The sequence below is a fragment of the Xenopus laevis genome, chromosome 6S (assembly GCF_017654675.1).
Source record: "Xenopus laevis strain J_2021 chromosome 6S, Xenopus_laevis_v10.1, whole genome shotgun sequence".
Lineage (NCBI taxonomy): Eukaryota > Metazoa > Chordata > Amphibia > Anura > Pipidae > Xenopus > Xenopus laevis.
The window spans coordinates 137167473-137239561 of record NC_054382.1 but is presented as its reverse complement, the minus strand read 5'-3'; the positions used below and the strand labels follow the sequence as shown (position 1 = coordinate 137239561).

Genomic DNA, 72089 nt, shown 5'->3' with positions numbered 1-72089 from the left:
CCATTGGCTGCATCTCAGTACATAAATATATTCAACCACTGGTGGAGAAGCTTCAGATATATCATACCAACTGAGCAAAGATCTGATCCTTCTTCTGTCCAGACCTTCACACCTACTGTACCAACTGAGCAGAGGACATTTGATCCAACTACTGTCCCTCACACACCTACCGATTGAGCAGAGGACATCTGATCCAACTAATGTCCCTCACACCTACCAACTGAGCAGAGGACATCTGATCCAAATACGGTCTCTTACATCTACCAACTGAGCAAAGAACATCTGATGCAACTATTGTCCCTTACACCTACCAACTGAGAAGAGGACATCTGATACAACTACTGTACCTCATACCTATCAACTGAGCGGAGAACATCTGATCCGACTACTGTCCCTCACACCTATCAACTGAGCAAAGAACATCTGATCCAACTAAACACATACCAACTGAGCAGAGAACATTGGAACCAACTAAACACTTAAAAACTAAGCAGAGAACATTGGATCCAACTACTGTCCCTCACACCTACCAACTGAGCAGAGGACATCTGATCCAACTACTGTCTCTCACACCTTCCAACTGAGCAGAGGACATCTGATCCAACTACTGTCCCTTACACCTACCAAGTGAGCAGAGAACATTGGATCCAACTACTGTCCCTCACACCTACCAACTGAGCAGAGGACATCTGATCTGACTACTGTCCCTCAAACCAACCAACTGAGCAGAGGACATCAACTATTGTCCCTTACACCTACCAACTAAGCAGAGAACAGTGGATCCAACTACTGTCCCTTACATATACCAATTGAGCAGAGGACATCTGATACAACTATTATCCCTCACACCTACCAACTGAGCAGAAGACATCTTATCCTGTTCCATTATATATAAGGCAAATGTTTTCATCTATGGTTCCTCAGATCTGCCAACAAGTTATTTGCAAGAAGACCCCAAGCCTCGCAGCATTAAACACACCATAGATTTGTGCCACCCTGGTGACCATTCCTGCAAAGTTTAAAGCTCAAACTGTGATTGCCAGATCATAAATATTGGTTAAATATAAACAGAACATATTTACCACTGTGCCAGATCTGTTGTACATCTGACTTCGGAATGGCTTTGGTGGTGCATCTCCTTTGCTGCCTGTTGGGACTTGGCTCTTGGGTAACTATTAATGGAGTCTGGGTGGAACTGCCCCTGATTGTACCACATGCTCCAGAGGGCTGGGAACTGCCCTCCTACGTTACCCTCCTAACCCAGTTTGCCAACATCGGCCCACTAGCAGTTACTCTTACCCACAAATTATGGCATGGACGACTGAATGAGGCACCAGTGATATATCTGCTGCTTGTGGTTGGGGCAGTGGCCTGCTTGTTGTTGACCTTCCTCTGGCATGAGACAACCTGGGTGGGTGGGTCCAGGAGAAGCACGGCCCTGTTGGCTCTGATTTTCTGCTTGGCACTGGTAGACTGCACCTCATCTGTCACCTTCTTGCCATACATGAGTCGGTTCAGACCTGACTATCTCACTACGTACTTTATTGGAGAAGGTCTAAGTGGGCTAATGCCAGCTTTGGTTGCTCTGGGCCAGGGAGTTGGTGTGGTACATTGTGTATCTGAAAATGGAACAGAGGCAAATCGTACTCAGGTGAATGTGACACTCACTGCACAATACCAGGAGGCCCACTTTCCTGTGTGGGGTTTCTTCTTGTTCCTGACTGGTATGATGGCCACCTCTTTGCTCGCCTTCATCACCCTAAACCGAATGCCCATGGAAAGGGGCCAGATAGAAGAGTCAAGGGGTGTGGAGCAGAGCTCAGTGATGGGGGAGCAGTTGGCTAGAGGCAATAAGAGAACTGAAAGTCTGAAAGGGAGATACACCTGGGTTGAGGGTCTATTTATTTTCCTAGTCCTGGGCTGGGTGAATGCCCTCACCAATGCAGCTCTGCCAGCAGTACAGACCTACTCCTGCATGTCCTATGGAGGGCAGATCTATCACCTGGCTGTATCCCTCGCTGCAATGGCAAATCTACTGGCATGTGGTATTGCAATGTACCTGCCCGACAGGTGAGTCACTTTATGTGCATAGCATTTTCTAAAATTAATACGTGGAAGGGTTTTTTTACAGTGAGAGCTGGGAATTTGTGGGACTCTCCCTGAATCAGTGGTACAGGCTGATACATTAGATAGGTACAAGGAAGGGTCGGATGCTTTATTCACCAGTAGCTCCTTCCAGCAGACAGGAGGGAGCCAATGAGATTAGAGGAGGGAAAGGGGTGTTACAGGGAGAGCTGGGAAGTGAATCAGGGGTACAGGCTGATACATTAGATAGGTACAAGGAAGGGTTGGATGCTTTATTCACCAGTAGCTCCTCCCAGCAGACAGGAGGGAGCCAATGAGATTAGAGGAGGGAAAGGGGTGTTACAGGGAGAGCTGGGAAGTGAATCAGGGGTATAGGCTGATACATTAGATAGGTACAAGGAAGGGTTGGATGCTTTATTCACCAGTAGCTCCTCCCAGCAGACAGGAGGGAGCCAATGAGATTAGAGGAAAGGGGTGTTACAGGGAGAGCTGGGAAGTGAATCAGGGGTACAGGCTGATACATTAGATAGGTACAAGGAAGGTTGGATGCTTTATTCACCAGTAGCTCCTCCCAGCAGACAGGAGGGAGCCAATGAGATTAGAGGAGGGAAAGGGGGTGTTACAGGGAGAGCTGGGAAGTGAATCAGTGGTACAGGCTGATACATTAGATAGTACAAGGAAGGGTCGGATGCTTTATTCACCAGTAGCTCCTCCCAGCAGACAGGAGGGAGCCAATGAGATTAGAGGAGGGAAAGGGGTGTTACAGGGAGAGCTGGGAAGTGAATCAGTGGTACAGACTGATACATTAGATAGGTACAAGGAAGGGTCGGATGCTTTATTCACCAGTAGCTCCTCCCAGCAGACAGGAGGGAGCCAATGAGATTAGAGGAGGGAAGGGTGTTACAGGGAGAGCTGGGAAGTGAATCAGGGGTACAGGCTGATACATTAGATAGGTACAAGGAAGGGTCGGATGCTTTATTCACCAGTAGCTCCTCCCAGCAGACAGGAGGGAGCCAATGAGATTAGAGGAGGGAAAGGGGTGTTACAGGGAGAGCTGGGAAGTGAATCAGGGGTACAGGCTGATACATTAGATAGGTATAAGAAGGGGTTGGATGGTGTTTAGCAAGTGAGGGAATACAGGGATATGGGAGAGAGCTCATAGTACAAGTTGATCCAGGGACTGGTCCCATTGCATTTTGGAGTCAGGAAGGAATTTTTTCCCCCTCTGAGAAAAACTGGAGAGGCTTCAGTTGGGGTTTTGCTGTGGATCAGTTGCAGTTGGGCAGGTTTTATATGGACATAGAAGGGTAAAGTTGATGGACGTGTGTGGGATATAAGCAGCGGATTGGAGAAAGGTAAGGGGTAAGAGTAACAAGTATGGGGCAGATGTGGAGAAACAAGTAATGTTAAGCATGTTATGTAACCCCTTCAGGTCTCTTGTAACAATGGGCGTCCTGACTGTGACAGGCACTGGTATTGGTGGTTACATCATGGGCGTGGCAGTACTGAGCCCGTGCCCTCCTCTGCGTTACTCCAGTGCTGGGGGTGCCATCATTGTAAGTATAGGAAGTATTGATGTGCAATAGGAAGTAAGTATAGGAAGTATTGATGTGCAATAGGAAGTAAGTATAGGAAGTATTGATGTGCAATAGGAAGTATTGATGTGTAATAGGAAGTAAGTATAGGTATTATTGATGTGCAATAGGAAGTATAAGAAGTATTGATGTGCAATAGGAAGAAAATATAGGAAGTATTGATGTGCAATAGGAAGTAAGTATAGGAAGTATTGATGTGCAATAGGAAGTAAGTATAGGAAGTATTGATGTGCAATAGGAAGTAAATAAAGGAAGTATTGATGTGCAATAAGAAGGATAAGAAGTATTGATGTGTAATAGGAAGTAAGTATAGGTATTATTGATATGCAATAGGAAGTAAGTAAAGGAAGTATTGATGTGCAATAGGAAGTATTGATGTGTAATAGGAAGTAAGTATAGGTATTATTGATGTGCAATAGGAAGTATAAGAAGTATTGATATGCAATAGGAAGAAAATATAGGAAGTATTGATGTGCAATAGGAAGTAAGTATAGGAAGTATTGATGTGCAATAGGAAGTAAGTATAGGAAGTATTGATGTGCAATAGGAAGTAAATAAAGGAAGTATTGATGTGCAATAAGAAGGATAAGAAGTATTGATGTGTAATAGGAAGTAAGTATAGGTATTATTGATATGCAATAGGAAGTAAGTAAAGGAAGTATTGATGTGCAATAGGAAGTAAATAAAGGAAGTATTGATGTGCAACATGAAGTATAAGAAGTATTGATGTGCAATAGGAAGTAAATATAGGAAGTATTGATGTGCAATAGGAAGTAAATATAGGAAATATTGATGTGCAATAGGAAGTAAGTATAGGATGTATTGATGTGCAATAGGAAGTATAAGAAGTATTGATGTGCAATAGGATGTAAGTATAGGCATTATTGATATGCAATAGGAAGTAAATACAGGAAGTATTGATGTGCAATAGGAAGTATAAGAAGTTTTGATGTGCAATAGGAAGTAAATATAGGAAGTATTGATGTGCAATAGGAAGTAAGTATAGGAAGTATTGATGTGCAATAGGAAGTAAGTAAAGGAAGTATTGATATGTAATAAGATTTAAATATAGAAAATATTGATGTGAGAAGCCAGGGTCAGGATCCCCTCAGAGGAGAGAGATAGGAGTCTAGTTAACAAGGGCAGCCATTGACCCTAACAAGGAGCTAGTGATTGGGGTTGGGACCTGGGTGATTGGGCACCAATTAGAGAATGGGGTGTACAGGTTTAGGTCAGTGAGAAACCTATGGGCCATAGTGAGACCACCAGTGAAGCTTGTGCTTGGTATGTGGACACCCCAGGGAAGGGGGTTAATGGGAAAAGGAGCCCCCCCCCAAATGGTGAAGACACAGTTAGTTCCTTCTACAGGACTGAGCTACTGGAGGCTGAGAGAGAAAGAGAGACAGAGAGAACTCTATGTGAGAGGGTTCTTGCGAGAGTGTTCAGCTTTATTGGGGGTGCCAGTAAAGTAATTATTAGTGAGAGGGGAATTGAGTGATCCCCACTGAAAGTCACTTGTTTCTCCTTTATTTTAACCCTGTAGGTGCTGTGCTGGGTGCTGTTCGTGGGGATTCTCTTACGTAAAGGTGATTATTGGGGTGATCCTGAGAGATGAAGGACACCGGGCCCTCGTATGGTGCGGAGCAGTTGTACAACTTGGCTCAATGGTGGGAGCGCTCACTATGTTCCCCCTAGTAAATGTCTATAAGCTTTTCCATTCTGGGGACCCCTGTTCTAACAATTGCCCCACGTAGTAGTGCCAAATCAACGAGTGCTCCCCAAATCTCATACCTGCCTGCACCAGGGTTAGGGGACACCAGAAAGTGACTTGGGGGTAGAGTAAGAAGTAGGGATTTCTGAGAGACACCACTGGTACATTGGATAAGGAAAGGACTGGGGGCACAAGGGGCTGCTCTAAAATACCCCAATATACTGGAAGTCCAACTCAAGGTTCTATCATAGATGAGTCCACATGGGAAGGTTTTATTACTCTGTGTCTATAGAAAGACATTTTTGTTTTATTAAAAATTCTTGCAACACATTTACAAAGACAATTAAAAAAAAACCGAATCAAATGATTCTTAAAACAGAAACGACAAGTCCATATTTTTCCAGTAATCTGTTTCCGATTCTTTCATATAAACATCTTTTAGATCATTAAATATCAGACTTTTTATAGGCGGGTTTTCAATAAGGTTTGGGGAGTCTAAATCTCCCAAACCTGCCTGACAAAAAATAAGAAGGAAAATTGCTTCCCCTTTATAAAGTTGCTGATGCATAGATTCCAGCTGGGCTCATACATGTAGCGTGTTGTTTCAGACACGCCTAGTGGGACTGTTATATCGCTGTCTGGCTCCTTTTCTATGACGACAGGTGAAGCATTTTCTAAAGTTTAAGTGCTGGTACCTTTAAAGATTAAGTCCTGGTACAGGTTCAGGACATCTGATTGGCTGGAGGTGAATACAGACACTCCCTGTAGCCAATCCAGTTAACTGTGTTACAGTGTAACTTCAGTGTAATATCAGTGTAACATCAGTGTAACTTCAGTGTAACATCAGTGTAACATCAGTGTAACATCAGTGTAACATCAGTGTAACATCAGTGTAACATCAGTGTAACTTCAGTGTAACATCAGTGTAACTTCAGTGTAACATCAGTGTAACATCAGTGTAACATCAGTGTAACATCGGTGTAACTTCAGTGTAACATCAGTGTAACTTCAGTGTAACATCAGTGTAACATCAGTGTAACATCAGTGTAACATCGGTGTAACATCGGTGTAACTTCAGTGTAACATCGGTGTAACATCGGTGTAACTTCAGTGTAACATCAGTGTAACATCAGTGTAACATCAGTGTAACTTCAGTGTAACTTCAGTGTAACATCAGTGTAACTTCAGTGTAACATCAGTGTAACTTCAGTGTAACTTCAGTGTAACATCAGTGTAACTTCAGTGTAACTTCAGTGTAACATCAGTGTAATATCAGTGTAATATCAGTGTAACTTCAGTGTAACATCAGTGTAACTTCAGTGTAACATCAGTGTAACTTCAGTGTAACATCAGTGTAACTTCAGTGTAACATCAGTGTAACATCAGTGTAACTTCAGTGTAACATCAGTGTAACTTCAGTGTAACATCAGTGTAACTTCAGTGTAACATCAGTGTAACATCAGTAACTTCAGTGTAACTTCAGTGTAACATCAGTGTAACATCAGTGTAATATCAGTGTAACTTCAGTGTAACATCAGTGTAACATCAGTGTAACTTCAGTGTAACATCAGTGTAACATCAGTGTAAACTTCAGTGTAACATCAGTGTAACATCAGTGTAACATCAGTGTAACTTCAGTGTAACTTCAGTGTAACATCGGTGTAACATCAGTGTAACTATAGCGTCATCTTACTGACAGGAGGGCACTGTGATTGGGTCGTTGGCTACCAGTGTCTCCTGCCAATCACTGTAAGTCACTACCCACTATCTTTCCCTGTAGAACATGGTGGGGCTGCCGCTATCCATTACTTCTCCCATATAAACGGGATATATAATTAACATTGTCTCAAGTACAACTGGATATTCCAGGACATGTCAGAGGGGCTGGTGGAAACCACATCTTTTATTTTAGGCTTTGGGGCCACTGCCGGATTCTGCCGAAAATTGGTCTTTTGTAAATGTCAGAGCACATATGACTTGTGCAAACTGCTTGTTTCATAATATAAAATCCAGCATTTACAATTCCACTGATTCTCAATAAAATGTGCTGGGCTTGCAGTAGCCATTACTGTCTATGTATAATATGATGCTGATGTCATTCTCTAATGTATATTGTGCTGCATATAACATTGCCACCAAACTACTACAATTAAAGTTTCATTAACTTTCACTATGTTATAGAGTGGCCAATACTAAGCCACTTTTCAATTGGTCTTCATTATTTTTATTTTATAAAGTTTTTTAGTTATTAGCCTTTTTCTTTGGATTCTTCTCAGCTTTCAAATGGGGGTCACTGACCCCATCTAAAAACCGATGCTCTGTAAAGCTATGCATTGAGGGGCACATTTACTAATGGTCGAATATCGAGGGTTAATTAACCCTTGATATTCGACCCTCGAAGTGAAATCCTTCAACTTCGAATATCGAAGGATTTAGCGATAATCGTTCGATCGAACTATTAAATCCTTCAAATTGAACGATTCGAAGGATTTTAATACATCGATCAAACGATTTTCCTTCAATCCCAAATTGCTAGAAAGCTTACGAGGACCTTCCCCATAGACTAACATTGGGGCTCGGTAGGTTTTAGATGGCGAAGTAGGTGGCCGAATTTTTTTTTAAAGAGACAGTACTTCGACTATTGAATGGTCAAATAGTCGAAACAATTTTTAGTTCGAAACGTTTGATTCGAAGTCGTACTCGAAGGACGAAATAGCCAAAAAAAACCCCTTCGAAATTCGAAGTTTTTTCCATTCGAATCCTTCACTCGAGCTAAGTAAATGTGCCCCTTATTGTTACTGCTACTTTTTATTACTCATCTTTCTATTCAGGTCCTCTTCTATTCATATTCCAGTCTGTTATCCAAATCACTGCATGGTTGCTAGGGGAATTTGGACCCTAGCAACCTGGCTGCTGAAATTGCAAACTGGAGAGCTGCTGAATAAAAAGATAATTAACAAATAATAAAAAATGAAAACCAACTGCAACTTGTCTCAGAATATCCCTCTGTATGTCAAACTAAAGGGGTAGTTCACCTTCAAATTAACTTTTAAACAACTGTGTGTGACTTCATTTAGCCCCCCCAAAATAAAATCCTCCCTCCGCCCAGACTTTTAACTGTTTCAATAGACAAACGTATTTGTTTTGCAGATTTGAAACTCTTTGCATTGTACAGATGATAAATACGTATAACATTTAGTACAAACAAGGAACTATTATTGAGGTCTCTGGACTGTGTGAAGTCCCCAAATACTAACTGGGCATAAGGATGACTTTTCAGGTGGGGTGACTTTAAATCTCTTGCAACTTCCCCCAGACTTTTCTGCTAAAAGAAACTCATAGAGAAAGTGTCTCATTGTCTCTAAGGCACCCGGACCCTCGTCTCTGGGGCAGTTCCTTTCATTTCTGCCTTTACATTTTAGATTTGCCCCGACATAAATGTTCCCAAGGAAACACAACCAAATAACATCCCTCATCTGAGCCGGGACTCTGTCTATATTTCCTGATTGTAGAAATATGACAGTTTGAGCTGCCATTCCACTATGACTTTCCTTCAGACTGTGAGAATTCCTGATATGTGCCACTTTATCAGTATATAGACACATCGCTGCTTATATTTACCCACCATACTCTTCATTCTATCTCCAATTACCCAAACTCTGAAGAATTCATTGATCTGTTTTTTGAACAGAACCCCCATAAGCATTCCTTATCCATCTTTACAAAACGGAGATTCTTAGACGAGAACAAAATATTGAAAAACAATTCAGGACACAACGTTCCCAGCCCCCCAGCTTTCCTAGGGAGATGGGGCACATTTCTCTTGATATTTAGGTGATTACCCCACAAAAACTGAAAAACCAACTTGTTATTGTTGAAACCAAAGTATTGGGCAAAGCAAACCCAAAGCTGATATATAAATATAAACAACGGCAACAAGAAACACTTAATGACCTGGATCTTTTTGCTGTACGGCCACTTCCAGTTCTTCCATGTTCTCACTTTTTCAGAACAAATATCTAATTTCCCCTCCCAGTTCTTTTGGCTCATATTATCAGCAGAACCAAAGGTTCTACCAAGAATCTTAGTTCTCTCTTTTTTGGCCAGAATCTTATAATCCATATTCAGTAAGGATATTAGGCCTTTTCTTGCTCACTTTTAGCTTTATTCACCAGTGAGTTGGACACATGGGCGCACTTCAGCTTTCAGACGAAACGTTCCAGCTAAACTTCCATTAATTAAAGGAACACTCACAACTTCTTTATATGAATACATCAGATATGACATACCTCCTCAATGTCTGATACAGAAAGACATGATGAACTCTATCAAATGGTTGGTTATTCCTGGCATCTTCTATCACCTCCCTGACAAGGAGTAAAGTATCATGAATACTACAATGTATAACAGCATATGATTGGAAAGGACTTCTTAGCATATCAGTCACTTTACTCAATCTGGAAAACAGAATTTTGACCAGAATTTTATAATCCATATTTAGTAAGGATATTGGGCGCCAATTCTTTAACTCATTCAGATTCCCTTTCTTAGCTAAAAGAACCAACACTGAGACATACAGGGAGAAAGTTTACCAGCCCTTATTATATAGGGCCATAAGATCAGGCACCAAAACTACAGGGAAATCCTTCACTGGTCAGTCCATCAGTACCAAGACTTTTATTATCAGTTACAGATTTCATACTTAGGGGCATATTTATCATGGGTCAAATTTTGAATTTGAAAAACTTAAATTCAAAAAGACCGAAATTAAGTCGAAGGTTATTTTTGCCCGAATAGGTCAGTTTTTGATGGAATAGGTCCGTATTCAGCCAAATTTGAATCGTACAAATAGAAGAAGAAGCACTTTTGATGTAATTCGAATCAAAGTTTTTTTCCCATATAAACATTGATTTTTCAAAGTCCACCAGTTGAGTCCAAATACATTCTAGGAGGTCCCCCATAGGCTAAAACAGCAACTTGGCAGGTTTTAGATGGCGAATGGTCAAAGTCTAATTTTTAAAGGGACAGCACGATACATTTTCGATATTCACATTTTTTTCAAATTCAAATCTAATTTGGACTATTCCCTAGTGGAAGTACAGATCGACTTTTGATCTGCCCCTTATTTTTTTTTTTGTTTGTAGAGGCTAAAAGTGAGACCTTTATACTCCCCAATAGGGCCAAACCCCCAAAAAAATAATTGATGTAAACCTATTCAGAGCGGTCCCTTGACCTCTTTCGGGATTTGTTTTAAATTTTCAGTTTTTATTGGTTTCTGTGATTTTTAGCAGGTTCAGGTTTATACAGTTTAACTAATAATAGCAAGCTGCAGCACTTTCTACAAAACTCTCTTTGGCTCTCTTCGTGTGAGAAACACTATGGGGCAGATTCATTATGTGATGTAAAAACCGCCAGAATAATTCGCCACACATCATGTTTAAATGGCGTCATTTCTTTACACACTTTTTCTTTGAGCAACTTCCAAAAAACGTACTTACAAAGGTCAGAAGCAATGTGAAATAACAGCGGCAAATCTGGATTTTGCATGGTGTAAAATGAAACAAACGTTGATAAATTCGCCATTTATTTTATACAGCTTTCACCACGGTTTTTTTGGCAAATTTATTTTTACACAGCAAAATAAATATGTAGAATCAGATCTTTGCTTTTGTTCTCTAACTTGTAGGTGTCGAAATGTAATTGTCGATTGATTGCTATGGGCAACATCACCAGTGATGTTTTATACAATGTTTTACAGAGTTATCATGCTATGTACTTCCTAGATTCATTTAAACCTAGGGTTGCTGACTCTTGTGTTGAGCCAACTGACAGGTATTAATAGTCTAAAAAAGCAAATCTCTCAGAAACCACTAAAAATATATATAAAAAAAAAAAAGTAAAATGCTAAATTTTTCAGATGCACCAGGACTGATTTTATGTTTCCCCTTTAACAAATATTAACTGTGTAACTGTTCACATCATATGGATGGTTTGAAGGGGGAGTTCTAAAAATGTATTTGAAGCTTTCTTTCATTTTAATTTTCTGCAGGGAAAGGATCAGATCAGCATATGTTGGGCAACAGGTGGAAATGGACTGACTTGTTATCTACATCTTACTGCTTTACAACACTAAAGGTGACCATAGACGTAGAGATCCGCTCCTGGGCCTAACAATCGGATTAGAACGGAGGCCAAACGGCCAGTCGGATCGCGGTGACCGCATTAACGAAAAGATCAGACGGGATTTTCTAACCTGACCGATCGGCATCTGCCCGATTTTCGGCCAGATAATCGATCGGGAAAGCCCGTCGGGGGGCTCTACACATGGGTCGATAAGCTGTTGACGTGGTCTGTTGGCAGCTTTTATCGGCCCGTGTATGGGGGCCTTTACCGGCGTATCTGTCTGTAAACGAGAGATGAAATCTGTGAGGTCCCCTTGTGGCCTCTTCATCCGTTCTGCTCCGTGCCTGAAGTTAAACATAGTTGTTATTTATGAGAGAGCAAAAATAACAGTTGTTAAGACATTATATATCAGCTCCCTCCTCGTAGTGGCTCTTACACTGTTCACATTAAATGAGCTGATCCTGAGAGTCATTAGGACCTGTCAGCTTAGATTTTTTTTTCTTGCCCATATTGTCACCTTGTGAGCCCCATCTTTTAACTGAAGGCTCATCATGTCTCTGAGACTGATCTCCCAAGTGACTGTTCATGTTCTGTTTGATCTTCAGTCTCAGTACAAGACTTCAAATCTACCTGAAGTAACTTTATAGGGTAACAGCCTGGAATCATCACTGGTGCTTTTCCTTTTCTCTTGGGCATGTCTTACATTTTTTTTCTTTCTTCTCTGTACCTATCATCTGCTAAAGGCTGCTGGTGTATGAGGTGACTCTTGATTAGATGGCATTTCAAAAACTTCCATCATAGAATCATCTGCTGTATCAGCTTACTGGGTGACTTGGGAAATTGTTTCCATTGGTGCCAAATCTCTGCTTTCAGTCAATTCTGTCTCAGGACATTCATTAAGTGCCTCCTCATTCATAGATTGTCAATGTCCAGCTCATTTACTACTTTAGTTAAACTGAAGGTTAGCGGCAGGTCGGGAGATGGGGACGTCCGTTTGTTCGCCCGATACTGCAGGTAAATCAGCACGTCTATGGCCAACTTTAGGGCAGTTGCTAAAATAGTGACCCACAGCAGAACACAGGTTACATACGTCTATCAGTCCTTCCCGGTGTGTCCAATGCTGTTACACTGTGAGCATCTGATCTTATCACAGCTGTATTAAGGTGTCTATTGCACCCAAACATGTAACAGGTTCTGGGCGGCCAGGATAAAAAGAAACACCTTTTTCCTGACATGGCAGTGGTCACTCAAGGGTTAACACCCGTTGACACGTGAGGACAGGAAGTAGCAAGCAAATAAAACTCCCCCCCCCCGCCAAGACTCCCAACTCGTCTTTTTTTATCCAGTTGAAGTGAGGAATTATCTACATGTAACCCAGCAGCCTCCTCCTTCTGTTCAAGTCCTGGTGAAACGCTAATTTCCAACCGTTCCCAGGAGCCCTTGGTGACCTGGGCATTTGGTGCTTGACACCCACAGGCTGTAAGTCCTCCTGAGGCATGCTTTACTGGGACTGGGAACTTGTAAAGAGAAATGCTGCGCCTGAGCTGAAAGGTGAGTTAAAATGGCGATGCGGGTCACGCATGACACGTAACCGGAAGTTCGGGGTTTTTAGATGCGGAAATCATTTAAACCCACAGCCCAAACTTGTTGAAGCTGCTTCAGCGATTCTGTAATGCTCTGCCCTGCAATCTTTCTCCGACTAGCCTCACAGTAAGTGCTGAAACTTCTGTCTCCTCATGTAGACAGACTGGACTCGGTGTTCTACCTTTCCTGAGTATTTTTCTTTACAGCTATGAGTTCCCATAGAAGGTCACACTCTGCTCACAGGGGGTGAGTTGTGCTGTACTATGCACTTTCAGTATCTTTATATGTATGTATTATCCATATTTACATTTTGCTTATATACGTTGGAGGCTTAATATGTCCTTATCTTTATTAGGGACTCTAGAGACGACTGTGACCAGGAGGAGCACAGAAGGAAAATCCCTAAGAGACAATGTGAAGCTTGCAGTAACTATGCCTTGGAACACAAAAGACTCTGCCGTGACTGCTTATCCAATGCAGCTGGTCCCAGTACTTCAGACCAAATCTCCCATCTCATGGATTGGATGCAGACATCTTTTGTAGACTCTATGGCATCTGCCATTTCCAAAGGCACGGAGAAGGCTGTCAAAACTATGTCACTCAGCACTCCAGTTAAAACATCTAAAATTCCGGTCTTCCCATCTGATTCGGAAGAATGCGGAGAATACCTATCAGGGGATAGCCTAACTGACGTGTACTCGGATAAAGGCTCAGAATCCAACTTTGATCTAGAGAAAGTTGAACCACTTATATTGGCCCTTAGGAAAATCTTAGAATTGGATTCCGAAGATGGTTCCTCCACCAACCATGACAAAATATTCAAATGTCGAAAGAAAACAAATCATTTGTTACCCATTCACAAGGTAATTAAGGAAGGAATCAAGACAGAATGGGAACAACCAGATGAGAAGTTCTTTGTGACCAAAAAGATGAATAAGATGTACCCTTTTGATACTGAAGAAACTAAAGACTGGGAAGAACCTCCTAAGGTGGACAGAGCTATCAGCTCGCAAAACCACTCTCCCAGTCGATGAAGGCATTTCTCTCAGAGATGTAATGGAGAGAAGACAAGATAATACTTTAAAAAAGGCTTACACGGTTGCAGGATCTATATGCAAACCAGCGGTAGCTATTACCTCGGTTGCTAGAGCCATGAAGCTTTGGTTACACAACCTGGAAGATGCTTTGACCAATTGGGTTAGTAGAGATCAAATCCTGGAAGACTTACAAATAGTAAAATTGGCTACAGACTACATAGCCGAAGCATCTTTGGATGCCATCAGACGGTCAGCTAAGAGTATGGGGTTAGCAGTGGCGGCTAGAAGATCCCTTTGGCTCAAACATTGGCAAGCTGACAATCCATCCAAACACAACATGTGTAAACTTCCCTTTCAAGGTCAGTTGCTATTTGGGTCTAAACTTGATGACATCATTTCCAAAGCTTCAGCTGGGAAAAGCTAATTTCTCCCCCAAAACAGAAGAGGGAAAAGAAGTTTCAGGAATCCCAGGAATAAACAGTCGTTCCAGGAAGCCAAATCTTATCGACCAGGTAAAAAAAATTACAATCAGCCACCATGGAAGAAACCCAATTCCTTTCGTCCTTTCAAAAGAGAAGACAAAGATGATAAACAAGCATGAAGGTACGCAGGCCCAGCCATCGTTGGTAGGTTATCAAAGTGCCAAGAGGTTTGGGCCATTACCCCATCAGACAATGGGTAAAGAATATCATCTCAAAAGTATACTCGCTGGAATTCAAATTTCAACCAAAGATTTTTTCATAAAATCAAATTTACCAAAAGATCCCAAAATCAAGACACAATTAAGGAAAATTTTGAAGAAATTGTTAAACAATCAAATTATTCAAAGAGTAGAAAATCAACAATTCAAAGGAATCTATTCTATACTCTTCTTGAAGGAAAAGCCTTCAGGGGAATGCAGGCCTATCCTAGACCTTCGTATGATAAACGATATTGTCCAGACCTTCCTGATGGAATCCATCAGAACCATTGCACTGGAGATTCTACAAGGAGACTGGATGGTGAAGATAGGTATATGTAGATAGGCATCTGTTAAATCTGTCATCGAGAAACACCAGAAATTTCTCAGATTCTTCATCCTCAACCAACATTTCCAATTCAGAGCCCTTCCTTTCCGCTTCCAGAACTTTCACGAAAGTTTTAGCACCAGTGATCGCTTACCTAAGACTTCAAGGCATCCAAATTTACTCTTATCTAGACGACATCCTAGTGAAAAGTCAAAGTCCTACAGCACTAATAGTTCACATTCAGTTTGTACTGAAGACATTACAAGCACACGGTTGGCTAATAAATCTACAGAAATCCAATCTAGTCCCTACACAGACTCTGAACTATCTAGGAGTAATTTTCGATTCAAAGAAGGAAATCATATCTCTTCCCAGACAGAAAATTATATCCATCACAAAAACAATCAAGAAGTTCCGGAAAGACAACTGCAAATCCATAAAACAGTGTCAACAGATGATAGGGAAGCTTGTTTCCACGATGGATGCATTCAAGTGGGCCATGGGACGTATAAGGGTACTACAACAAGACTTCCTATCCCAATGGAACAAAATCAACAACTCTCCACAGACTATAACATTGAGTGTGAACACTATGGAAGACCTATCTTGGTGGGAGAACCCCTCCAATCTCAGACAAGCTGTAAACTTGAAGGAACCAAATTGGATAGAGATTACAACAGATGCATGTGCCACAGGCTGGGGAGTGCATCTAAATGGAGTTCTTGCCCAGGGAAGTTAGACTCAACAGGCAAAGAATTGGTCTTCCAACAAGAGGGAATTGATGGCTGTATGGAAAGCTATTCTAGCTTTTCAAAAACAAATTCCGGGGAAACCGGTCAAAATTGTATCGGACAACTCGTCAGTAGTCAGATACACCAGCAAACAGGGAGGAACAAGGAGCGCTTCACTACTCTACATAACTCTAAAAATCCTTTACTGGGCAGAAAAACATCTGACCAACCTTACAGCTATACACATTCCAGGGAAACTGAATGCAGAAGCAGACTTTCTCAGCAGAAGTCAGATTCATCCAGGAGAATGGGCTCTGAATCAGAAAGTATTCCAGAGGATAACAGAGATATGGGGGATTCCCCAAATAGACCTCATGGCAACCATCAAGAATACAAAAGTGAAAAAGTTCTGCTCCAAATCACCAGAGAGAAGCCCTGTCTGTAGACGCATTTTCAAAGAAATGGGACTTTCCCCTGGCATTCATCTTCCCTCCGTTTCTTATAATTCACAAGGTCCTCAGGAAGATTCGCCAGGACAATGCAGATGTGATCATTGTCTTACCATGGTGGCCGAGGAGACCGTGGTTTCCTCAACTGCTCCTTATGACTCTGGATCACCCAATCAAATTACCATTGATTCCCAACCTACTATCTCAAGGACCTCTCATGCACCCCAACCTGAAAAAATTATCTTTAACGGCATGGAGATTGAAAGGCAGATCATGAAAGGAAAAGGCCTCTCTTAAAAAGCAATTAACACTCTGTTGGCTTCTAGAAAAGCTTCAACCTACACTACATACTACAGAATTTGGAGCGTGTTCTTTGACTGGTGCAATACTCACGGAGGGAATTTTCTCCAACCTACCTCGGAATGCATAATAGAATTTCTACAACAGGGACTTGATAAGGAACTCAGTCTTAATACTCTGAAAGGACATATTTCGGCACTATCTGCTCTAACTTTTCAGTACAATGGGCTTCTCATCCCTTAGTAATCAGATTCATTCAAGCCATTAAGCACCTAACTGCAGAGACAAATTACCTCCATGGGATCTTACTCTTGTCTTAAGGGTGTTGATGTCTGACCCTTTTGAACCTATTGAAGAAATTCCTCTAAGCACTTTAACCTTAAAAATTGTATTTCTACTAGCAATCGTATCAGCCAAAAGAGTAAGAGAATTACATGCTCTCTTTATATCTGAAAAGCTGGATGACTAATTTCTCCCCAAAGTGGTTTCAGATTTCCACCTTAATCAACTGGTGGTACTAGCTACTTTTTTCCCAAATCCTCAAAACGAAGAACAGCTTTCATGGCATAACCTGGATGTGGTCAGATGTCTCAAATGTTATCTGAAAAGAACAGAAAGTATCAGAAGTACTACAGCTCTTTTCGTATTTCAGGAAAGAATTTAGGAAAGGGAAAAAAAGCTTAAAAAAAAACATCCTAGTCAAATGGCTCAAAGACTGCATCAGCAGAGCATATTCTCTTAGTGCTAAGGCTAGTCCGGAGACTTTAAGGGCTCATTCCACCAGAGCATTATCGACGTCCTGGGCATTCAGGGCTCAGGTCCCTTCAGAGGAGATCTGCAAAGCAGCTGCTTGGTCTTCAGTAAACACCTTCATATCTCACTATAAAGTTGATGTATTCTCAGCGGCCCAAGCTAATTTCGGGCATAAAGTTCTGGAGGCTGTTTCAGCTACACAATAAAATCTTTTTTGCATTATTCCCTCCCTTGTTTATTAAGCTTTGGTATTTCCCTTGAGTGACCACTGCCATGTGAGGATCAGGAAAACAGAAAATTTTAAACATACTTACCGAAATTTTCCTTTCCTGATCTGTAACATGGCAGTGGTCACGATCCATGGGGGGGGGTTGTTTTATTTGCTTGCTACTTTCTGTCCTCGCGTGTCAATGGGTTTTAACCCTTGAGTGACCACTGCCATGTTACAGATCAGGAAAGGAACATTTTGGTAAGTATGTTTAACATTTTCTGTTATCTGAGCCAATGAAGAAGCTATGGGGCAAATGTCTGTTCAGCCACCAATCCCATAACCTTCATCATCAAATATTTTCTGAGGCTCTTCCTTAAGCCAGAGCAAGATATCAGCTAATTCCACACACTCAGTGCAGTAGAATTGTCATGACCACAGTGCTCTGTTTAGTTAGCTGAACCAGCTTTAGGTTTTTCCATATAGGAAAAACCTAAATCTGAAAAATCGACCAAAAATTATCCAGATTCTAGGGCAAGAAGTCAAATTGCCTTTTGCCAGGGAAATGAATAAAAGCATAAACATCACCAGCGGAGAAGCCCATAAAGTCTTTGAGTATAGTTTTGCCAATGAAGTTTCTGTCTGGTATTTCAGACTCAGATCCAGTATAAGTCAACTGCACAACATTTTTCCCTTTTGTTGGCATCTCGCCCAGTTCTTATATTATATTAAACATTCATGGCACTGAGTTGCACCTCTTGCACCAAATGAATCTACACCAAGAACCTACAAACTCTCTGTACACAGTTTTATTTCTCACTGCAGCTTGTGGGGTATCACATCCAAGATTTACTTGTGTCGGAATATCAGCATTACCCCTAGTGCTTTGCTAACTGCCAGCTCCATGTTTTGCTGCTTTCTTTGTGTTTCCCATTCCAGTCCTGTCAGTTCTGTGCTTTACAAGTGCTTCTCATTCAAGTTTTCAAGCTGCCAGTTCTGGGTTTTGCGCTCTCAGCACCTTCCATTCCAGACTGCTGACTGCCAGCTCCAGGTTTCGCAGGGACTGTACTCTGACTACTCCCCCCAGCAGTGTTTGGTGCAGGCACAGCTGAGACAAATGTCTCCTGATTGGTTACAATGTTACAAAGTTCTTTCTCATGCATTTTGGCAGTTTTCTTGCTTTTTATTAATTAAACTTTCCATAACACAAGTAATACTTCTGGATCTCAAATTCAGCAGTTTAGATTCAGCAGCAGACATGCTTGATTTACTGGCTCCAGCTGAGGATTCTGGGATACAGAATCTTTTTCGACATGTAAAGCTTTGAAATTCTCATCACTCATACCAGATATGGGCACAACAGGTTTGCTAACAGATGCCAGGGTGGAGGGAATGTGACAGTTTATCAGATATTTTACTAATCACCTTTCTTCTCCTTGGGAGACTGGATTGGACACTTCACCTTTAATGGCTTGTGTTTATTTAACTGGTGCAGCTTGATCTCCTCGCATTGCACTTCCCATGTCAGTCTTTCAATTGCTGCACTTTCTTCTGCCATTTCTTCCTTTAGAGAGAGGAGTTCAGCATCCAAATGGTTAATCTGACACTGGATCTTTTCTTTCTCGGCTTCATTTGTGCTTTATTTTCTGTTGTTCCAATCCCAGCAGCAATTTCTGCCTCAGGAAATGTTCATAGATTTTAAATGTGGCATCTTTACTTTCCTGCACTGCTGCACTCCGTTTTTCTTCCAAAGAAACCAGCTGTTTCCTTATTAAGCCTTCTTTAAAGGTATTACTAACAGCAGGCTTTGGGTCAGGGCCTTCCAACTGCTTCAGGCCTGGGACTGGGCTACTAACATCACCCAGTGCAGCTCCACCCTCCCCTGGGCTTGAGGCCATCCTGGCCCCCCTAGCAGAAACACACATAGGAGTTATAGGGATGGTTATATGGAGCAATAGGAGGAGTTATAGGGAGGGTTATATGGAGTAGTAGGAGGCGTTATAGGGAGGGTTATATGGAGCAATAGGAGGAGTTATAGGGAGGGTTATATGGAGTAGTAGGAGGCGTTATAGGGAGGGTTATATGGAGCAATAGGAGGAGTTATACGGGGGTATATGGGACATTAGGAGGAGTTCGATTCACCCATTTTCAGAATTTGAGCAGCTTCAAGTCATACACAAAAGTATTTGGGGCCCTTTAGAGAATGGTGGGCTATAGAAATAACTGTGCCGGCCACTAGGCCCCCAGTACAAGCTCGGGGGGGATCTGTGCAGGAGGAAGAACCAGAAATGAGAAAGGGAAGTTCAATCTATTACTGTTTTACAATATGAGCCGGGTACCCCCATACCCAGTTCCATGTGTATCTGCTCCACTGAATGGCGTTGTGAGCAGGGTGAAGCCCCTCTGAACTGGGCGTGTTAGACAATAAGAGAATTAGACTTGTTTCTAAAGATTCATATTCATCATAAAAAAAAACAAACTGTACAGAAAGACATGACGGCAGGAGTCAAAGATGTTCAGAGGAGGGGCTCAGGGGAGACACGGGGGAGGTTCAAAAGAGCGACGTCACCCGATCGATCTCCAATAAATCATCCAGGATCTAAAAATGAAAATTGAGCAACGAGTCAGTAATGATCCCCCTTTATTGGCCATCCTATCACAGACAACCACCCATGCCTGGACACATACCCCCGCCCCATGCTAGACAGACACCCCCCTTTCCATACAATATCTGTGGTGGTCCCAATCTTCTTGGCCAGGTCACTGCGCTCCATGTTGCTCAGATACAAGTAGCGATTGAGCAGCTCTCCATCCAGAACATTCCTCACTGGGTTCTGCAACATGCGCCGGCCCGAGTGCAACATCCTGCAACACCAGGGGAACATATTCATGGGGGGGGGGACAACTTCCTGTGATGGGGGGGACACAACTTCCTGTGATGGGGGGGCACTGATCACACATGCGGTGCCAATGGAGAGTTTAATGAGAAGTGACAAAGAATACACTGAAACCAACCAGAATGTAGAGATAAATCACCTGAATGCTCGTGGGTTGAGTCCGGCATGGTGGGGTAAGACAGTTAGAGCATTCTGTAACATTAGGAGGCGCCGGTAAGTCTTTTCTTGCATTGGCAGCAGAAGCCCCACCCCTCCATCCAGCGTGGCAAACCATGTGATCTGCTTATTGTCCCACATGACTGTTTTGCGGCTCGGCCCCTCACTGGCTCCGTGGCACGGGGTCCTCCAGAAGGTGTTGATGTTGGAGCCGGCGTGAAAGTCTGCTCGACGCAGGAGCCGCTGCCCCCCAAAACTCTCCTTAGCTGGGGGTCAAAGGGAAAAATGTCACCCCCACACAAACAGCATTCGGAACAGACAAGAGCAAAAGAATCTAAGTATGGCAGCCCAGCAGGGACAAATATGGACAAAAGAAATAAGTATGGCAGCCCAGTAGGAACAAACATGGGAACAAGTATGGCAGACTGGCAGGACACTTACCTGCAGGGAGGTACATGTACAAGATAATGTTTCTGTCCCGATCTGAAACTGAAAGGCAGAATATAAAAATGAGGGAGGACAACTTTTTGGGGGGGGGGGGAGAATGGGTCGGGAGACAGGGTTTAGGTTCTACTTACCCAGAAAGCCAAGCTGATTATTATCCACAAGAAACTCCACACTGTAAACTTCCAGTGGCTTCACGTCCTGCAGGGGCAATAATAATGGGGCGATGAAAGGGTAATGAGGTGTGACCTGCACAAATGCTCCGATACCCAGGTAGTGCCTGCTTAATGAGCTCCCACACTTACCCTGCTAACGAGGGACAGAGTCTTGCTCTCCTCCTGGTACTGCAATAACGAGATGCTCTTCATTAGATCCGCTGCCAGGATGAAGTTCTTCACACTGATCATCTGGTGGATGTACAACTGGGTGTCTATGAAGGCCATGCCCGTCAGATCATTGTCCTTCAGACTCCATAGGAAGATCTGCCAACACAAACCCACTGCCAGTTATGCGACTCTACTCTGGCCAACCAGCCTCCCCCCTGCCAGTCATGTGACACTTTACCAAGTCAACCAACATGAGCCCCCCACATGTGCCCTTGTCAACTTACCTTCTGGCCTATTGCAGTGACCAAGTAGCCATTGCAGTGACACAGGGCTGTGACCGGTCCCTTCTGCTCCTTTTCATACAGAACCTTGAACTTGTTCTTGGTCAGCGGCTGCCCCGGCTCCGGAACCACTTCAATGATGTCCATAATGAGAATCTAGGAGAGGAGGAGGTTCCATTATGACAGAGATGAGGGGGGACTAAACAAAAGGGGAGGGAGCTAAAAGGAGAAACACAAGAAGGGGCAGGGAGGCTAAAGTGGCAGAGGGGAGGGCAAGTAATCAGGGGCATTTCTGCTGCCTGACCGGAGCTTATGGCTAATTATTCGGATAGGAGTTTGACTTCCCATGATCACAGTGTGGTCTCCTGCCCCAAGGAGGCAGTAAGGAGTTTATCTGTATAGACTACCCCTTCAGGATGTACTTACCCTTCCCCTACAGGTCACCTCCTCCCCCTGCATCAGGCACGTCCCCACGGAAATGTACCCCTTCAGGCCAGACACGGTCTCCTCACTTTTCAGGTTGACAGTTTTCATGCAGGTCACGTGTTCCCACTCCTCCAGGTCTATCCTGAAACAGAGGGGAAGAGTGTGAGCTCTTCTGTCGAGCCAAAATCTCAAGAAATGGAAGCAAATCAGAAATGGAACTGCATCACTGAAAGGCCAAACCCAAGAGAGGGAAGGGGCCGAGGAGTAAGGAGGAATATTAAAGGCAGGAGGGATTACACTGCACCCCATTATGGAGATTGGGGAGAGAGAGGAGCACATAGCAGTACTGATTCTGTACCAAGTGACAATACCTGACGTTTGGGATCGTTTCCCATCTCAGTGGGGAAATCAGCTGAATTGAGAATGCTTCCTGCACAGGTGACATGTAGCGCTCGTCTGCAAAAGCACAGAGAACAGGTAAGGGGGGCGAGAGAACAGGCGAGGGGGAAGGAGAACAGGCGAGGGGGGTATGAGAACAGGCGAGGGGGGTATGAGAACAGGCGAGGGGGGTATGAGAAAAGGCGAGGGGGTATGAGAACAGGCGAGGGGGGTATGAGAACAGGCGAGGGGGGTATGAGAACAGGCGAGGGGGGTATGAGAACAGGCGAGGGGGCGGGAGAACAGGCGAGGGGGCGGGAGAACAGGCGAGGGGGCGGGAGAACAGGCGAGGGGGCGGGAGAACAGGCGAGGGGGCGGGAGAACACGCAAGGGGGTGTGAGAACAGGCGAGGGGGCGGGAGAACAGGCGAGGGGGCAGGAGAACAGGTGAATAAAAGGGGAGTCCAACAGCATCAGAGTTAAATGCAGCGGTGCCCCCACTGGGCCAAACCTCTCTCTAATGTTTCAAACTCTTTCTCCTCTCCAGTCATCCGTGGGACCCGCGTACAAACATCATGCACACTCGTGGCCACTGCGTACACCTGAGAAACATTGGGGGGGTCAGATTATGAGAGCAATCCTATTGTGTATTCACATCCCAGGGGTGACGCTTCCCCCACCCACAGGGTCTAACCTTGGACTCCACGTGGTACGAGACATAATGAGCGGTGCATCGAAGTGGGATCTTCCTCACTGGCCACGGGGCGTCATAGGAAAGATTAGCCGGAAGCACACAGATCCTCAGCTCCCCCTACAGACACAGACGAGCATTACACCCCAATGTTACACATGCACAGTCCTACCCTCCCCCTGCACTCACCTGAGCTCCTCCCTCCCCCTGCACTCACCTGAGCTCCTCCCCCCGCACTCACCTGAGCTCCTCCCCCCGCACTCACCTGAGCTCCTCCCCCTGCACTCACCTGAGCTCCTCCGCCCGCACTCACCTGAGCTCCTCCCCCTGCACTCACCTGAGCTCCTCCCCCCGCAGTACAGAGACATTATACCACAATGTTCCACATGCACAGTCCTACCTCCCTGCACTCACCTGAGCCCTCCCTCCCCCCATGCTCACCTGAGCTCCTCCCCCCGCAGTACAGAGACATTACACAAGTACAGTCCTACCCGATGCTTACCTAACCCCTCCCCGACATCTTAACCCTCCCCCGCTCACAGTACAGAACACACACACACACACACACACACACACACACATCTAACCCCCCCCCCAGCACATCACCTGTCGATTGAAGTACAAGAAGCCTTTGGGGCAGTTGACATTGTGGAAGGGGGCGAAGGACTCAATGAAACCATCAATAGTCATGGGGTGCAAGCGCAGTGCCCCCCGGGAGGTAACCAGGAGCCAGTGAGGGGAAGGGCCACAAATAAACACCTGGAGCAGAAAAGGAAATAAATATCAGGCTCCACCTTCTTGTGTCGGAATCAGGAGCCATTAAATGAGGGGCCAGGTTGCCCTTACCCCTGAGTAGCCGAAAATATCCTGGAAATAACGGAACCTGGCCACCCGGCCCCTGGATGGAACCTCCTCGCTGGAACCCTCACATTTCTTCTTAGACTGTCGGGGTTTCTTCTCTCGGAAATTGATATTGTGAGGGACCTGCAGTGAGACCAGAGGCAAGTGTCACATGGGGGCTGGGGGGGGCCAAGGTTTGGGTTACGTTACAAAGAGCAGAGCACCGGGCAAATACATCACTGAATAAAGCAGTGTGGCAGCACCCGCCTGTACCAACAACTGACTGTGCTCTCCAGCGCCTCCTACTGCTCTGTAATGTCACCCTAACACTTGCCCCTGCACATCACTGTGCCCACCCACCTGTGCTCCAATACTGGACCGTCCCCACCCAAATGTGCCCCCAATATTGGACCGTACCCACCCACCTGTATCAGTATCTGCCGGCCCCAGATTGTACCCACTCACCCACCTGTGCACCCCAATGACTGATTGTGCCTGCCAGTGATTGGTCGGATTCCTTGCTGTGTGCGGGTCAGTAACCCCGGGTGCCAGGAATGATGGGGTAAATGTGGGCGCACAGATCTCACCTTTTTAAAGCGAACCTTGAGATTCCCTTGTGATTCATGAGCAAACGCCTCGTATATGAGCAGCTCACAGTCCACCAGCACCTGCAATACAACAAGTTATTCACCAGCGACCTGCTGACGGGGGCCCGGGGGAGGGACAATGGTTGGGTGGGGGCAAACATTGGGTTAACTTACCAGCAAGTAGGGGCGGCTGTGCCTGTTCCCCAGTCCAACAAGAAGAACTTCTTTCACCAAAGGCAACTCCCCCTGCCGCGTGACCTCCTCCTTGCGCCCCTCCCCCGTGGCACTCGGCTGCCCAAACGAACTGTCCACCAGCACCCGCTGTCCCACCGGGAAATTCTTCACCAGGAAAACCAGCCGCCAGTCTGGGAGTTGGTAAATCTGTGGGTACAAGAAATCCATTCATTCCTCTTCTCTGCACTGCTGCTTCTGACTCCTGATACAACTTCCCAATATCCATTCATTCCTCATTCTCACTGGGTTTATAGTTCTGTGTAACTGTCATTGTGTCTGTCCCTTTCTCTTCTCTGCACTGCTGCTTCTGACTCCTGATACAACTTCCCAATATCCATTCATTCCTCATTCTCACTGGGTTTATAGTTCTGTGTAACTGTCATTGTGTCTGTCCCTTTCTCTTCTCTGCACTGCTGCTTCTGACTCCTGATACAACTTCCCAATATCCATTCATTCCTCATTCTCACTGGGTTTATAGTTCTGTGTAACTGTCATTGTGTCTGTCCCTTTCTCTTCTCTGCACTGCTGCTTCTGACTCCTGATACAACTTCCCAATATCCATTCATTCCTCATTCTCACTGGGTTTATAGTTCTGTGTAACTGTCATTGTGTCTGTCCCTTTCTCTTCTCTGCACTGCTGCTTCTGACTCCTGATACAACTTCCCAATATCCATTCATTCCTCATTCTCACTGGGTTTATAGTTCTGTGTAACTGTCATTGTGTCTGTCCCTTTCTCTTCTCTGCACTGCTGCTTCTGACTCCTGATACAACTTCCCAATATCCATTCATTCCTCATTCTCACTGGGTTTATAGTTCTGTGTAACTGTCATTGTGTCTGTCCCTTTCTCTTCTCTGCACTGCTGCTTCTGACTCCTGATACAACTTCCCAATATCCATTCATTCCTCATTCTCACTGGGTTTATAGTTCTGTGTAACTGTCATTGTGTCTGTCCCTTTCTCAGCACTGCTGCTTCTGACTCCTGATACAACTTCCCAATATCCATTCATTCCTCATTCTCACTGGGTTTATAGTTCTGTGTAACTGTCATTGTGTCTGTCCCTTTCTCTTCTCTGCACTGCTGCTTCTGACTCCTGATACAACCTCCCAATATCCATTCATTCCTCATTCTCACTGGGTTTATAGTTCTGTGTAACTGTCATTGTGTCTGTCCCTTTCTCTGCACTGCTGCTTCTGACTCCTGATACAACTTCCCAATATCCATTCATTCCTCATTCTCACTGGGTTTATAGTTCTGTGTAACTGTCATTGTGTCTGTCCCTTTCTCTTCTCTGCACTGCTGCTTCTGACTCCTGCTACAACTTCCCAATATCCATTCATTCCTCATTCTCACTGGGTTTATAGTTCTGTGTAACTGTCATTGTGTCTGTCCCTTTCTCTTCTCTGCACTGCTGCTTCTGACTCCTGATACAACCTCCCAATATCCATTCATTCCTCATTCTCACTGGGTTTATAGTTCTGTGTAACTGTCATTGTGTCTGTCCCTTTCTCTTCTCTGCACTGCTGCTTCTGACTCCTGATACAACTTCCCAATATCCATTCATTCCTCATTCTCACTGGGTTTATAGTTCTGTGTAACTGTCATTGTGTCTGTCCCTTTCTCTGCACTGCTGCTTCTGACTCCTGATACAACTTCCCAATATCCATTCATTCCTCATTCTCACTGGGTTTATAGTTCTGTGTAACTGTCATTGTGTCTGTCCCTTTCTCTTCTCTGCACTGCTGCTTCTGACTCCTGATACAACTTCCCAATATCCATTCATTCCTCATTCTCACTGGGTTTATAGTTCTGTGTAACTGTCATTGTGTCTGTCCCTTTCTCTTCTCTGCACTGCTGCTTCTGACTCCTGATACAACTTCCCAATATCCATTCATTCCTCATTCTCACTGGGTTTATAGTTCTGTGTAACTGTCATTGTGTCTGTCCCTTTCTCTTCTCTGCACTGCTGCTTCTGACTCCTGATACAACTTCCCAATATCCATTCATTCCTCATTCTCACTGGGTTTATAGTTCTGTGTAACTGTCATTGTGTCTGTCCCTTTCTCTGCACTGCTGCCTCTGACTCCTGATACAACTTCCCAATATCCATTCATTCCTCATTCTCACTGGGTTTATAGTTCTGTGTAACTGTCATTGTGTCTGTCCCTTTCTCTTCTCTGCACTGCTGCTTCTGACTCCTGCTACAACTTCCCAATATCCATTCATTCCTCATTCTCACTGGGTTTATAGTTCTGTGTAACTGTCATTGTGTCTGTCCCTTTCTCTTCTCTGCACTGCTGCCTCTGACTCCTGATACAACTTCCCAATATCCATTCATTCCTCATTCTCACTGGGTTTATAGTTCTGTGTAACTGTCATTGTGTCTGTCCCTTTCTCTGCACTGCTGCTTCTGACTCCTGATACAACTTCCCAATATCCATTCATTCCTCATTCTCACTGGGTTTATAGTTCTGTGTAACTGTCATTGTGTCTGTCCCTTTCTCTGCACTGCTGCTTCTGACTCCTGATACAACTTCCCAATATCCATTCATTCCTCATTCTCACTGGGTTTATAGTTCTGTGTAACTGTCATTGTGTCTGTCCCTTTCTCTTCTCTGCACTGCTGCCTCTGACTCCTGATACAACTTCCCAATATCCATTCATTCCTCATTCTCACTGGGTTTATAGTTCTGTGTAACTGTCATTGTGTCTGTCCCTTTCTCTTCTCTGCACTGCTGCTTCTGACTCCTGATACAACTTCCCAATATCCATTCATTCCTCAGACTCACTGGGTTTATAGTTCTGTGTAACTGTCATTGTGTCTGTCCCTTTCTCTTCTCTGCACTGCTGCTTCTGACTCCTGATACAACTTCCCAATATCCATTCATTCCTCATTCTCACTGGGTTTATAGTTCTGTGTAACTGTCATTGTGTCTGTCCCTTTCTCTTCTCTGCACTGCTGCTTCTGACTCCTGCTACAACCTCCCAATATCCATTCATTCCTCATTCTCACTGGGTTTATAGTTCTGTGTAACTGTCATTGTGTCTGTCCCTTTCTCTTCTCTGCACTGCTGCTTCTGACTCCTGATACAACTTCCCAATATCCATTCATTCCTCATTCTCACTGGGTTTATAGTTCTGTGTAACTGTCATTGTGTCTGTCCCTTTCTCTGCACTGCTGCTTCTGACTCCTGATACAACTTCCCAATATCCATTCATTCCTCATTCTCACTGGGTTTATAGTTCTGTGTAACCGTCATTGTGTCTGTCCCTTTCTCTGCACTGCTGCTTCTGACTCCTGATACAACTTCCCAATATCCATTCATTCCTCATTCTCACTGGGTTTATAGTTCTGTGTAACTGTCATTGTGTCTGTCCCTTTCTCTGCACTGCTGCCTCTGACTCCTGATACAACTTCCCAATATCCATTCATTCCTCATTCTCACTGGGTTTATAGTTTTGTGTAATGGTCATTGCTATTGAATCAGTGATTATCTGTATTCTCTGCATTGCTGGTTATCACTCCTGAACAAATACAGCAGGTCATTAGACCTGTGAAGAAGCATGCAAGGGCATTGTGGGAAATGAAGTCTTGATGAGGAAGAGCTGGATTTTGTTGCACAGTCAGAACCAGCAGTGGGTACATAGTGACACTGCTTTCACCAGTAATTACAATTAGACACTCCTTTATAGATTGCATTTTATTTCAATACACAGACCCCATGAGCACAGTGCCATATATGGTAGAAGATTTCAGGGGAGTGGTCAGGCTTTAGGCTAAGGTAGGTGGGCGAAGGGTGGATATAACAGCCCACAATCCCCTTTATGTCTCTGCATGGGGAGCCTACATGTGTGATGAGCGGCCACTCACCTCCATAGTCCCATTCTCTCTCACCAGCACAGTCCAGTGAGAAGGTTCCAATCTGTACTGGGAGGAGTCTCTCTCTGTTGTAGACGGGTTACTCTTCTGTGATTCCTCCTTCTTGGGGCTGGATAGGAGGCCGGAATCCCCATATAACATTTCATCCTCATCATCCACCGAGTGACTGCAAATGAGAGACAGCCTTGAGTGAGAGGTGACCGATGGGTGCCAGTGGTGAAACTGCTATCATGAGCCAATATAGTGCAGCTTATAATAACCTAATGCATTAGACCAAGAGGGTTAATAGAGGCAGGGAGGCTTTGCACTAGACCAAGAGGGTTAATAGAGGCAGGGAGGCTTTGCACTAGAGTGAGAGGGTTAATATATGTAGGGAGGCTTTGTGAGACTACATTAGAGTCATACAACACAAGAAATAAGGGATTTACCTCATTTCCTGGATAAGTCCCTCCCCCTCCGCCATATTGTGGCCCGTGGGGTCGTCCTTATAGTGGGCGGATCTGGTCTCCGTAGTGAACATCCCACTCACGTCCCGATACACACACAGAGCGATGACTTTGGATTGCTGGGGTAGAACACACACAGTTACACCCCAATCAGAAACACTCATTCAGCTAAGGCTCTAGCTCCTCCCACTGCAGGGCGAGAGTCAGAAGGGAGGGATAAACGTACATAATGGAGGGTGGGCTTCTGTGGGACGAGACGGTGAGTTTTCCCGTAAGGATCCGCACTCTTCAGCACAAACATGGAGACTTGTCCTTCAGCGCTGAGAATCACCACGTAGGGATCAGCCACGGCGCAGTGCACTATGGGGGAGCCCAGATCCACCGGGATAAAGTGCAGGTTGGTCACTGGGGGGAGAATAGGAACAGTTAGTCTATAGCACCCCCCCACTAAACCACAGCCCTGTGCACTAACCATTACACCACATACACTCCCCTGTCCTAACAGACCCCCCAAACCTAACAGACCCCCCAAACCTAACAGACCCGCTACTACTACTCTCCACAAAGCTCAGCAATCCCATTCCATCACATATAACCCCCCAATACTGTCTGCAGATACTCTGAATAGGAGCAGGAGCTGCTGTGCCCCCCAGACTGTGGAATAGTGAATGTGTATGGAACAGCTAAATCTGCCCCCCAATCTCATACACCTCCTACCTCCTTCCAGCAGGCGGATTCCCCGGGGGGACACCTGTACGATGTATTTATTGTCTCCAATGTTCCCAGCGTACACCGTGGGGTCCTGAGTGGCAAATCCACTGGTGTCCAGTTCCATAATTTCCTGCCCCGTCTGCAGAATCTAAACACGACAGAGAGGGAGGAGATTGGACAGAGAGGATGCTGGGAGTGAGACTGATGGGTAATACAGAGGGAGAGGCTCAGGAGACAGAGAGGATGCTGGGAGTGAGACTGATGGGTAATACAGAGGGAGAGGCCCAGGAGACAGAGAGGATGCTGGGAGTGAGACCGATGGGTAATACAGAGGGAGAGGCCCAGGAGACAGAGAGGATGCTGGGAGAGAGACTGATGGGTAATACAGAGGGAGAGGCCCAGGAGACAGAGAGGATGCTGGGAGTGAGACTGATGGGTAATACAGAGGGAGAGGCCCAGGAGACAGAGAGGATGCTGGGAGTGAGACTGATGGGTAATACAGAGGGAGAGGCCCAGGAGACAGAGAGGATGCTGGGAGTGAGACTGATGGGTAATACAGAGGGAGAGGCCCAGGAGACAGAGAGGATGCTGGGAGTGAGACTGATGGGTAATACAGAGGGAGAGGCTCAGGAGACAGAGAGGATGATGGGAGAGAGACTGATGGGTAATACAGAGGGAGAGGCCCAGGAGACAGAGAGGATGCTGGGAGTGAGACTGATGGGTAATACAGAGGGAGAGGCTCAGGAGACAGAGAGGATGATGGGAGAGAGACTGATGGGTAATACAGAGGGAGAGGCCCAGGAGACAGAGAGGATGCTGGGAGTGAGACTGATGGGTAATACAGAGGGAGAGGCCCAGGAGACAGAGAGGATGCTGGGAGTGAGACTGATGGGTAATACAGAGGGAGAGGCCCAGGAGACAGAGAGGATGCTGGGAGAGAGACTGATGGGTAATACAGAGGGAGAGGCCCAGGAGACAGAGAGGACGATGGGAGTGAGACCGATGGGTAATACAGAGGGAGAGGCCCAGGAGACAGAGAGGATGCTGGGAGTGAGACTGATGGGTAATACAGAGGGAGAGGCCCAGGAGACAGAGAGGATGCTGGGAGAGAGACTGATGGGTAATACAGAGGGAGAGGCCCAGGAGACAGAGAGGATGCTGGGAGTGAGACTGATGGGTAATACAGAGGGAGAGGCTCAGGAGACAGAGAGGATGATGGGAGAGAGACCGATGGGTAATACAGAGGGAGAGGCTCAGGAGACAGAGAGGATGCTGGGAGTGAGACCGATGGGTAATACAGAGGGAGAGGCTCAGGAGACAGAGAGGATGCTGGGAGAGAGACTGATGGGTAATACAGAGGGAGAGGCCCAGGAGACAGAGAGGATGCTGGGAGTGAGACTGATGGGTAATACAGAGGGAGAGGCCCAGGAGACAGAGAGGATGATGGGAGAGAGACCGATGGGTAATACAGAGGGAGAGGCCCAGGAGACAGAGAGGATGCTGGGAGTGAGACCGATGGGTAATACAGAGGGAGAGGCCCAGGAGACAGAGAGGATGCTGGGAGTGAGACTGATGGGTAATACAGAGGGAGAGGCTCAGGAGACAGAGAGGATGATGGGAGAGAGACTGATGGGTAATACAGAGGGAGAGGCCCAGGAGACAGAGAGGATGCTGGGAGTGAGACTGATGGGTAATACAGAGGGAGAGGCCCAGGAGACAGAGAGGATGCTGGGAGAGAGACTGATGGGTAATACAGAGGGAGAGGCCCAGGAGACAGAGAGGACGATGGGAGTGAGACCGATGGGTAATACAGAGGGAGAGGCCCAGGAGACAGAGAGGATGCTGGGAGTGAGACTGATGGGTAATACAGAGGGAGAGGCCCAGGAGACAGAGAGGATGCTGGGAGAGAGACTGATGGGTAATACAGAGGGAGAGGCCCAGGAGACAGAGAGGATAATGGTGGAGAGAGACTAATGGGTAATACAGAGGGAGAGGCCCAGGAGACAGAGAGGATGCTGGGAGAGAGACTGATGGGTAATACAGAGGGAGAGGCCCAGGAGACAGAGAGGATGCTGGGAGAGAGACTGATGGGTAATACAGAGGGAGAGGCCCAGGAGACAGAGAGGATAATGGTGGAGAGAGACTAATGGGTAATACAGAGGGAGAGGCCCAGGAGACAGAGAGGACGATGGGTAATACAGAGGGAGAGGCCCAGGAGACTGAGAGGATAATGGTGGAGAGAGACTAATGGGTAATACAGAGGGAGAGGCCCAGGAGACAGAGAGGACGATGGGAGTGAGACCGATGGGTAATACACAGGGAGAGGCCCAGGAGACTGAGAGGATAATGGTGGAGAGAGACTGATGGGTAATACAGAGGGAGAGGCCCAGGAGACAGAGAGGATGCTGGGAGTGAGACTGATGGGTAATACAGAGGGAGAGGCCCAGGAGACAGAGAGGATGATGGTGGAGTGAAACAGACAGATGGGGCAGATCAAGAGACAAGTGCCCATGAGACAGACTGGGGCAGGTTCAGGAGGGTCAGATAAGTGAGAGAATATTGGGGGCAGCACTGAAGAAAGCCAGAGACAGTGCATATTAGATGTGAATATTTGGGGGTACTGGTGGGCAGTTTATGGGGCCTCACCATGGTAGAATCATCTCGGCTCAGGATAAGGAAGCCATGACGGTTGGTGTCCTCTTCTGCCTCCACAGATGGTGTTTCTCCTTCTTTCTCCCCTTCCTGCTACAAGAAGGAGGCAACAGTGAGAGGCAGTGGGGCAAATAGACTCCTATTATCATGGGGCAAATAGACATGACCGGGTGCTGCTGGAGGGTAACGTAGCCCTCCTGCCCTTTAGTGCCCCCACCATCTCCCCCAAGTGTTACCTCTTCTTTCTTATGACTGGAGATCACTGTCCACATGTCGTGGCATCCAGGGAGTTCAAAGGTCGTCACCACCTGAGGGCGGATACTTTTCTGTAAGAAAGAAGGGAGACCAATCAGAGAGAGAGGCACGGACAGGCCCAGCTGTGGGCCCCTGACTTTATATTCATTATATAGGAGTGGGGTCCCCGGGCTTTGTGGAACCAAATCACAATTGATGGCCTGGCTGCTCTCTCACTGCTTCTGGGAAGAACCTGGCCTATCAGTACTGGCCAACAATTCCAGCATGGCCCAGTCCCACAGCTAGTAGCCACTGATTTCCAAACAAGTCACAAGCTACAAGACCAGCATTCGAGGGGTACATAAAGACTCTTGGGGCTCTTACCTGCAGAACAGACAGGGCACCGTTCTTCCCGTATCCAGAACACAATACGATTTCCAAGTCTGGCTCTGGGCTCTCCTGGAACTGAAACACAAAATGCTCTGTAACTCAAGGGCCCCGCTACAGTTATAGCTCTGCATCCCAAGGGCCCCGCTACAGTTATAGCTCTGCATCCCAAGGGCCCTGCTACAGTTATAACTCTGTAACCCAAGGGCCCCGCTACAGTTATAGCTCTGCATCCCAAGGGCCCTGCTACAGTTATAACTCTGTAACCCATGGGCCCCGCTACAGTTATAGCTCTGCATCCCAAGGGCCCCGCTACAGTTATAACTCTGTAACCCAAGGGCCCCGCTACAGTTATAGCTCTGCATCCCAAGGTCCCCGCTACAGTTATAGCTCTGCATCCCAAGGGCCCTGCTACAGTTATAACTCTGTAACCCAAGGGCCCCGCTACAGTTATAACTCTTTAACCCAAGGGCCCCGCTACAGTTATAACTCTGTAACCCAAGGGCCCCGCTACAGTTATAGCTCTGCATCCAAAGGTCCCCGCTACAGTTATAGCTCTGCATCCCAAGGGCCCCGCTACAGTTATAGCTCTGCATCCCAAGGGCCCCGCTACAGTTATAGCTCTGTAACCCAAGGGCCCCGCTACAGTTATAGCTCTGCATCCCAAGGGCCCCGCTACAGTTATAGCTCTGTAACCCAAGGGCCCCGCTACAGTTATAGCTCTGCATCCCAAGGGCCCCGCTACAGTTATAGCTCTGCATCCCAAGGGCCCAGCTCCCATTAATTCTCTGTATCTCCAGGTCCCACCATTGTAGAGCTCTCTGTACCAATGAGGCAGATCCCATCATAGCTCTTTGTGTCCCTTGTACCCATTATAGCCTCTCTAGCCCAAGGGCCCAGCTCCCACTGAATCTCTGTATCACAAGGGCCACATTCCTACAACATCACTTTATCGTGAGGGCCCCCCTGCTGTGCTTACCTCTTCAGACAAGAAGGCTGGTTCACCCATTGAGGCCATAGCACAGGGCCCGATATTCAGGATGCTGTCACACACCTATAGAGAAGGCGAAAGGGTTAATAAGGGACAGGCACCCACCCAGAACAACATGAATGAACAGGGTTAGAACACAGAACACCTAGAAATGATATTATAGTCTCCAGTATGTACCAGTAGGTACCACTGCCCAATAACGATAAAAACAAACAGTGCACCCACTAGAACAAATCCAAACACTGTACAGCTACCGACCCACTGAGAAAGCAGCGACATTTCCAGAGGAGGGGCAAGGTGTATAAAGGAGGAGGAGCAAGACAGATAGAGGAGGAGCTACATGCAAAGAGGAGTAGCACTACATGGTGAAGCTGTAGTAGATTGCAAGGGATAGAGTCAAAGCTCATATTTCCTGAAACAAAAATGAAATTACATGAGACAGAGAAATTATCTTCCCTATAGATTGAACCCCCATAGCGGCCAAACCCCCATTAGCTGTATCCCTGGAGCGGCCAAACCTCACCCCGCTGTGCTGCCCCAACAACCTCATGCACAAAACAGTCTCTCAGGCAGAAGAAAAGATATTGGGGGCAGCAGCAATACACAACACGTACAATCGTAGGTGTGACAGCTGGAGAGAAATGTTAAAGGAGAAGCAGTTGCAGAACATTGTGTTAGTGAGCACATGAAGCCACTAAACTCTTTACACAAACTGTGCAGCCTAATGTTAGCCAGTTCCCACAGCAACCCCCCCCTCCAGACTTACCTCAAAGGAATAGGTGGAGAGCTGTGTCCCAGACTGCATCTCACTGCCGTACACCTCAATCTCGTCAATCTCATCCACCATGTTCCCTTTACTGCCTGTGGGGGAGAGGCAAATAAATAGGAATATCAAATAGTAATTTAGCAATTGTGTGGGACACGGCAGAATAACGACGCAGAGAGAACTCACCAGGGTGGGCCAAAGAGGAATCTACTCGCTTCTTCTTGTTAGGGGGCTCATCCTGTAAAAAAATTCAGATTTAGTGCTGCCCCCAGCTCACCACCCTGTACCTCTAGTTAAGAAGCGCACCCCCGGCCTCCTCATGGCTCTAGCCAGTAGTACAGAGTCCTGCGATCCTCCAGCAGTTTATATTCTGTGCCCCTCACCCTCCAGCCTTTCACCCACTGTGGCCCTAGGGTCCTGCTGATTCACAGGGTCCCACCTCCCCCCATTTGTGCCTTTACCTGTTTGTCTGGATCTTTACTGGGCCCAGCGAGTGAATCCTGAAGCTTCTCTGTGTAGCGCAGGAGGAGAGAGTTGCCCAGTCGTGAGCCCAGAAACAAATAGCCGGGCTCCATTGGGGTCATCTGAGGTGGGGGGGCACAGAGTCAGGAACACAACAAGCACAAATCTATTTTATGCCTAAAGCCTGGTACACTAAGCTGGGTCTGATTGGCTCTTATAGGGACAGCAAGAGCACCCAGTGGCACCCAACCCACCCTTACCTACTGCACTGCCGTTAGCCCTAACTACACCCCCCCCCCCCCCCCAGCAGGGCTACACTAAACACAACAATGGCACAAGGTCAGGACTGCAGGTAAGTAGTTAGGGGCCACATCACAACTTTGTAGCTTAAACTACACACACACATACTTGTATAGATACTAAATGACTTCTAAACCAGGGGAGCAGGGAATGTGCACTGATCAATCCCCCTCATTATTTCACTGTGTGTGTGTATGTGTATATATTATATATATATGTATATGTATATGTTAGTTAGCCTTGGAGTGCTCCCACAACCCCCTCACAAGGCCAGATTGGTGCCCCAGAATCAGAGATGCCACCCCCCGAGCACTTACAGAAGTGGTGAGGACACTGGCGGCCGCCTTGTCAAAGTGAAATGATCGGACACTGCGCATCCCGTCTGTGATGAGAGTCAGAACATAACTGGGAAAGAGCAGAGAATGATGGGTGTGACAGCAGTCTGTGGCCCCCCAGTGAACGAATGTGCCCCCCCCCAGCTGCCCCATGTAGTCTTACATCTCTCCTCCATTCAGGGAAATCACCATCTTGTCATAGGAGATGAACGTGGCCTGGGAGCAATCGAGCGTGACGCGCAACCCCTCCTGCGGCTCTGCACAAACAAACCACATCATGGAGCACAAGCAGCTGGAGGGGACAGTCACATGGGCAGGTGAGGAAATGCAGAGGGAGGAGTATAAGATGAGGTGGGCGGGGTTGAGTAGTCACATGTATAACGTGGGTTATAGACACATAATGTAGATATAAATAGACATGGGCACTTACTGAGAGGGAAGGAAGTGGTTCCATTGGTCAGGCTGTTCAGCGACACACCGTATGGGGGGACACTCTGATTCAGGTACAGAAGGGAGTTCACAGCAAATATCACCACCCCACCTGATACACAGCAGCAAAAGGGGTGAGACAAATACATTCCTACTCCATCAAAACAGAGAATAAGGAGCAGACAAATGGGAATTGCAATTGACTCAATAATATTACAACTCCGAGAGCAAGGAAGGAAACAGCTAGAGCTCAGCCCACTAGTGGGTGCTGCAGTGTGATGAAATTAGCTAGAGCTCCACCCACTATTAGGTCCTGCAGTGTGATGGAATGAGCTTGAGCTCAGCCCACTAGTGGTGCTGCAATGTGATGAAATGAGCTAGAGCTCCACCCACTAGTGGTCCTGCAGTGTGATGGAATGAGCTAGAGCTCCACCCACTAGTGGTCCTGCAGTGTGATGGAATGAGCTAGAGCTCCACCCACTAGTGGTCCTGCAGTGTGAAAAAGAAAGAGCTAGCGCTCCGCCCACTGAGTGTCAGGGCAGTGGCAGGATTGCAGGTATGATGTGCCATGATGCTGGTGCTGTTACTTACCAATGGGTTTGGGTACAGCCAGTGCCTGGGTGCAGTCATAGGGGAGGCTGGTGAGGGACCAAATAACGGGGTGCACTTTCTGCATAATGTTCAGAGAAATCGCTACAATGCTGCAGGTGTCCTGTCGCACGGCAACTCGGCTGCACACGAATGGGTGAAAGAATTAGTGATTGGTGCTGTGTATCACAATGGAGGAGGGGCTTTTAATTAACTTTGTATGATGTAGAGAGGGATTTTGAGAGACAATTTCTAATGGTTTCATTTTTTTTATTATTTGTGGTTTTTGACTTATTTAACTTTAAATTCAGCAGCTCTCCAGTTTGTAATTTCAACAATCTGGTAACTAGGGTCCAAATTCCCCTAGCAACCATGCACTGATTTGAATAAGAGACTGGAATATGAATAGGAGAGGTGTGAATAGAAAGATGACGAATAACAGTTAAGATGGGATCAGTGACCCCCATCTGAAAGCTGGAAAGAGTCAGAAAGCAAATAATTCAAAACTATAAAAATAATGAAAAGTTGCTTAAAAGTGGCCATTCTATAACATACTAATAGTTAGTCCTTAGTGAAGCACCCCTATAAATCCTGGGCCCCGTGAGACAACAATAAATGGAGGCAGGGGTGCACAGTTATAGGATAAGACCTACTGTGGGTGCTTGGGGTAACTGGGGAGTGAGTGTTAGCAGTGGAACGAGGACTTACCCAGGCCAGGTCTGGTTGGGCTCAAACAGGATGAGGAGGGTGGGCTCATAGTAGCCATGGAGGAATTGCATATCAATGATATTCAGCAGCTTCTCATCCAGTTCCCTCACGTCGATGATATAACTGGGCAAGAAACTGGACTTCTGCCTATAGAACATGACAGTTAGTCCTGCTCACTGCCACCCAGTGTGACCATGTGACTGGCACATATCCTGCTTCTATTCATGTAAAGAGTTAACTATGTGTAACAATAATACATGTATATTTCTATCTACATTAAGTCTGTCTGTACAGAGAGATCCCATAAAACTAAGACAGCATAGGTATTCCCTGTACTAAGCACAATTCAGCAGGAACAGACCCTAAGTTTGCTCATAGTCTGTACAGAGAGATCCCATAAAACTATGGCAGCATAGGTATTCCCTGTACTAAGCACAATTCAGCAGGAACAGTCCCTAAGTTTGCTCATAGTCTGTACAGAGAGATCCCATAAAACTATGGTACATAGGTATCCCCTGTACTAAGCACAATTCAGCAGGAACAGCCCCTAAGTTTGCTCATAGTCTGTACAGAGAGATCCCATAAAACTATGGCAGCATAGGTATTCCCCTGTACTAAGCACAATTCAGCAGGAACAGTGCCTAAGTTTGCTCATAGTCTGTACAGAAAGATCCCATAAAACTATGGCAGCATAGGTATTCCCTGTACTAAGCACAATTCAGCAGGAACAGACCCTAAGTTTGCTCATAGTCTGTACAGAGAGATCCCATAAAACTATGGCAGCATAGGTATTCCCTGTACTAAGCACAATTCAGCAGGAACAGTCCCCTAAGTTTGCTCATAATCTGTACAGAGAGATCCCATAAAACTATGGCAGCATAGGTATTCCCTGTACTAAGCACAATTCAGCAGGAACAGTCCCCTAAGTTTGCTCATAATCTGTACAGAGAGATCCCATAAAACTATGGCAGCATAGGTATTCCCTGTACTAAGCACAATTCAGCAGGAACAGTCCCTAAGTTTGCTCATAGTCTGTACAGAGAGATCCCATAAAACTATGGCACATAGGTATTCCCCTGTACTAAGCACAATTCAGCAGGAACAGTCCCCTAAGTTTGCTCATAGTCTGTACAGAGAGATCCCATAAAACTATGGTACATAGGTATTCCCTGTACTAAGCACAATTCAGCAGGAACAGTCCCTAAGTTTGCTCATAGTCTGTACAGAGAGATCCCATAAAACTATGGCAGCATAGGTATTCCCTGTACTAAGCACAATTCAGCAGGAACAGTCCCCTAAGTTTGTTCATAGTCTGTACAGAGAGATCCCATAAAACTATGGTACATAGGTATTCCCTGTACTAAGCACAATTCAGCAGGAACAGTGCCTAAGTTTGCTCATAGTCTGTACAGAGAGATCCCATAAAACTATGGCAGTATAGGTATTCCCCTGTACTAAGCACAATTCAGCAGGAACAGTCCCTAAGTTTGCTCATAGTCTGTACAGAGAGATCCCATAAAACTATGGCAGCATAGGTATCCCCTGTACTAAGCACAATTCAGCAGGAACAGTCCCTAAGTTTGCTCATAGTCTGTACAGAGAGATCCCATAAAACTATGGCAGCATAGGTATTCCCTGTACTAAGCACAATTCAGCAGGAACAGCCCACTAGTGCTCACCTGACAAGTGTTGTGCAGCTGGGCAGAAAAAACAGTCTGTGTGTAATCATGAAGCTCAATCACAAACAAAGAACTACTCATCTGCACTGACACCCCCAAGGCAAATGGGCAAATTGTGGGGAAGTAAGGGAGATGATGATGAAAAAAAATCAAGTTCAGCCTTTTTGTAAAACCTGTGACTGATGGAATCAGGAATCGCCTCAGAGGAGAATAAAATTCCTTCCCGACTCCTAGGGACAATAGGAGCTATCCCAAGGTTGTACTAAACAAGTGGCTGAGTGCAATTGTGTGTCTCTAGTATAAATGTGAAGGTGTGTCCAACTCACAGACAAAATGTACCACAATGGTAACAATGGACTGTTTGCACATAATTACCCTTCTCCCACCAGTCCCTCATGCTCCTCTGCCAGGGTATCCCGTCGAAAGGGCAGAACTACCAGCTGGGTGCCATAGATCAGCATCACGGCGCAGCGCCCACCGGGGTCCACACGCACTTTGGGGATGTGAACGTTCTGCACAAAGCCGTCCTGCCAGGAATGGAGAGTCAGTCAGTTCTATCAGCATGTAACTGCACTTTATCTACCTCTGCCCAAATCTGCTGCCCTCATATTGAAATGAGTGAATCAATATCTAAATCTCCCTGCAGCTCTAGGAGTCAGAGGCAGCAGTGCAGAAAGGGACAGACACAATGACAGTTACACAGAACTATAAACCCAGTGAGAATGAGGAATGAATGGATATTGGGAAGTTGTATCAGGAGTCAGAGGCAGCAGTGCAGAGAAGAGAAAGGGACAGACACAATGACAGTTACACAGAACTATAAACCCAGTGAGAATGAGGAATGAATGGATATTGGGAAGTTGTATCAGGAGTCAGAGGCAGCAGTGCAGAGAAGAGAAAGGGACAGACACAATGACAGTTACACAGAACTATAAACCCAGTGAGAATGAGGAATGAATGGATATTGGGAAGTTGTATCAGGAGTCAGAAGCAGCAGTGCAGAGAAGAGAAAGGGACTGACACAATGACAGTTACACAGAACTATAAACCCAGTGAGAATGAGGAATGAATGGATATTGGGAAGTTGTATCAGGAGTCAGAAGCAGCAGTGCAGAGAAAGGGACAGACACAATGACAGTTACACAGAACTATAACCCAGTGAGAATGAGGAATGAATGGATATTGGGAAGTTGTATCAGGAGTCAGAAGCAGCAGTGCAGAGAAAGGGACAGACACAATGACAGTTACACAGAACTATAAACCCAGTGAGAATGAGGAATGAATGGATATTGGGAAGTTGTATCAGGAGTCAGAAGCAGCAGTGCAGAGAAGAGAAAGGGACAGACACAATGACAGTTACACAGAACTATAAACCCAGTGAGAATGAGGAATGAATGGATATTGGGAAGTTGTATCAGGAGTCAGAAGCAGCAGTGCAGAGAAAGGACAGACACAATGACAGTTACACAGAACTATAAACCCAGTGAGAATGAGGAATGAATGGATATTGGGAAGTTGTATCAGGAGTCAGAAGCAGCAGTGCAGAGAAGAGAAAGGGACAGACACAATGACAGTTACACAGAACTATAAACCCAGTGAGAATGAGGAATGAATGGATATTGGGAAGTTTGTATCAGGAGTCAGAAGCAGCAGTGCAGAGAAGAGAAAGGGACAGACACAATGACAGTTACACAGAACTATAAACCCAGTGAGAATGAGGAATGAATGGATATTGGGAAGTTGTATCAGGAGTCAGAAGCAGCAGTGCAGAGAAAGGGACAGACACAATGACAGTTACACAGAACTATAAACCCAGTGAGAATGAGGAATGAATGGATATTGGGAAGTTGTATCAGGAGTCAGAAGCAGCAGTGCAGAGAAGAGAATTAGGAATAAATGGATATTGGGAAGTTGTATCAGGAGTCAGAAGCAGCAGTGCAGAGAAAGGGACAGACACAATGACAGTTACACAGAACTATAAACCCAGTGAGAATGAGGAATGAATGGATATTGGGAAGTTGTATCAGGAGTCAGAAGCAGCAGTGCAGAGAAGAGAAAGGAACAGACACAATGACAGTTACACAGAACTATAAACCCAGTGAGAATGAGGAATGAATGGATATTGGGAAGTTGTATCAGGAGTCAGAAGCAGCAGTGCAGAGAAGAGAAAGGGACAGACACAATGACAGTTACACAGAACTATAAACCCAGTGAGAATGAGGAATGAATGGATATTGGGAAGTTGTATCAGGAGTCAGAGGCAGCAGTGCAGAGAAAGGGACAGACACAATGACAGTTACACAGAACTATAAACCCAGTGAGAATGAGGAATGAATGGATATTGGGAAGTTGTATCAGGAGTCAGAGGCAGCAGTGCAGAGAAGAGAAAGGGACAGACACAATGACAGTTACACAGAACTATAAACCCAGTGAGAATGAGGAATGAATGGATATTGGGAAGTTGTATCAGGAGTCAGAAGCAGCAGTGCAGAGAAAGGGACAGACACAATGACAGTTACACAGAACTATAAACCCAGTGAGAATGAGGAATGAATGGATATTGGGAAGTTGTATCAGGAGTCAGAAGCAGCAGTGCAGAGAAAGGGACAGACACAATGACAGTTACAACAGAACTATAAACCCAGTGAGAATGAGGAATGAATGGATATTGGGAAGTTGTATCAGGAGTCAGAAGCAGCAGTGCAGAGAAAGGACAGACACAATGACAGTTACACAGAACTATAAACCCAGTGAGAATGAGGAATGAATGGATATTGGGAAGTTGTATCAGGAGTCAGAAGCAGCAGTGCAGAGAAGAGAAAGGGACAGACACAATGACAGTTACACAGAACTATAAACCCAGTGAGAATGAGGAATGAATGGATATTGGGAAGTTGTATCAGGAGTCAGAGGCAGCAGTGCAGAGAAGAGAAAGGGACAGACACAATGACAGTTACACAGAACTATAAACCAGTGAGAATGAGGAATGAATGGATATTGGGAAGTTGTATCAGGAGTCAGAAGCAGCAGTGCAGAGAAAGGGACAGACACAATGACAGTTACACAGAACTATAAACCCAGTGAGAATGAGGAATGAATGGATATTGGGAAGTTGTATCAGGAGTCAGAAGCAGCAGTGCAGAGAAGAGAAAGGGACAGACACAATGACAGTTACACAGAACTATAACCCAGTGAGAATGAGGAATGAATGGATATTGGGAAGTTGTATCAGGAGTCAGAAGCAGCAGTGCAGAGAAGAGAAAGGGACAGACACAATGACAGTTACACAGAACTATAAACCCAGTGAGAATGAGGAATGAATGGATATTGGGAAGTTGTATCAGGAGTCAGAGGCAGCAGTGCAGAGAAAGGGACAGACACAATGACAGTTACACAGAACTATAAACCCAGTGAGAATGAGGAATGAATGGATATTGGGAAGTTGTATCAGGAGTCAGAAGCAGCAGTGCAGAGAAGAGAAAGGGACAGACACAATGACAGTTACACAGAACTATAAACCCAGTGAGAATGAGGAATGAATGGATATTGGGAAGTTGTATCAGGAGTCAGAAGCAGCAGTGCAGAGAAAGGGACAGACACAATGACAGTTACACAGAACTATAAACCCAGTGAGAATGAGGAATGAATGGATATTGGGAAGTTGTATCAGGAGTCAGAAGCAGCAGTGCAGAGAAAGGGACAGACACAATGACAGTTACACAGAACTATAAACCCAGTGAGAATGAGGAATGAATGGATATTGGGAAGTTGTATCAGGAGTCAGAAGCAGCAGTGCAGAGAAGAGAAAGGGACAGACACAATGACAGTTACACAGAACTATAAACCCAGTGAGAAGGAGGAATGAATGGATATTGGGAAGTTGTATCAGGAGTCAGAAGCAGCAGTGCAGAGAAAGGGACAGACACAATGACAGTTACACAGAACTATAAACCCAGTGAGAATGAGGAATGAATGGATATTGGGAAGTTGTATCAGGAGTCAGAAGCAGCAGTGCAGAGAAGAGAAAGGGACAGACACAATGACAGTTGCACAGAACTATAAACCCAACGAGACATGATGACATCCCTCCTCATTAATTGCAATGAATTCTAATTTAATACAAATTAAATCCCACTGTATAATACACCCTCCCGTTTGCTAGGACAATCATATGACCAGTGAATAAGCCCCTCCCACTGCAGTGCTCTACCTCCAGACTGGTTTCCTAATGTGCCCAATCAGCATTCAGTTTCAATCAGCATTCTCATATAAAGAGACATTTTGGGGCACTTACCCGCAGTTCTGGCTCCTCAAAGTAATGTAAGGACAGAGTCTTCAGATCGTGGGTCCCGGGGTCGTACTCCACAACTGAGAGCTGCACCAGGAGAAAGGTCCCACCATTAATTACCCACCAAATGAGCATATAGATTATAGAGCAAGACAAAGAAGGAGGCGGAGCCACAGGAGCCCTCCCACTGTGAGCTTCTAAGCCCAATTACCTTGCAAGCAATAAAAGAGAAGAGTACCTGGGTGCTTTGTCGTGGGTGCTGGGGGGCAGTAGGAACAGAAGGAAGGGGAGCAGTGGGAAGGATTAATGGCAGGAGAACTACTTCACTGAGTGGCTGTGAGTGCAGAGATGGAAAATGAAGGCGTAATGGTGGGAGGGGAGCAATATAGAAATAACAGAGTTGCACAGAAAGGAAACAAAGAGCTGAGGCTGAAGGTTATGTCATTGCACCCCCCTCAATCCCATATGTAAATCCGTACTCCCCGCATCCCTGCCTCACTACTCCCTGCACATGCTCCCCTACTCCCCCTGTGACATTGCTGGATGAACAGTTTGGCAGGTGAATAGGGTGCTGGGCCACATAAATAAGACTCAGATATAGTGAAAATATAATTTTATTTGTGCAACAAGTGAAGCAACGTTTCAGACTTGACCACCGTGTAACATAAAACCCTTTGAATAGATATTTAGGGGGAGGGAAAAAATATCAACCTCCCATTTGGTTATTCATCACATAAGTCAAGTGTGAGTTTATTGACATTTCATCCATATATACGTTTGTACAATACACAGTTAAAGGAAACACCGTTCCTCTAGGACCCTGGGGCTACACACAACATAGATGTACCAGACAACAGACAAAAAGTGTAAAAATGTGCAAGTGGTGCAAAACAGGACAAGACACACAGCAGGTGTAATATGTACAGTAAATAATGCTAAACGTCACACATGATGGTGTATCATTGTGATATGACAGTAGTAAGAACATGATAAAGAACATGATAAAGTGCAGCTCATAGAGAACAATTGTATCCATGACAGTGCAGTTCCAGGCCAGACAGTGATACAGCTGCTCTCGATAGTCCCTCTGTAGAAGGTTGTGAGTAAGGAGGGTGGGAGATGGGATTTGCTCAGCTTGTGCAGGTAGTAGAGTCACTGTTGGACTTTCTTGGCTAAGTAGCTGGTGTTGTGGGACCAGGTGAGGTTCTCCGCCAGGTGGAGACCAAGGAATTTGGTGCTTCTGACCATCTCCACATTAGAGCCATCGATGTACAGGGGCAGGTAGTCACTCCTAGTCTTCCTAAAGTCAACAACATCTCCTTTGTTTTGTCTACATTGAGAGACAGCTTGTTGGCTCTGCACCCGTCTGTTAACCCCTGCACCTCCTCTCTGTATGGAGACTCATTATTGCTGATGAGACCCACCACAGTTAGTGAACTTTATAATGTGATTTGTGCGGTGAGAGGCTACACAGTCGTGCGTCAGCAGAGTGAACAGTAGAGGACTAAGCACACAGCCTTGAGGGGCTCCGGGGCTCAGTGTGCTGGTTCTGGAGATGATGGTTCCAATCCTGACTGACGTCTGTCGCTTAGGAAGTCCAGAACCAACTGCAGAGGGAGGTGTTCAGTCCAAGCAGGCTCAGCTTTTCTATCAGATGCTGACCAATGATAGTGTTCAATGCTCAGCATCTGATAGAAAAGCTGAGCCTGCTTGGACTTAAAACCTATGTAGGGGAGGGAAAGAATTTGAACTTCTCAATTGGTTAATTATCACATTAACCCTTGCAATATGTATCATAAAACCATTGTAATAATATATGTAAAAACTACATATATTATTATAATGGTTTTATGATACATATTCCAAGGGTTAATGTGATGAATAACCAATTGGGAGGTTCAAATGTTTTCCCTCCCCCTACATATCCATTTAAAGGGTTTTATGTTACACTATGGTTTAGCTTGATAAAGGGCTGGTCAAGCCTGAAACGTTGCTTCACTTGTTGCACAAATGAATTATATTTTCACTATATCGGAGTGCTGCTGAAATATCTTTTGGAGTATGGACCGGACCTGAGCAAACAGTCGGCACCTGACGCTACAAAAAGCGGTGAGTTGATTGTGTAACACTACTGTGTGTGTTTGGGACAGGTGAACTGGGTGCTGGGACAGGTGAACTGGGTGCTGGGACAGGTGAACTGGGTGCTGGGACAGGTGAACTGGGTGCTGGGACAGGTGAACTGGGTGCTGGGACAGGTGAACTGGGTGCTGGGACAGGTGAACTGGGTGCTGGGACAGGTGAACTGGGTGCTGGGACAGGTGAACTGGGTGCTGGGACAGGTGAACTGGGTGCTGGGACAGGTGAACAGGGTGCTGGGACAGGTGAACAGGGTGCTGGGACAGGTGAACTGGGTGCTGGGACAGGTGAACAGGGTGCTGGGACAGGTGAACAGGGTGCTGGGACAGGTGAACAGGGTGCTGGGCCAGTTGGCAAGGAGGCCAGAAGATCCCGGGCCACTTACCTTGGCCTCCTTGAAGCTCAGTAACAAAGCGTCTCTCTTGGCTCCAGACAGCTCCACACTGGCCATAGACATGATGTTACCGAAGAAGGAGAAGGAGGCCATGAGCTCCAGCTTCTCCTTGTGACCCTTCACCTCTGCACAGAAGGAGACAGGAATGAGTGGGGTCGGGGGATAATCACAATCAGGACTGACACATGTGAATGGCAAGGCCACTAACACACACTATTTAAAGTCAGAGAGAAGACACAATACATATATAAATCCATATAAATATATAGAATAGAGCAGAGAGAAGACAATACATATATAAATCCATATATAAATAGATATAAATATATAGAATAGAGAGAAGACACAATCCATATATAAATCCATATATAAATAGATATAAATAGAGAGAATAGAGAGCAGACACACAGCCCCTCACCTGAGCCTTTCTCCCCTTTGCTCGAGCTCTGTGGAAGAACAAGACAAGTGAGAGACTCAGTCAGACCCCTGGGCAATGGGAAGAGACAACATGGGGGGGATCACGTGACCGGGCCAGCCAATAGCTGTGCGTCTCTCACACTCACCTCGGAGCTCGGGTTGAGGCGATACACGTAGAGCTGCGAGGTTCCCGCCACCACCAGGTTCCGCTCGGAGTTGGAGAAGAAGTTGCAGTACATGGAGAACTCCAGGCCGGTGGGCGGGTGCGCTTGTCGGTACACGGCGTACATGATTGTGCGGGGACGCGCTCACGAACGGAACGTTACAGCGTGACGCAACTCCTCCCGTTATTCCTCTACTCACCGTAGTCACTTTTACCTTTCAAATCCGGATTCACGCGCCGGCTGCCGGACGAACACAGAGCAACCGGATATCCGCTCGTGGTACCATGGCCTCCTCGGATTGGCTGGAAAGTAATTCCTTCCGGGATAGGTGAATTCCGCGGTCTCCATAGAAACAAAGACGCGGCCGGGGGGCGTGGCGTCTGTCTGCTCCTCATACCGCCATATTGGTACGTCAGCCTGGCGGAACTACCTGCACAGTAACGTTGCCAACAAATAGGCGTGGCGTTACCTTGTTTCCTGGAGCCCAGGCCAAAGCCGCGTTTTACCCTTTCTTCCAAATTTCTCCCCAACCTCTCAATTAATCTCTGCCCAGGGCTGCCAGTAGAAATCACGGGCCACACAACAAAATGTTCTGCGCCCCTGGCCCCGCCCACACTGGCGCCCAAGCCCCGCCCAAACACCACACAGACATCAGCGCTGGAAAAGTAACTACTAACTACCCTACTGATTACTAACTACCCTACTAACTACTCTACAGACTACTAACTACCCTACTGACTACTAACTACTCTACAGACTACTAACTACCCTGCTGACTACTAACTACCCTACTAACTACTCTACAGACTACTAACTACCCTACTAACTACTCTACTAACTACCCTACTGATTACCCTACTAACTACTCTACAGACTACTAACTACCCTACTAACTACTCTACAGACTACTAACTACCCTACTGACTATTCTACTAACTACTCTACTGACTACTAACTACCCTACTAACACTCTACTGACTACTCTACTAACTACCCTACTAACTACCCTACAGACTACTAACTACCCTACTGACTACTAACTACCCTACTGACTACTAACTACCCTACTAACTACTCTACAGACTACTAACTACTCTACAGACTACTAACTACCCTACTAACTACTCTACAGACTACTAACTACCCTACTGACTATTCTACTAACTACTCTACTGACTACTAACTACCCTACTAACACTCTACTGACTACTCTACTAACTACCCTACTAACTACTCTACTAACATCTCTACTAACGACTCTACTACTACCCTACTAACTACTGACTACTAACTACTCTACTAACTACCCTACTAACTACTCTACTGACTACTAACTACCTACTGACTAATTTACTGACTACTCTACTGACTACTTACTACTCTACTGACTACTCTACTAACTACTCTACCATGACACACACATACATTATTACACAGGTACATGACACACACATACATTATTACACAGGTACACGACACACACATACATTATTACACAGGTACACGACACACACATACATTATTACACAGGTACACGACACACACATACATTATTACACAGGTACACGACACACACATACATTATTACACAGGTACATGACACACACATACATTATTACACAGGTACATGACACACACATACATTATTACACAGGTACATGACAAACACACATACATTATTACACAGGTACATGACACACACATACATTATTACACAGGAACATGACAAACACACATACATTATTACACAGGTACATGACAAACACACATACATTATTACACAGGTACACGACACACACATACATTATTACACAGGTATATGACACACACATACATTATTACACAGGTACATGACAAACACACATACATTATTACACAGGTACATGACACACACATACATTATTACACAGGTACATGACACACACACACATTATTACAAACATACATTATTACACAGGTACATGACACACACATACATTATTACACAGGTACATGACACACACATACATTATTACACAGGTACATGACACACACATACATTATTACACAGGTACATGACAAATACACATACAATATTACACAGGTACATGACACACACACACATTATTACACAGGTACACCACACACACATACATTATTACACAGGTATACGACACACACATACATTATTACACAGGTACACCACACACACATACATTATTACACAGGTACACGACACACACATACATTATTACACAGGTACACGACACACACATACATTATTACACAGGTACACGACACACACATACATTATTACACAGGTACACGACACACACATACATTATTACACAGGTACATGACACACACATACATTATTACACAGGTACATGACACACACATACATTATTACACAGGTACATGACAAACACACATACATTATTACACAGGTACACGACACACACATACATTATTACACAGGTACACGACACACACATACATTATTACACAGGTACACGACACACACATACATTATTACACAGGTACACGACACACACACATACATTATTACACAGGTACATGACACACACACATATATTATTACACAGGTACATGACACACACACATACATTATTACACAGGTACACGACACACACATACATTATTACACAGGTACACGACACACACACATACATTATTACACAGGTACACGACACACACATACATTATTACACAGGTATATGACACACACATACATTATTACACAGGTACATGACAAACACACATACATTATTACACAGGTACATGACACACACATACATTATTACACAGGTACATGACACACACACACATTATTACACACATACATTATTACACAGGTACATGACACACACATACATTATTACACAGGTACATGACACACACATACATTATTACACAGGTACATGACACACACATACATTATTACACAGGTACATGACAAATACACATACAATATTACACAGGTACATGACACACACACACATTATTACACAGGTACACCACACACACATACATTATTACACAGGTACATGACACACACATACATTATTACACAGGTATACGACACACACATACATTATTACACAGGTACACAACACACACATACATTATTACACAGGTACATGACACACACATACATTATTACACAGGTACATTACAAACACACATACATTATTACACAGGTACATGACACACACACACATTATTACACAGGTACACCACTCACACACACATACATTATTACACAGGTACATGACACACATACATTATTACACAGGTACATGACACACACACACATTATTACACACATACATTATTACACAGGTACATGACACACACATACATTATTACACAGGTACATGACACACACATACATTATTACACAGGTACATGACACACATACATTATTACACAGGTACATGACACACACATACATTATTACACAGGTACATGACACACACATACATTATTACACAGGTACATGACAAACACACATACAATATTACACAGGTACATGACACACACACACATTATTACACAGGTACACCACACACACATACATTATTACACAGGTACATGACACACATACATTATTACACAGGTACATGACACACACATACATTATTACACAGGTATACGACACACACATACATTATTACACAGGTACACAACACACACATACATTATTACACAGGTACATGACACACACATACATTATTACACAGGTACATGACAAACACACATACATTATTACACAGGTACATGACACACACACACATTATTACACAGGTACACCACACACACATACATTATTACACAGGTACATGACACACATACATTATTACACAGGTACATGACACACACATACATTATTACACAGGTATACGACACACACATACATTATTACACAGGTACACGACACACACATACATTATTACACAGGTACATGACCAACACACATACATTATTACACAGGTACACGACACACACATACATTATTACACAGGTACATGACACACACATACATTATTACACAGGTACACGACACACATACATTATTACACAGGTACACGACACACACATACATTATTACACAGGTACACGACACACACACATACATTATTACACAGGTACATGACACACACACATACATTATTACACAGGTACATGACACACATACATTATTACACAGGTACACGACACACACATACATTATTACACAGGTACACGACACACACATACATTATTACACAGGTACACGACACACACATAGATTATTACACAGGTACACGACACACACATACAGTATTACACAGGTACACGACACACACATACATTATTACACAGGTACACGACACACACATACATTATTACACAGGTACACGACACACACATACATTATTACACAGGTACACGACACACACACATACATTATTACACAGGTACACGACACACACACACATACATTATTACACAGGTACATGACACACACACATTATTACACAGGTACACGACACACACACATACATTATTACACAGGTACACAACACACACATACATTATTACACAGGTACATGACACACACATATATTATTACACAGGTACACGACACACACACATACATTATTACACAGGTACACGACACACACATACATTATTACACAGGTACATGACACACACATACATTATTACACAGGTACATGACAAACACACATACATTATTACACAGGTACATGACACACACATACATTATTACACAGGTACATGACACACAGGTACATGACACACACATACATTATTACACAGGTACATGACACACACATACATTATTACACAGGTACAGGACACACACATACATTATTACACAGGTACATGACACACACATACATTATTACACAGGTACACGACACACACACATACATTATTACACAGGTACACGACACACACACATACATTATTACACAGGTACACGACACACACATACATTATTACACAGGTACACGACACACACATACATTATTACACAGGTACACGACACACACACATACATTATTACACAGGTACACGACACACACACATACATTATTACACAGGTGCACGACACACACACATACATTATTACACAGGTACACGACACACACATACATTATTACACAGGTACACGACACACACATACATTATTACACAGGTACACGACACACAAATACAGTATTACACAGGTACACGACACACACATACATTATTACACAGGTACACGACACACACATACATTATTACACAGGTGCATGACACACACATACAGTGGTGTGAAAAACTATTTGCCCCCTTCCTGATTTCTTATTCTTTTGCATGTTTGTCACACTTAAATGTTTCTGCTCATCAAAAACCGTTAACTATTAGTCAAAGATAACATAATTGAACACAAAATGCAGTTTTTAAATGAAGGTTTACGTTATTAAGGGAGAAAAAAAAACTCCAAATCTACATGGGCCTGTGTGAAAAAGTGATTGCCCCCCTTGTTCAAAAATAACTTAACTGTGGTTTATCACACCTGAGTTCAATTTCAAAGGTTATAAAGCCATTTCTAAAGCTTTGGGACTCCAGCGAACCACAGTGAGAGCCATTATCCACAAATGGCAAAAACATGGAACAGTGGTGAACCTTCCCAGGAGTGGCCGGCCGACCAAAATGACCCCAAGAGCGCACAGACAACTCATCCGAGAGGCCACAAAAGACCCCAGGACAACATCTAAAGAACTGCAGGCCTCACTTGCCTCAATTAAGGTCAGTGTTCACGACTCCACCATAAGAAAGAGACTGGGCCAATTTTAAGCAAAAAGAACATTAAGGCTCGTCTCAATTTTGCTAAAAAACATCTCAATGATTGTCAAGACTTTTGGGAAAATACCTTGTGGACCGACGAGACAAAAGTTGAACTTTTTGGAAGGTGCGCGTCCCGTTACATCTGGCGTAAAAGTAACACAGCATTTCAGAAAAAGAACATCATACCAACAGTAAAATATGGTGGTGGTAGTGTGATGGTCTGGGCTTGTTTTGCTGCTTCAGGACCTGGAAGACTTGCTGTGATAGATGGAACCATGAATTCTACTGTCTACCAAAAAATCCTGAAGGAGAATGTCCAGCCATCTGTTCGTCAACTCAAGCTGAAGCGATCTTGGGTGCTGCAGCAGGACAATGACCCAAAACACACCAGCAAATCCACCTCTGAATGGCTGAAGAAAAACAAAATGAAGACTTTGGAGTGGCCTAGTCAAAGTCCTGACCTGAATCCTATTGAGATGTTGTGGCATGACCTTAAAAAGGCGGTTCATGCTAGAAAACCCTCAAATAAAGCTGAACTACAACAATTCTGCAAAGATGAGTGGGCCAAAATTCCTCCAGAGCGCTGTAAAAGACTCGTTGCAAGTTATCGCAAACGCTTGATTGCAGTTATTGCTGCTAAGGGTGGCCCAACCAGTTATTAGGTTCAGGGGGCAATTACTTTTTCACACAGGTTTGGATTTCTTTTCTCCCTAAATAATAAAAACCCTCATTTAAAAACTGCATTTTGTGTTTACTTGTGTTATCTTTGACTAATAGTTAAATGTGTTTGATGATCAGAAACATTTTGTGTGACAAACATGCAAAAGAATAAGAAATCAGGAAGGGGGCAAATAGTTTTTCACACCACTGTACATTATTACACAGGTACACGACACACACATACATTATTACACAGGTAAACAACACACACACATACATTATTACACAGGTACACGACACACATACATTATTACACAGGTACATGACACACACACATACATTATTACACAGGTACATGACATACATATACATTATTACACAGGTACACGACACACACATACATTATTACACAGGTACATGACACACACATACATTATTACACAGGTACACGACACACACACATACATTATTACACAGGTACACGACACACACACACATACATTATTACACAGGTACATGACACACACACATACATTATTACACAGGTACACGACACACACATACATTATTACACAGGTACATGACACACACATACAGTATTACACAGGTACACGACACACACATACATTATTACACAGGTACACGACACACACACACGCATACATTATTACACAGGTACATGACACACACACATTATTACACAGGTACACGACACACACACATAATTATTACAAACAGGTGCAGACACACAGATACATTATTACACAGGTACATGACACACACATACTATATTACACAGTACAAAGGTGCATCCACACACACACCATATTACACAGGTGCACGACACACACATACATTATTACACAGGTACATGACACACATACATTATTAACATCACGGTACATGAACACACATACATCAACACACACAACATTACATTATTACACGGTTAACAAGACACACACATACATTATTACAAGGTACATGACACACACATACATATTACACAGGTACATGACACACACACATACATTATTACACAGGTACAACGACACACACACATACATTATTACACAGGTGCAAGCGACACACAACATACATTATTACACAGGTACACGACACACACACACATACATTATTACACAGGTATATGACACACACATACATTATTACACAGGTACACGACACACACATACATTATTACACAGGTACACGACACACACATACATTATTACACAGGTACACGACACACACACATACATTATTACACAGGTACACCGACACACACACACATACATTATTACACAGGTACATGACACACACACATACATTATTACACAGGTACATGACACACACATACATTATTACACAGGTACACGACACACACACATACATTATTACACAGGTACACGACACACACACACATACATTATTACACAGGTACATGACACACACACATACATTATTACACAGGTACATGACACACACATACATTATTACACAGGTACACGACACACACATACATTATTACACAGGTACACGACACACACATACATTATTACACAGGTACACGACACACAAATACAGTATTACACAGGTACACGACACACACATACATTATTACACAGGAACACGACACACACATACATTATTACACAGGTACACGACACACACATACATTAATACACAGGTACACGACACACACATACATTATTACACAGGTACACGACACACACACATACATTATTACACAGGTACACGACACACACACATACATTATTACACAGGTGCACGACACACACACATACATTATTACACAGGTACACGACACACACACACATACATTATTACACAGGTATATGACACACACATACATTATTACACAGGTACACGACACACACATACATTATTACACAGGTACACGACACACACATACATTATTACACAGGTACACGACACACACACATACATTATTACACAGGTACACGACACACACACACATACATTATTACACAGGTACATGACACACACACATACATTATTACACAGGTACATGACACACACATACATTATTACACAGGTACACGACACACACACATACATTATTACACAGGTACACGACACACACACACATACATTATTACACAGGTACATGACACACACACATACATTATTCACAGGTACATGACACACACAACATTATTACACAGGTACACGACACACACATACATTATTACACAGGTACACGACACACACATACATTATTACACAGGTACACGACACACAAATACAGTATTACACAGGTACACGACACACACATACATTATTACACAGGAACACGACACACACATACATTATTACACAGGTACACGACACACACATACATTAATACACAGGTACACGACACACACATACATTATTACACAGGTACATGACACACACATACATTATTACACAGGTACATGACACACACATACATTATTACACAGGTACATGACACACACATACATTATTACACAGGTACATGACACACACATACATTATTACACAGGTACATGACACACACATACATTATTACACAGGTATACGACACACATACATTATTACACAGGTACATGACACACATATACATTATTACACAGGCATATGACACACACATACATTATTACACAGGTACACGACACACACATACATTATTACACATTATTACACAGGTACATGACACACACACATAATTATTACACAGGTATATGACACACACACATACATTATTACACAGGTACATGACACACACATACATTATTACAGAGGTACATGACACACACATACATTATTACACAGGTACATGACACACACATACATTATTACACAGGTACATGACACACACATACATTATTACACAGGTACATGACACACACACATACATTATTACACAGGTACACGACACACACACATACATTATTACACAGGTACATGACACACACATACATTATTACACAGGTACATGACACACACATACATTATTACACAGGTACACGACACACACACTACATTCTTACACAGGTACATGACACCACATACATTATTACACAGGTACATCGACACACACACATACATTATTACACAGGTACATGACACACACATACATTATTACACAGGTACATGACACACACATACATTATTACACAGGTACATGACACACACATACCATTATTACAACAGGTACACGACACACACATACATTATTACACAGGTACATGACACACACATACATTATTACACAGGTACATGACACACACATACATTATTACACAGGTACACGACACACACACATACATTATTACACAGGTACATGACACACACATACATTATTACACAGGTACAAGACACACACATACATTATTACACAGGTACACGACACACACATACATTATTACACAGGTACACGACACACACATACATTATTACACAGGTACACGACACACACATACATTAATACACAGGTACACGACACACACATACATTATTACACAGGTACATGACACACACATACATTATTACACAGGTACATGACACACACACATACATTATTACACAGTGTAACATGAACACACATAATTATAGCACAGGGTACGACACACATACATTATTACACAGGTACATGACACACACATATACATTATTACACAGGCATATGACACACACATACATTATTACACAGGTACACGACACACACATACATTATTACACATTATTTACACAGGTACATGACACAATAATTATTACCACAGGTATATGACACACACACATACATTATTACACAGGTACATGACACACACATACATTATTACAGAGGTACATGACACACACATACATTATTACACAGGTACATGACACACACATACATTATTAACAGGTACATGACACACACATACATTATTACACAGGTACATGACACACACACATACATTATTACACAGGTACACGACACACACACATACATTATTACACAGGTACATGACACACACATAACATTTTACACAGGTAATGACACACACATACATTATTACACAGGTACATGACACACACACATACATTATTACACAGGTACATGACACACACATACATTATTACACAGGTACACGACACACACACATACATTATTACACAGGTACATGACACACACATACATTATTACACAGGTACATGACACACACACATACATTATTACACAGGTACATGACACACACATACATTATTACACAGGTACATGACACACACACATACATTATTACAGAGGTACATGACACACACATACCATTATTACACAGGTACATGACACACACAATACATTATTACACAGGTTACATGACACACACATACATTATTACACAGGTACATGACACACACATACATTATTACACAGGTACATGACACACCACATACATATTACACAGGTACATGACAACACACACATACATTATTACACAGGTACACGACACACACACATACATTATTACACAGGTACATGACACACCACATTACATTATTATACAGGTACATGACACACACATACATTATTACACAGGTACATGACACACCACATACATTATTACACAGGTGCATGACACACACATACATTATTACACAGGTGCACGACACACACATACATTATTACACAGGTGCACGACACACACATACATTATTACACAGGTACACGACACACACACTTACATTATTACACAGGTACATGACACACACACATACATTATTACACAGGTACATGACACACACTTACATTATTACACAGGTACACGACACACACACATACATTATTACACAGGTACATGACACACACATACATTATTACACAGGTACATGACACACACATACATTATTACACAGGTACATGACACACACACATACATTATTACACAGGTACATGACACACACATACATTATTACACAGGTGCACGACACACACATACATTATTACACAGGTGCACGACACACACATACATTATTACACAGGTGCACGACACACACATACATTATTACACAGGTGCACGACACACACATACATTATTACACAGGTACACGACACACACATACATTATTACACAGGTACACGACACACACATACATTAATACACAGGTACACGACACACACATACATTATTACACAGGTACATGACACACACATACATTATTACACAGGCATATGACACACACATACATTATTACACAGGTACACGACACACACATACATTATTACACATTATTACACAGGTACATGACACACACACATAATTATTACACAGGTATATGACACACACACATACATTATTACACAGGTACATGACACACACATACATTATTACAGAGGTACATGACACACACATACATTATTACACAGGTACATGACACACACATACATTATTACACAGGTACATGACACACACATACATTATTACACAGGTACATGACACACACACATACATTATTACACAGGTACACGACACACACACATACATTATTACACAGGTACATGACACACACATACATTATTACACAGGTACATGACACACACACATACATTATTACACAGGTACATGACACACACATACATTATTACACAGGTACATGACACACACACATACATTATTACACAGGTACATGACACACACATACATTATTACACAGGTACATGACACACACATACATTATTACACAGGTACATGACACACACACATACATTATTACACAGGTACATGACACACACATACATTATTACACAGGTGCACGACACACACATACATTATTACACAGGTGCACGACACACACATACATTATTACACAGGTGCACGACACACACATACATTATTACACAGGTACACGACACACACACTTACATTATTACACAGGTACATGACACACACATACATTATTACACAGGTACACGACACACACATACATTATTACACAGGTACATGACACACACATACATTATTACAGAGGTACATGACACACACATACATTATTACACAGGTACATGACACACACATACATTATTACACAGGTACATGACACACACACATACATTATTACACAGGTACACGACACACACACATACATTATTACACAGGTACATGACACACACATACATTATTACACAGGTACATGACACACACACATACATTATTACACAGGTACATGACACACACACATACATTATTACACAGGTACATGACACACACACATACATTATTACACAGGTACATGACACACACATACATTATTACACAGGTGCACGACACACACATACATTATTACACAGGTGCACGACACACACATACATTATTACACAGGTGCACGACACACACATACATTATTACACAGGTACACGACACACACACTTACATTATTACACAGGTACATGACACACACATACATTATTACACAGGTACACGACACACACACATACATTATTACACATTAGGGGTGTGGATGTGCAATGTTTCCTGTTATTTGTGATGAGGGGAAAGTCCAGTGTTTGTGTAACAGACACTTATTGACTCAGCACTTACCTGCTATTCACCTGATCTTATTTCTATGTGTTACTAATAACATGGGCTCATTATTTAATTGGCTGTTCTGTATCCACATGATGGACAGTTGCACTAAACACTTCTCTATATTGACACCAGGGGGCGCTAATTCCTATTTCATTGTAAGTCTCATGTTCTGTTGAAGGTTGGGATGGGGGGCAATAAAGAAAGAGAGTACACTGGCCCCCCTGTGTCCTGTAGACACCCCCTGACCCATATTCCTCCATGGTCAGTACCACTGAATGAAGAGAGGGGGCGCGGATCACTGGGGGGGGTATTCCTGATGAGGAAGTGAGGATGGAATTTCCCAGAGAACAGACTGTACCAGGTAACTGGCTGGGGCCACATAACTGCCATTGTTGTGCCGTGATTATTGGCAGGTTACTCATTAGTTACTCATTGGTTACTCATTAGCCACAAGTCTATTAAACATCCCGCTGCCTGTGAGTCTGTTACTCGACAAATCTCCATATTAACTCTTACTGGGCAACACACATGTCCTGTTTGGGCTCTGGTTCTGTTTGGGTGGCACGTGGCTCCTTCCATTGGGCCACTAGTCCCTGCAGTGGTCGGGGGCTGGTAATACACACCCACTGGGAATTGTGGGAGACCCCTATCTCTGATCATATCCCCCACCGCTCAGCTGCTGCTCCCTGGTCTGCTCTCCAAGCCCAGACAGATTATGTGGGGGCTGGTACTGACCCTGCAAGTCAGGGGGTATCATTGGGCCCCTTAAGTTGCCGTCTATGAATGTGGGGCAGGGGCCACATGGGATGTGGAACTGGAATATGACCCAGCATGCCTTGGGGATTTCATGCCCCACATGGGGTTGGTTTTATCAAATAAAAGCCCCTACCCCCTTAGCAGCATTAACCCCTTCCAGCTGAGCTGTGGGCATTGTGTATTTGCTCAGCCTCTCATTGGCTCACAGGAGCATGGGGAGGAGTCAGTAGGGGGGCAGGTATGTGAGACACAGGTGAGTTCATGGCTGGAGCGGGTCTTTGGCAAATAGAAAAGGTTCCTGGTCTCTATTCTGTCCCAGTAACTTTATTCACATATCAGTGCTTGTTAAATCATCAGAAACTTTGGGGGGGCTCTCAGCATGTAATGAGCTTTGCCCCCCAATAAATTGTGTCTGTGGTGCCCCCCTCATCCACCCTGTAGAGAATTAGTGTATTTATTGTGTTTGTCCCTGGGCCAGGGGTAATTGTGCCCCACGGACTCTGTACTTGTCACATTCCTCTGGCAGCAGCAGATAAGGACTTTATTGGTGTCACTGGGGTTGAGAGACACATAACATCTCATGAGTGGTACCTGCCAGTGCAGTTTTATTGCCCCAGGGAGGTTTTATCAGTGTTCTCACTACCATGTGACTATTCTGTCCTTGAACATTTGGCCTTTAATAAGCTCACGTACTGCTCACTCTGCATATTGTGCACCATAAACTCTCACTGGTGGGAATAGTTCAACACATCACTCTGCACCTACTGTATGTCTCATTACAGAGACTGCACCTTGTCTGTGCCTGTCTCGACTCTCCTGTCTAATCCCTTGTAAATACTCACCTTCTAACTGCCCCATACTTAGATACAAGAGAAAGAGAGGTCAAACCTGCCACAATCAATTGTCTGAGCAAACAGGTTTGTGTGTTGAAGTGGGGGTGTTGTGGATTTGGATTAGTCAGTGAGTTCCAGCTTTCACTTAATGTCTGGTACTCTGCTATCACTTCCCCCCTGTGTATGATCCAGCTACTGTTTCCAACTTGCCCTACTGTCTCCATCTTGTCCTACTGTCTCTATCTTGTCCTACTGTCTCTATCTTGTCCTACTGTCTCTATCTTGTCTTACTGTCTCCATCTTGTCCTACTGTCTCTATCTTGTCCTACTGTCTCTATCTTGTCCTACTGTCTCTATCTTGTCTTACTGTCTCCATCTTGTCCTACTGTCTCCATCTTGCCTTTACTATCTGCATCTTGTCCTACTGTCTCCGACTTGTCGTACTGTCTCCATCTTGCCCTACTGTCTCCATCTTGTCCTACTGTCTCCATCTTGTCTTACTGTCTCCATCTTGTCCTACTGTCTCCATCTTGCCCTACTGTCTCCATCTTGTTCTACTGTCTCTGACCTATTCTAATGTCTCCATCTTGCCCTACTGTCTCTGACCTATCCTAATAGCTCCATCTTGCCCTACTGTCCCCATCTTGTCCTACTGTCTCCAAGTTTTCATACTGTCTCCATCTTGCCCTACTGTCCCCATCTTGTCCTACTGTCTCCAAGTTGTCATACTGTCTCCATCTTGCCCTACTGTCTCCATCTTGTCCTACTGTCCCCATCTTGTCCTACTGTCTCCAAGTTGTCATACTGTCTCCATCTTGCCCTACTGTCTCCATCTTGTCCTACTGTCCCCATCTTGTCCTACTGTCTCCAAGTTGTCATACTGTCTCCATCTTGCCCTACTGTCCCCATCTTGTCCTACTGTCTCCAAGTTGTCATACTGTCTCCATCTTGCCCTACTGTCTCCATCTTGTGCTACTGTCTCTGACCTATCCTAATAGCTTCATCATGCCCTACTGTCCCCATCTTGCCCTACTGTCTACAACCTGTCCTACTGTCCATCTTGCCAATAGGGAAAGTAATGCTAATGATGGAAATCTACTTTTCTTTCCCACCAGTGAATCACTTAAGCCCATAACCCTTCCTATGCTGATTTTAGATCTTCTTTTTTCTATCCACCAACGGCTCTCCTCAATGAAAGGAGAGAGTTGTTGTGGAGCAGTGGGAGGGAATAAGAAGTATTTGTACCTATTTCATACAAATACTGAAGATTATAAAGATAATAAATGTCATGTTACATGGATTCATGACTGAGATTCAAAGTAGACCCTGGCATATTATGTGGGTTCCAAAGCAGCCCCCCCCCCAGGTCCAGTTAATAGTGACAATGGCAGTCGGCCTGCACTGAATGCTCAATGCCCATCTGACAGATAGGATATATTTGCATATGATACAGTTGGTGGTTGAGGGCAGGAGGGACAATGGGCTGGTTTGGTTCTTGCTGCCACAGGAATTTACTGGTTTCCTTTATTGTCACAATTACTTTGCAGGTTCTGTCCTTTATATCATGTGCTTGAGTTAATGGACTTGTACTATGACCTGGAGCTACGTAACATGTCGATCTTGATTTGCACAATGACCAACCCTACTGGGCTGACAACCAGCACAATGCTGAATAAAATAACAAAGGGTATATATTCCTCCCACTTGTGCCCCAGATTTTGTCCCTAGACACCTCTACTGAGCACGTTACAGAGGTATCTTCTCAAGTCATTGTATAGTCATATAAACCTGATATTCTCATCTGGCAATATTCTTACTGGCAAAAGTTGTTTGACATTCTGTAAGGCCAAATACCAGGGCATCATGCCAGTTACGACCAAGGAGAATGGGTGTGAATAGCAGTAAAGTGATGCAATGTGTATTTATACATACGTGTCAACTAATATTGAGCACAATGGGGCGATTGATTTATTGCCAGACCATTCCATGTACCTGTAGAACAACCTCACAACTGTCACTGCCTGGTATCTCCTTGTTTCTGTGGAGTAGATTTAACACTCACCTTCACTTATTGTGCTTCTAGAGTAGCCTCTCCACCTTCACTTGTTGTGCCTCCAGAGTAGCCTCTCCAACTTCACTTATTGTGCCTCCAGAGTAGCCTCTCCACCTTCACTTATTGTGCTTCTAGAGTAGTCTCTCCACCTTCAATTATTGTGCCTCCAAAGTAGCCTTTCCACCTTCACTTATTGTGCCTCCAGAGTAGCCTCTCCAACTTCACTTATTGTGCCTCCAGATTAGCCTCTCCAACTTCACTTATTGTGCCTCCAGAGTAGCCTCTCCACCTTCACTTATTGTGCTTCTAGAGTAGTCTCTCCACCTTCAATTATTGTGCCTCCAAAGTAGCCTTTCCACCTTCACTTATTGTGCTTCTAGAGTAGTCTCTCCACCTTCAATTATTGTGCCTCCAGAGTAGCCTTTCCACCTTCACTTATTGTACCTTTAGAGTAGCCTCTCCAACTTCAATCTTCTGCCAGACAAATTTGTTGTTCTTATGGATCAGCCTTCCCAACTTCACTATCTCAGCACAATTTGTACCTGTACAACATCCTCCTTACCCTCAGTACCTGATAACTCTCCACCATCACAGCTTGAGCATTGTTTGCCCCTGGGAAGACACAATAAAGAAACTTTCAAAACCCAATTATGTTTGCCAAATAACCAGATTTGGTGATGGCTACTCTTTTATTGTCTATGAAAGTGGCAATTAACCATGTCTGCATTATTAGCATCTTTATCGTAGGTGTGTGAAGGCCCACTCACATGGATCACAAAAGGGAGCCTTAGCACAACTATGTGAATTAGAAGGAGCCCAACCCTGCAGGTGCTAGGATGTTTCTATTGTGTCTCTAAATAGGGGACTGGTGGGCAGTTAGAAAAGACAGACCCTTCTGCAGCTTAATATGCCAAACACCCGCCCCTCCTCTTAGTGGTCTCATTGTGTGGTGGGTGCCCCAGAGCACACTTTGTCCCAGAAGTTACATCCTCTACCAGTTTTAGATTCAATGCTATGGGATGTACTGTAAATATGCAGAGAACTGGCCACCAGAGATTTCTCCTCATAGTGGTACCAGGTGTGACCTGTATGTTCCAGTTGGGTTGGCAGAGGAGCACTTTGTTACTGCTTGGGATAACTATATATTTTCCTGTCCTTCATCCATGGTGCCCCTGTAGTAAATCAATTATCACCCACTTTATATATTTCATACTTTTCCTACAGAAGAGGTTGAACCCTAGTGGACCGTCCAAAGCTTGAGGGTTCTCCTCTTTGATAAAACTTAATAAAACTCAATATAATAACACATTATTAAAGGAATGGGGCTTTTCCTGATCACCCCAACTTTAATTTCTGCTCCACCCTCACTTATTATGCCTCTAGAGTAGTTTCCCACTCTTTCTGCCAGGTAATGTGTTGTTCATGTAGATTGTTTACTACAGAAGAAGTTGAGCCCTAGTGTAAATTCCGAGGTGCAGCTTGAGGTTTCTCCTGTTTGATCAAACTTGCAATACAATGAATACATTAATAATGTAATGGGGCTCTTCCTGATCACCCACACTTTAATTTCCCCCTCTTTTCACTGCAAATCTCTCCCTAGTTTCTCTCGGTGGCAGAATGAGATGGAAGCAGAGCGTTTGCTACTACATATGTCACTATATGTTATCCTGTACCTTTGTGTAAAGCTCACAGTATCCTGGTGGTAAATTAGGGAGTTACAGGCAAGTTCAGTGTGGGGTACAGTTCTCCTGATTTGGGCAGTACAGTAAGTACTAGAGGGTTTCTAGAGACCAAATCAAGGTTAGGGATGTAGCGAACCGCCGATAATGTGTTCGCGAACGCCGTTCGCGAACACCGGCAAAAAATGCGAACAGTTCGCGAACAGTTCGCGAACTTCGAACATCCGAAAATCGTTCGATTCGAACGATCGAAGGATTTTAATCGTTCGATCGAACGATTTTCGTTCGAATCGAACGAAAATCGTTCGATTTTAGCGACCGAATGGTCGAATGGTCGAACGATTTTGACGCGAACGCCTATTGGCGAACGTCGCGCGACGTTCGCGAACTTGCGGCGGACGCGAACAGCCGATGTTCGCGCGAACAAGTTCGCCGCAGAACAGTCCGCGACATCCCTAATCAAGGTCACCACCATCATTGAGTAAGAATGTACCACTTGTCACCATGGGGGTGTCACACAGTTTCCTCTCTCCTGCTGGGAAAACTTTTCCAAATGATGAAAACCTCTTGCCTGCAGGATTTCTCCATGATTTATTTCCTGGATTTACAATTGTATCCTGTGGATTATTATTATTATTATTATTTTGCCTCATGTGGAATCTTCGTCCCTGTTTTCTGCCAATTGTCCAACTGACCCTGTTTTTCCTTATTCCTGAACAATTAATTCTTGTTGCTGTCCTACTGATTTCAATTGTGAATTGTATTCTATTATCTGTATAATCTGGACCTGAACTCTTTCAGGCACATTTATCAAGGGTCGAATTTCGATTTTGAAATGTGAGTTTTTTAAAACTCCTCTAATCTCCCATAAATTTTGAAATTCGACTAATGTAATTGTTCAAAATGAAATTGTTAATACTCGGTCGAAGGTCGGGAAGGCTACAAACATCACCACATTATTCCCTGGATCTCTCCTATTGACTTATGCAGGTTTTAGGTGGCAAATAGAAGTCCGGACCAAGGAGGAAGCTTCAAGTAAAAGTCCAAGTTCACGGTAACAGAAAAGGGATCAGGAATAAGCGTAGTCAAATCCAGGCAATGCTCAATAGGCAGGCAGATAAACAGCAAAGTCAAGGTTCAAAAGTCCAGGAATGCAATCAATACGAATTTAGGAATACCCAGGAATGCTTAAAACAAATCCTATAATTGGGCATTGAACCCGTGACCTGGGAATCCTTTTATTTTCAATTTCCATGCAGGGCACATGCCAACATCAACTCAATGGGTCATGCGCACCGTCATCTTGGATACAGCACCGCCGGATACGGGGGCACCATTGTGCGCTCCTGACAATAGCTCAGTAAGGGAAACTGTTCAGAAAAGGAAACAGCTCAGTAAGGGGCACAGCTCAGTAAGAAAAACAGTTCAGTAAATGCCCAGCTCAGTAAGGGACAGTTCAGGAAAGGGCACAGCTCAGTAAACAAAACAGTTCAGTTTGGGAAACAGCTGAGTAAGGGACAGTTCAGGAAAGGGCACAGCTCAGAAAGGCAAATAGTAAGGAGAACAGTTTGGGAAAATGACACAGCTTAGTACTGGAAATAGTTTGGGAAAGGACACAGTTCAATCAGGGAAATATCTCAGTAAGAGAAAGTTCAGGAAAGGACACAGCTCAGTAAGGGAAACCGTTCAGTAAAGAAAATAGTTTGGGAAAAGATGCAGCTCAGTAAGGGACAGTCCAGGAAAGAGAACAGCTCAGTAAAAGAAATAGTTCAGTAAGGGAAACTTTTCAGTTAGGGACAGTTAAGGAATGATCACAGCTTAGTAAGTTGAGTAACAACTGAGTAAGGGACAGTTCAGGAAAGGATATAGCTCAGAAAGGGAAACTTCCGAAAACAGAGTAATGGAAAAGTTCAGGAATGGGCAAAGCTCAGTAAGGAAAACAGTTCAAGTCAGGTAACACAGTAAGTTAGGTTGAAAAAAGACACATACATCAAACACTCTTTTTTTAAGCTGCCTAACTGCCAGTTGATCCAGAGGAAGATAAAATAACCCATCTAAAGCCTCTCCAATTTGCCTCAGAGGGGGAAAAAAATCTTTCCTGACTCCAAAATGGCAATGGGACCAGTCCCTGGATCAACTTGTACTATGAGCTATCTCCCATATCCCTGTATTCCATCACTTGCTAAACACCATCCAACCCCTTCTTATACCTATCTAATGTATCAGCCTGTACCCCTGATTCACTTCCCAGCTCTCCCTGTAACACCCCTTTCCCTCCTCTAATCTCATTGGCTCCCTCCTGTCTGCTGGGAGGAGCTACTGGTGAATAAAGCACCCGACCCTTCCTTGTACCTATCTAATGTATCAGCCTGTACCCCTGATTCACTTCCCAGCTCTCCCTGTAACACCCCTTTCCCTCCTCTAATCTCATTGGCTCCCTCCTGTCTGCTGGGAGGAGCTACTGGTGAATAAAGCATCCGACCCTTCCTTGTACCTATCTAATGTATCAGCCTGTACCCCTGATTCACTTCCCAGCTCTCCCTGTAACACCCCTTTCCCTCCTCTAATCTCATTGGCTCCCTCCTGTCTGCTGGGAGGAGCTACTGGTGAATAAACATCCGACCCTTCCTTATACCTATCTAATGTATCAGCCTGTACCCCTGATTCAGGGAGACAATTCCACATCTTCACAGCTCTCACTGTAACAAACCCCTTCCCAATATTTAGCTGAAAACCTCTTTTCTTCTAATCGGAATGGGTGACCTTGTGTCAGCTGGAAAGACCTACTGGTAAATAAATCATTAGAGAGATTATTATATGATCCCCTTATATATTTATACATAGTTATCATATCCCCCTTATATATTTATATATAGTGATCATATCCCATTTATATATAGTGATCATATCCCCTTATATATTTATATATAGTGATCATATCCCCTTATATATTTATATATAGTGATCATATCCCCTTATATATTTATATATAGTGATCATATCCCCTTATATATTTATATATAGTGATCATATCCCCTTATATATTTATATATAGTGACCATATCCCCCTTATATATTTATATAGTGATCATATCCCCTTATATATTTATATATAGTGATCATATCCCCTTATATATTTATATATAGTGATCATATCCCCTTGTATATTTATATATAGTGATCATATCCCCTTGTATATTTATATATAGTGATCATATCCCCCTTATATATTTATATAGTGATCATATCCCCTTATATATTTATATATAGTGATCATATCCCCTTATATATTTATATATAGTGATCATATCCCCCTTATATATTTATATATAGTGATCATATCCCCTTGTATATTTATATATAGTGATCATATCCCCCTTATATATTTATATATAGTGATCATATCCCCTTATATATTTATATATAGTGATCATATCCTCTTATATATTTATACATAGTAATCATATCCCCCTTATATATTTATATATAGTGATCATATCCCCCTTATATATTTATATATAGTGATCATATCCCCTTATATATTTATATATAGTGATCATATCCCCTTATATATTTATATATAGTGATCATATCCCCCTTATATATTTATATATAGTGATCATATCCCCTTATATATTTATATATAGTGATCATATCCCCTTATATATTTATATCTAGTGATCATATCCCCTTATATATTTATATAGTGATCATATCCCCCTTATATATTTATATCTAGTGATCATATCCCCTTATATATTTATATATAGTGATCATATCCCCTTATATATTTATATCTAGTAATCATATCCCCTTATATATTTATATATAGTGATCATATCCTCTTATATATTTATACATAGTGATCATATCCCCCTTATATATTTATATATAGTGATCATATCCCCCTTATATATTTATATAGTGATCATATCCCCCTTATATATTTATATATAGTGATCATATCCCCTTATATGTTTATATATAGTGATCATATCCCCCTTATATATTTATATCTAGCGATCATATCCCCCTTATATATTTATATAGTGATCATATCCCCTTATATATTTATATCTAGTGATCATATCCCCTTATATATTTATATATAGTGATCATATCCCCCTTATATATTTATATCTAGTGATCATATCCCCTTATATATTTATATAGTGATCATATCCCCCTTATATATTTATATCTAGTGATCATATCCCCTTATATATTTATATAGTGATCATATCCCCCTTATATATTTATATATAGTGATCATATCCCTATTATATATTTATATTTAGTGATCATATCCCCCTTACATATTTATATATAGTGAACATATCCCCCTATATATTTATATTTAGTGATCATATCCCCTTATATATTTATATATAGTGATCATATCCCCTTATATATTTATATATAGTGATCATATCCCCTTATATATTTATATCTAGTAATCATATCCCCTTATATATTTATATATAGTGATCATATCCCCCTTATATATTTATAAAGTGATCATATCCCCCTTATATATTTATATATAGTGATCATATCCCCTTATATATTTATATATAGTGATCATATCCCCCTTATATATTTATATCTAGTGATCATATCCCCCTTATATATTTATATAGTGATCATATCCCCTTATATATTTATATCTAGTGATCATATCCCCTTATATATTTATATATAGTGATCATATCCCCCTTATATATTTATATCTAGTGATCATATCCCCTTATATATTTATATAGTGATCATATCCCCCTTATATATTTATATCTAGTGATCATATCCCCTTATATATTATATAGTGATCATATCCCCCTTATATATTTATATCTAGTGATCATATCCCCTTATATATTTATATAGTGATCATATCCCCCTTATATATTTATATATAGTGATCATATCCCTATTATATATTTATATTTAGTGATCATATCCCCCTTATATATTTATATATAGTGAACATATCGCCCTATATATTTATATTTAGTGATCATATCCCCTTATATATTTATATATAGTGATCATATCCCCTTATATATTTATATATAGTGATCATATCCTCTTATATATTTATACATAGTGATCATATCCCCCTTATATATTTATATATAGTGATCATATCCCCCTTATATATTTATATAGTGATCATATCCCCCTTATATATTTATATATAGTGATCATATCCCCTTATATATTTATATATAGTGATCATATCCCCTTATATATTTATATCTAGTGATCATATCCCCCTTATATATTTATATAGTGATCATATCCCCTTATATATTTATATCTAGTGATCATATCCCCTTATATATTTATATATAGTGATCATATCCCCCTTATATATTTATATCTAGTGATCATATCCCCTTATATATTTATATAGTGATCATATCCCCCTTATATATTTATATCTAGTGATCATATCCCCTTATATATTTATATAGTGATCATATCCCCCTTATATATTTATATCTAGTGATCATATCCCCTTATATATTTATATAGTGATCATATCCCCCTTATATATTTATATATAGTGATCATATCCCCTTATATATTTATATAGTGATCATATCCCCTTATATATTTATATATAGTGATCATATCCCCTTATATATTTATATATAGTGATCATATCCCCCTTATATATTTATATATAGTGAACATATCCCCCTATATATTTATATTTAGTGATCATATCCCCTTATATATTTATATATAGTGATCATATCCCCTTATATATTTATATATAGTGATCATATCCTTTATATATTTATATCTAGTAATCATATCCCCTTATATATTTATATATAGTGATCATATCCTCTTATATATTTATACATAGTGATCATATCCCCCTTATATATTTATATATAGTGATCATATCCCCCTTATATATTTATATAGTGATCATATCCCCCTTATATATTTATATATAGTGATCATATCCCCTTATATATTTATATATAGTGATCATATCCCCCTTATATATTTATATCTAGTGATCATATCCCCCTTATATATTTATATAGTGATCATATCCCCTTATATATTTATATCTAGTGATCATATCCCCTTATATATTTATATATAGTGATCATATCCCCCTTATATATTTATATCTAGTGATCATATCCCTTATATATTTATATAGTGATCATATCCCCCTTATATATTTATATCTAGTGATCATATCCCCCTTATATATTATATAGTGATCATATCCCCCTTATATATTTATATATAGTGATCATATCCCTATTATATATTTATATTATAGTGATCATATCCCCTTATATATTTATATATAGTGATCATATCCCTTATATATTTATATAAGTGATGCATATCCCCTTATATATTTATATATAGTGATCATATCCCCTTATATATTTATATATAGTGATCATATCCCGCTTATATATTTATATATAGTGATCATATCCCCTTATATATTTATATAGTGATCAATATCCCCTTATATTTATATATAGTGATCATAATCCCCTTATATATTTATATATAGTGATCATATCCCCTTATATATTTATATATAGTGATCATATCCCTTATATATTTATATATAGTGATCATATCCCCCTTATATATTTATATATAGTGATCATATCCCCTTATATATTTATAATAGTGATCATATCCCCCTTATATATGTTTATATATAGTGATCATATCCCCTTATATATTTATATATACTGATCATATCCCCCTTATATATTATATTAGGATCATATCCCCTTATATATTATATAGTGATCATATCCCCTTATATAATTTATATATAGTGATCATATCCCCCATTATATATTAATTCTAGTGATCATATCCCCTTATA

General features: G+C 43.0%; 1 protein-coding gene and 1 pseudogene across 3 annotated transcripts; one reads left to right on the top strand and one right to left on the bottom strand.

Annotated features, from left to right (window-relative positions):
- The first annotated feature begins 1117 nt into the window (after nucleotides 1–1117).
- Nucleotides 1118–6021, top strand: LOC121395274 (annotated as a pseudogene).
- A 12355-nt stretch (nucleotides 6022–18376) lies between these two features.
- Nucleotides 18377–47118, bottom strand: LOC108719780 (cleavage and polyadenylation specificity factor subunit 1-like). Of its 3 annotated transcripts, none has more exons than XM_041568099.1 (36): nucleotides 46792–47117; nucleotides 46647–46674; nucleotides 46220–46353; nucleotides 43705–43785; nucleotides 39786–39937; nucleotides 37732–37878; nucleotides 37027–37166; nucleotides 36437–36547; nucleotides 36170–36263; nucleotides 35989–36076; nucleotides 35371–35493; nucleotides 35096–35147; nucleotides 34910–35004; nucleotides 34132–34206; nucleotides 33150–33230; nucleotides 32768–32857; nucleotides 32526–32624; nucleotides 29886–30027; nucleotides 29395–29573; nucleotides 29151–29287; nucleotides 28714–28888; nucleotides 24783–24989; nucleotides 24609–24689; nucleotides 24028–24165; nucleotides 23788–23940; nucleotides 23185–23301; nucleotides 23002–23092; nucleotides 22485–22569; nucleotides 22114–22255; nucleotides 21691–21843; nucleotides 21386–21562; nucleotides 21215–21281; nucleotides 21078–21125; nucleotides 20620–20902; nucleotides 20310–20448; nucleotides 18377–20182 (listed from the first exon to the last, which is right to left on the bottom strand). In XM_041568099.1, exons 1-36 carry the CDS (start codon nucleotides 46933–46935, stop codon nucleotides 20135–20137), a joined length of 4296 nt encoding a protein of 1431 aa, XP_041424033.1. In that variant the 5' UTR covers nucleotides 46936–47117; the 3' UTR covers nucleotides 18377–20134. The 3 variants fall into 3 exon arrangements, with proteins under 3 accessions (XP_041424033.1, XP_041424034.1, XP_041424035.1); XM_041568100.1 differs by having other exon boundaries at nucleotides 32526–32621; XM_041568101.1 differs by lacking the exon at nucleotides 20310–20448 and having other exon boundaries at nucleotides 46792–47118.
- Nucleotides 47119–72089: the final 24971 nt, after the last annotated feature.

What these genes read in the sequence shown, in the direction of transcription:
- LOC108719780 (XM_041568099.1), bottom strand. Translation starts at nt 46,935, where the DNA reads ATGTACGCCGTGTACCGACAAGCGCACCCGCCCACCGGCCTGGAGTTC. An exon ending in TTGAGGAGCCAGAACTGCGG is followed by an intron (nt 39,938 to 43,704) that starts GTAAGTGCCCCA and finishes CATTCCTGGCAG; the next exon opens with GACGGCTTTGTGCAGAACGT. An exon ending in TTGGGACCACCACAGATATT is followed by an intron (nt 20,183 to 20,309) that starts GTATGGAAAGGG and finishes TTTCATTTTTAG; the next exon opens with ATCCTGGATGATTTATTGGA.